Source organism: Triticum urartu, chromosome 7, assembly GCF_003073215.2.
Source record: "Triticum urartu cultivar G1812 chromosome 7, Tu2.1, whole genome shotgun sequence".
Taxonomy (NCBI): Eukaryota; Viridiplantae; Streptophyta; class Magnoliopsida; order Poales; family Poaceae; genus Triticum; species Triticum urartu.
In genome coordinates, this window is record NC_053028.1 from 405,080,128 (window position 1) to 405,152,216 (window position 72,089).

Below are 72,089 nucleotides of genomic sequence, written 5' to 3' on the forward strand. Positions count from 1 at the left end.
ATATGTCGCCTCGCAGCTTCTTATTCTCCTTCACAGAGTCCGCTAGCTGAGCTCGCACATCTTTTAGTTCTTCGCCTAGTTTGGTGTTCGAATCCTAGAGTTTCTTTTTCTCTTGAACGACTTTTGTCAATACACACTCGCCCGCTGCTAGTAGCTTTTTGGCTCTGTGTTCTTCGCTTCGAGCGGCGTCCAGCTGCTCTCGTAATTGGTCTAACAACCCAACACAAAGATAAGAACCCAGGTTCACACTATCAGTGTATCATTATGAATTCTCGATAGAGGGAAATATTACCGGGGGATGCCTTGTATTTCTCCACTTCGTCATTGGCAACAACCAGCCGGCGCTGACACTTTTCTAGTTCCTGAGCTAACAGGGTGTTCTTCTCCATGAGCACCTGGTTGTACATTGATCCTTAAATCAATTGTTTCAACTCCTTTAAGTCTCGGGGGCTACTGGCATACGGTTATCATAGTCAGACAAAACATATTTACCTGCACATCTTTCAAATGCTGCTTTGTGGCCCTGTTAAGCCCATCTCGAGCAGCTCGGATGTATGCATCGGCCGAGCTAAAGGCGTTAAACGACTCTTCCGAAAAACCAGGGTCTTGTAAAATGGCCCGGCGGCGCCGATGATTCATGGCACTCTCCACTTCCGAGTTGGTGACGGATACATCATCCGAGTCCTCAGTTGGAGGACAGTCCAGCGTCGCCTCCGCATCAGCCCCCGTCCTCACGACAGGATTTGAATCCTGGCTGCAGGAAGTATAGCCGCTCGAACCTCCGGATATAGTCCGGCGCACCTTTTTCCTGACACATGGAAAATGGGAAGGTCACGGTTGGACGTGACTGCCCAGGTGCACATTGGCAAACTCATACCTCTTCGATAAAGGCTCGGCCATGTTCCGTTTGCTTTCCTCTTAGGAGGCTCACCTGGTGTGGGGGATGCTCTCTTCGGAGATACCCCTGGAGCGGTACGGCGCGCCGAACCCTTCCCCTTTTGAGCACAGGACAGTGCGGTGGGCGAGAAGGAAGGAGAGATCTCTTTTGGATAAGGTGTCTTTGGATTACTTACGTGTGAAGCTGGAAGGAGGCCGGGGTAATCGGTGACAATGGGTACATATGTACCATCGTAGCTCATCTGATAGAATGTGCCCTCCTCAAGCTCCACGAATATGTCCGGATCTTCTTCATATCCGAGGTCAATATCCCAGTTGCGATTCTTCGGCTGAGGGGCAGGGTCATAGATCCCCTCGAAAGCCTTTCGCCATTCCTGTTAGGAGCAGATAAGATACTACCTATCAACGAATGATGCAGGGACAGGATAAAATAAGTGGGGCAAACCTTACTCAGCTAGGAGGATTGTACATGGAAAGTCTGTCTCGATATTGGAGACGGCTGAACTCCTCCTTTTCCCCTTTATATAGCTCGGCCAGAATCTTGGCTAGAGCAGTGGGGGTCTTCGGACCCTTCCGCTGTAACGTGAGGCGTCGTCTTCTCCGTTGTAATGCCATATGGGCAGTCCTCGGTATTGGAGTGGCTGGGCCCCCCCCCCCCCCCGCGTTATAGAAATCGCCATCACCTCGACTATTGACAATCTAGACTGGGCACAAGTTTTAATCTTGCCCAGTAGCAAGCTGATCTTAGCGCTATCCTCTTCCTCGAGGCTCCAAGGATGCCAGCTATGGCGCTTCTTCAGCGGAGCGTTTGAAAACTCGGGGAGGCCTATGCGGATGGGGTCGGGAAGAGCGACATTGTCAATATAGAACCATTCGGAAGGACACTCTTCGGAAGCATTATTCGGCGCGCGGGACATGTATCCGGTCTCGACGATGCGCCACACTTCGGCTCCTCCCACTTCAAAAATTGATCCACCTTGATTGCGAGGGACGAGGCAGAACAGTCTACTCCATAAATCAAAATGGGCCTCGCAACCCAGGAATAGTTCGCATAGGGCGACATAACCCGCAATATGGAGGATGGAGCTGGGGGTAAAATTGTGCAGCTGGAGGCCGTGGTACTCCAGCAGCCCTCAGAGGAATGGGTGAATTGGAAACCCCACTCCCCTCAGCAGATAGGGGACGAAGCACACCCGTTCTCCCGCAGACTGATTGGGAAGATCCTTTGCCTGGGTCTTGCCGTTGAAGGTGGCCAACCCTGCTCGAACAGGGACCAGATCTGCTGGAGGGAGAAATCCCTGCGTTTGCAGCTTCGCCAGTTGACTATGGGACACCGAGCACCTCTCCCACTCGTCTCTCTGGGTTGGAACGGGAAGAGGAGCTGGGATTGTTGGCCATGTTGGAATGGTCTTGACTGGCGTTCTCTGAGGATTTTCTCCGCTTGGTGCCGAAAGGATTTGAGATCTATTCTCTTTAAATAGATGCTCTTCCTTGCAGGATTGGGGCGTTATTTGCCAAAAAATACCCTGACTGTCCGCATTCGCTCAACACGTGGAAAACGAGGACATTAAGCACGCAGAAGCCGAGGGGAGACATCGAATCTACGGCCGAATACACTACCTGGAAATCATTAAAGGAGGAACCCGCCTTGCAATACCGAAGACAATCTATGTGCCGAACACCTTGCTATTGAAGACTGGTTCGGGGGCTACTGAGGGAGTCCTAGACTAAGGGGTCCTCGGGCGTCCGGCCTGTTATCTATGGGCCGAATTGATGGGCTGTGAAGATATGAAGACCGAAGATTGTACCCGTGTCCGGATGAGACTCTCCTTGACGTGGAAGGCAAGCTTGGTGAACAACTATGAAGATTCCCTCTTATGTAACCGACTGTATGTAAGCCTAGATCCCCGCGTTGTCTATATAAACCGGAGGGTGTAGTCCGGAAAGGATATACTCAATACCTTAGTCATACAGGCTAGACTTCTAGGGTTTAGCCATTACGATCTCATGGTAGATCAACTCTTGTAATGCTCATATTCATCAATATCAATCAAGCAGGACGTAGGGTATTACCTCCATCAAGACGGCCCGTACCTGGGTAAAACTTCGTGTCCCCTGTCTCCTGTTACCATCAACCTTAGACGCATAGTTCAGGACCCCCTACCCGAGATCCGCCGGTTTTGACACCGATAATGGGTTGCTAGAGTGATAGAATCTTAAACCCTAGTTTATGCGTTGCTTCGTAAGGGGATGATTTCTATCCATATGTATCCTGCTATGGTTAGGTTTACCTTAATACTTCTATTGTACTTGCGGATGCTTGCAATAGGGGTTAATCATAAGTGGGATGCTTGTCCAAGGAAGGACAGTACCCAAGCACCGGTCCACCCACATATCAAATTATCAAAGTACCGAACGTGAATCATATGAGCGTGATGAAAACTAGCTTGACGATAATTCCCATGTGTCCTCGGGAGCACTTTCCTTTATATAAGAGTTTGTTCAGGCTTGTCCTTTGCTACAAAAAGGATTGGGCCATCTTGCTGCACCTTATTTACTTTTACTATTTGTTACCCGTTACAAATTACCTTATCAGAAAACTATCTGTTATTTATTATTTTAGTGCTTGCAGAGAATACCTTACCAAAAAATTCTTATCATTTCCTTCTGCTCCTTGTTGGGTTCGACACTCTTACTTATAGAAAAGGCTACGATAGATCCCCTACACTTGTGGGTCATCAAGACCCTTTACTGGCGCCGTTGCCGAGGAGTGAAGCGCCTTTGGTAGGTGGAATTTGGTATGGAAAAATTTATATAGTGTGCTGAAATTTACTGTCACTTGTTACTATGGAACATAATCCTTTGAGGGGCTTGTTTGGGGTATCTTCACCCCGACCAGTAGAGCAAAGAGTTGCTCCTCAACCTACTAAACCAACTGAAAGTGTTTACTTTGAAATTCGTTCGGGTATGATAGAGAAACTGCTAGCTAATCCTTTCATAGGTGATGGAACATTACATCCCGATTTGCACCTAATCTATGTGGATGAAGTTTCTGGATTATTTAAGCTTGAAGGTATGCCCGAGGATGTTATCAAGAAGAAGGTCTTCGCTTTATCTTTGAAGGGAAAGGCATTGACATGGTTTAGGCTATGTAATGATATGGGATCATGGAGCACAACCGATTGAAATTGGAATTTCATCAGAAGTTTTATCCTATGCATCTTGATCATCGTGATCGTAATTATATATATAATTTTTGGACTCGCGAAGGAGAAAGCATTGCTCAAGCTTGGGGGAGGCTTAAGTCAATGTTATATTCATGCCCCAATCATGAGCTCTCAAGAGAAATTATTGTTCAAAATTTTTATGCTCGGCTTTCTCTCGATAATCGCTCCATGCTCGATACTTCTTGTACTGGTTCTTTTATGATGAAGACTATTGAATTCAAATGAGATTTATTGGAAAGAATTAAATGCAACTCTGAAGATTGGGACCTCGACAAAGGTAATGAGTCAGGTATAACACCTAAGTTTGATTTTGTTAAATCTTTTATGGATACCGATGTTTTCCGTGAATTTAGCACTAAATATGGACTTTACTCTGAGATAGTAGCTTCTTTCTGTGAATCCTTTGCTACTTATGTTGATCTCCCTAAGGAGAAGTGGTTTAAATATAATCCTCCCATTGAAGAAAAAGTAGTTTAACCTATTAAAGTTGAAGAAAAGACTATCACTTATAATGATCTTGTTGTTCCCACTACTTATATTGAGAAACCACCTTTCCGTGTTAGAATAAAGGATCATGCTAAAGCTTCAACTGTAGTTCGTAAGAGTAATACTAGAACATCTACTCCCTCTAAGAAAATTAAAGTTGAACCTACTGTTGCTATGGTTAAAGATCTCTTGGCCGATAATATTGATGGGCATGTTATTTATTTCTGTGATGAAGCTGCTAGAATTGCTACACCCGATACTAAAAATAAACATAGACATTTTGTAGCCATGCCTATTATTTCTGTTAAAATAGGAGATCATTGCTATCATGGCTTATGTGATATGGGTGCTAGTGCAAGTGCAATACCTCATTCCTTATATAAAGAAATTTTGCATGATATTGCACCTGCTGAGATAGAGGAAATTGATGTTACTATTAAACTTGCCAATAGAGACACTATTTCACCAACTGGGATTGTTAGAGATATTGAAGTCTTGCGTGGGAAAGTTAAATATCCTGCTGGTTTTCTTATTCTTGGTTCCCCACAAGATAACTTTTGTCCCATTATATTTGGTAGACCCTTCTTGAATACTGTTAATTCTAAGATAGACTACAATAAGAATATTGTTTCTGTTGGTTTAGGGGATATGTCTCATGAATTTAATTTTGCTAAATTTCGTAGACAACCCCATGATAAAGAATTTCTTAGTAAAGATGAAATTATTGGTCTTGCTTCTATTGCTGTGCCTCCTAATGATCCTTTATAACAATATTTCCTAGACCATGAAAATGATATGTTTATGAATGAAAGAAGGGAAATAGATGAAGTATTCTTTAAACGGGGACCTATTTTGAAACACAACTTGCCTGTTGAAATCCTAGGGGATCCTCCTCCCCCCGAGGGTGATCTCGTGTTTGGGCTTAAACCTTTACCTGATACTCTTAAATATGCTTATCTTGGTGAGAAAGAGATATATCCTGTTATTATTAGTGCTAACCTTTCAGAGCATGAAGAAAAGAAATTATTGAAAACTCTGAAGAAGTACCATGCTGCTATTGGATATACTCTTGATGATTTTAAGGGCATTAGTCCCACTCTATGCTAGCACAAAATAAAATTGGAGAAAGATGCGAAACCGGTTGTTGATCACCAACGATGGTTACATCCTAAGATGAAAGAAGTGGTAACTAAAGAAATACTAAAGCTTCTGGAGGCAGGTATAATTTATCCCGTTGCTGATAGTCAGTGGGTAAGCCCTGACCATTATGTCCCTAAGAAGGGGGGTATTACTGTTGTTCCTAATGATAAAGATGAATTGATCCCACAAAGAATTGTTACATGTTATAGAATGTTAATTGATTTCCGCAAATTAAATAAAGCTACTAAAAAGGATCATTACCATTTACCTTTTATTTATCAAATTCTAGAAAGATTATCCAAACATACACATTTTTGCTTTCTAGATGGTTATTCTGGTTTCTCTCAAACACCTGTGTCAAAAGAGGATCAAGAAAAGACAACTTTTACTTGCCCTTTCGATACCTTTGCTTATAGACGTATGCCTTTTGGTTTATGCAATGCACATGCTACCTTTCAAAGATGTATGACTGCTATATTCTCTGACTTTTGTGAAAAGATTGTTGAAGTTTTCATGTATGATTTCTCCGTTTATGGAACTTCTTTTGATGATTGCTTAAGCAACCTTGATAGAGTTTTGCAGAGATGTGAGGAAACTAATCCTGTCCTGAATTGGGAGAAGTGTCACTTTATGGTTAATGAAGGTATTGTCTTGGGGCATAAAATTTCTGAAAGAGGTACTGAAGTTGATAAAGCTAAAGTTGATGCAATTGAAAAGATGTCGTGTCCTAAGGACATTAAAGGTATACGAAGTTTTCTTGGTCATGCCAGTTTTTATAGGAGGTTCATTAAGGTCTTCTCTAAAATTTCTAGGCCTCTGACCAATCTCTTACAAAAAGATGTTCCTTTTGTCTTTGATGATGATTGTGTAGAAGCATTTGAAATACTTAAGTAAGCTTTGGTCTCTGCACCTATTATTCAGCCTCCTGATTGGAATTTACCATTTGAAATTATGTGTGATGCTAGTGATTATGCTGTAGGGGCTGTTCTAGGACAAAGAGTTGATAAGAAATTAAATGTTATACAGTATGCTAGTAAAACTCTAGACAGTGCCCAAAGAAATTATGCTACTACTGAAAAGGAGTTTTTGGAAGTTGTATTTGCTTGTGATAAGTTTAGACCTTATATTGTTGATTCTAAAGTAATTGTTCACACTGATCATGCTGCTATTAAATATCTTATGGAAAAGAAAGATGCTAAACCTAGACTTATTAGATGGGTTCTCTTGCTACAAGAATTTGATTTGCATATCATTGATATAAAGGGAGCTGAGGACTCTGTTGCAGACAACTTGTCTAGGTTAGACAATGTTCTTGATAACCCACTACCTATGGATGATAGCTTTCCTGATGAACAACTAGCTGTCATAAAAACTTCCCATACTGCTACATGGTATGCTGATTATGCTAATTATATTGTTGCTAAATTTATATCGCCTAGTTTCACATACCAAAAAAAGAAAAAGTTCTTCTATGATTTAAGACATTACTTCTGGGATGACCCACATCTTTATAAAGAAGGAGTAGATGGTGTTATTAGACGTTGTGTACCTGAGCATGAACATGAACAGATCCTACGCAAGTGTCACTCCGAGGCTTATGGAGGACACCATGCTGGAGATAGAACTGCATATAAGGTATTGCAATCCGGTTTTTATTGGCTTACTCTCTTCAAGGATGCCCGTAAGTTTGTTTTGTCTTGTGATGAATGTCAAAGAATTGGTAATATTAGTAGATGTCAAGAAATTCCTATGAATTATTCACTTGTTATTGAACCATTTGATGTTTGGGGCTTTGATTATGTGGGACATTTTCCTTCCTCTAATGGGTATACTCATATCTTAGTTGCTAGTGATTATGTTACTAAGTGGGTACAAGCTATTCCAACTAGTAGTGCTGATCATACCACCTCTATTAAGATACTTAAAGAAGTTATTTTTACGAGGTTTGGAGTCCCTATATACTTAATGACTGATGGTGGTTCACATTTTATTCATGGTGCTTTCCGTAAAATGCTTGCTAAGTATGATGTTAATCATAGAATTGCATCTCCTTATCACCCACAGTCTAGTGGCCAAGTAGAACTGAGCAATAGAGAGCTTATTTTAATTTTGCAAAATACTTTTAATAGATCTAGGAAGAATTGGTCCAAGAAACTTGATGACGCATTATGGGCCTATAGAACTGCATACAAAAATCCTATGGGTATGTCTCCGTATAAAATGGTTATGGTAAAGCTTGTCACTTACCTCTCGAACTAGAACATAAGGCATATTGGGCCATTAAAGAGCTCAATTATGATTTCAAATTTGCCGGTGAGAAGAGGCTTTTTGACATTAGCTCACTTGATGAATGGAGAACCCATGCCTATGAGAACGCCAAACTGTTTAAAGAAAAAGTTAAAAGATGGCATGATAAAAGGATACAAAAGCGTGAGCTTAATGTAGGTGATTATGTATTATTATAAAACTCTCGTTTAAGATTTTTTGCAAGCAAACTTCTCTCTAAATGGGAAGGTCCTTACGTCATCGAGGAGGTATATCGTTCCGGTGCCATAAAAATCAACAACTTCGAAGGCACAAATCCGAGGGTGGTGAACGGTCAAAGAATCAAACATTATATCTTAGGTAATCCTATAAATGTTGAAAATAATGTTATTGAAACCGTAACCCCGGAGGAATACATAAGGGACACCTTCCAGAATGTTTCGGACTCCGAAAATGAATAGGTATGAGGTACGGTAAGTAAACCGATTCCAAAACAGTTCTAATAGCAGTTTTTCTCCGTTTTGGAACATTAAAAAAATAGGAAAATAAGAAGCAGTTTGGGAAGGACACGAGGCTTCCACGAGGGTGGAGGGCGCGCCCTACCCCCTGGGCGCGCCCCTACCTCATGGGCACCTCGTGTGCTCTCCGGACTCTGTTTTCTTGCACGATACTTCTTTTGGTCGGTAAAAATTCATTATATAATCTCCCGAAGGTTTTGACCACCGTATCACGCAAATATCTTGTCTTTGTTTCGAGCTGTTTCTGCTGCAGATTAGAGCAATATGTCATCCCAAGATTCGGAGGGAGAAAGCTATGTGGTTGATTACCTTGTAGATCATAAGGTCTATGGGGACTTGGAGCATTGTGGTTGGACCACGGAGGAAGAAGAAGACTATGAGCCTAGGGGAAAGGAGGAGACGAGCTCAAATGAAGATGAAGTCCCATTACCTCAACCTGGGGACATGCATGTGGAGTTCAAAAAGTCAAGCCTCCCCAATAGAGCAAAGAAACCTAAGATCAAGTTTATCCCTTTTCGTATCTTGCAGGAGAACAAATAAGAACTATGCAAAAGGTATTAAGCCTTGAACGGGAGATTGAGGACCTAAGGGAGCAAAATTCTATCCTCAAGCACAAATTGAGGAAGAAGCACACGCCATCAACAACTCCATCATCACCACCTCCTAATAAAGAGACATGAACACATGGGTATGGGCACTCCCCTTGGCAACTGCCGAGCTTGGGGGGAGTGCCCCGCTATCGTATCACCATCGCACCTTTATCTTTACCGTTTTTCTTAGTTCGATCCTTTTGGTAATATCTTGATCTAGTAGAATAAAGTTTTAGTATGATCTAGTTGTGAGTTTTGCTTTATGATCCTTCTATGTAATCGAGCCCATGAGCTATATAGAATAAAGATTAGTGTTGAGTCAAGGGCTTGATTATTTTGCTATGATCTTGAGGGAATAGAATAAAAGATAAATAATAAAAAGAAATAAAGAGATCATATGGAGATTAATGACTTCACATATAAAGAGTATGATGAATAAAAGTTGTTGAGGGTTGACAAACATAGTTTTGGTCATCGTTGCAATTAGTAGGAAGTAATAAAGAAAGAGAGGTTTTCACATATAAATACACTATCTTGGACATCTTTTATGATTGTGAGCACTCATTAAAATATGACATGCTAAAGAGTTGATGTTGGACAAGGAAGACAACATAATGGGTTATGTTTTCTTACATCTGAGATAAATTATATTGGCATGGATCATCCAACATATTGAGCTTGCCTTTCCCTCTCATGCTAGCCAAATTCTATGCACCATGTAGAGATACTAGTTGTGCTTCCAAATATCCTTAAACCCAGTTTTGCCATGAGAGTCCACCATATCTACCTATGGATTGAGTAAGATCCTTCAAGTAAGTTGTCATCGTTGCAAGCAATAAAAAATGCTCTCTAAATATGTATGATGTATTAGTGCGGAGAAAATAAGCTTTATACGATCTTGTGATGTGGAAGAAATAAAAGCGACAGACTGCATAATAAAGGTCCATATCACAAGTGGCAATATAAAGTGACGTTCTTTTGCATTAATATTTTGTGCATACAACCATAAAAGCACATTACAACCTCTGCTTCCCTCTGTGAAGGGCCTATCTTCTATTCTTGTCTTATACTTCATGCAAGAGTCATGGTGATCTTCACCTTTCCTTTTTGCATTTTATCCTTTGGCAAGCACAATGTGTTGGAAAGATCCTGATATATATGGCTAATTGGATATGAGTTTTCATGAACTACTATTGTTGACATTACCCTTGAGGTAAAAGGTTGGGAGGCAAAACTATAAGCCCTTATCTTTCTTTGTGTCCGGCTAAAACTTCATACCCATAAATATTGCGTGAGTGTTAGCAATTGTGAAATACTAAATGATAGTTGAGTATGTGGACTTGCTAAAAAGCTCTTATATTGACTCTTTCTGATGTTATGAGAAATTGCAATTGCTTCAATGACTGAGATTATAGTTTGTTATCTCTCAATGAAGTTTCTGGTTCATACTTGAAATTGTGATTGAATTGTTACTTTAGCATAAGAGATCATAGGACAATATATATATATATATATATATGTTGCTGTTCTAAGAATTATCATGATGCCCTCATGTCCGTATTGTATTTTATTGACACCTCTATCTCTAAACATGTGGACATATTTTTTGTTATTGGCTTTTGCTTGAGGACAAGCAAGGTCCAAGCTTGGGGGAGTTGATACGTCCATTTTGCATCATGCTTTTATATCGATATTTATTGCATTATGGGCTGTTATTACACATTATGTCACAATACTTATGCCTATTCTCTCTTATTTTACAAGGTTTACATGAAGAGGGGGAATGCTGGCAGCTGGAATTCTGGGCTGGAAAAGGAGCAAATATTAGAGACCTATTCTGCACAACTCAAAAAGTCCTGAAACTTCACGGGAGCACGTTTCAGAATATATATAAAATATTGGGAGAAATAAGTACCAGAGGGGGCCACCCACTGTCCACGAGGGTGGGGGGGCGCCCTACCCCCTGGGCGTGCCCCCTGCCTCGTGGGCCCCCTGGAAGCCCTCTGATGCCCATCTTTGGCTGTATGGAGTCTTCCGTGGAGGAAAAAATTCATAAGCAAGCTCACGGGACGAAACTCCGCCGCCACGAGGCGGAACCTTGGCGGAACCAATCTAGGGCTCCGGCGGAGCTGTTCTGCAGGGAAACTTCCCTCCGGGAGGGGGAAATCATCACCATCGACCCTCTCATCGGGAGGGGGTCAGTCTCCATCAACATCTTCACCAGCACCATCTCATCTCAATCCCTAGTTCATCTCTTGTATCCAATATTTGTCCCAAAGCCTCAGATTGGTACCTATGGGTTGCTAGTAGTGTTGATTACTCCTTGTAGTTGATGCTAGTTGGTTTATTCGGTGGAAGATCATATGTTCAGATCCATTATGCATATTAATACCCCTCTGATTATGAACATTAATATGATTTGTGAGTAGTTATGTTTTTCCTGAGGACATGGGAGAAGTCTTGCTATAAGTGATCTTGTGAATTTGGTATTCGTTTGATATTTTGATGAGATGTATGTTGTCTTTCCTCTAGTGGTGTCATGTGAACGTCGACTACATGACACTTCACCATTTTTTGGGCCTAGAGGAAGGCATTGGGAAGTAATAAGTAGATGATGGGTTGCTAGAGTGACAAAATCTTAAACCCTAGTTTATGCGTTGCTTTGTAAGGGGCTGATTTGGATCCATATGTTTCATGCTATGGTTAGGTTTACCTTAATACTTCTGTTGTAGTTGTGGATGCTTGCAATAGGGGTTACTCATAAGTGGGATGCTTGTCCAAGGAAGGATGGTACCCAAGCACCGGTCCACCCACATATCAAATTATCAAAGTACCGAACGCGAATCATATGAGCGTGATGAAAACTAGCTTGACGGTAATCCCCATGTGTCCTCGGGAGCGCTTTCCTTTATATAATAGTTTGTCCAGGCTTGTCCGTTGCTACAAAATGGATTGGGCCATCTTGTTGCACCTTATTTACTTTTACTATTTGTTACCCGTTACAAATTACCTTATGACAAAACTATCTGTTACCAATAATTTCGGTGCTTGCAGAGAATACCTTACTGAAAACTGGTTATCATTTCCTTCCGCTCCTCGTTGGGTTCGACAGTCTTACTTATCGAAAAGGCTATGATAGATCCCCTACACTTGTGGGTCATCAATTCTCCACCTTCAACTTTTTATCCCGCATCTTGAAATATGCTTCAGCGTTGGCAAGACTTTCTCTAAGCCTATGTGTGCTCTGTTCCTCATACATGCTCCAGAGCTTCGTTAGGCACATCTTCAAAGATTGTGGCCACTCTTGATCAACCCACTCCAAGTAAGAACACTTTCGTTCATCCTGTAATATTTAAAACTAGATCAGTAACAATTGTAGGGGAAATGGGTTTATAGCAACATAGAAAATCACCAATGCTTATTTTGAAAAACTGAAGAAACATGTTAATTATGACATATCTTCTCAAAAAGATCAATGTGCAAATGAAATAACTGGTACTGAGAAAACAACCAAATTCTGGAAAATCAGAAGCTATAATTAACTACAACGATGCTACAAGTTCTTACTCATGTACAATAAATAACAAATTGAACATTTTATGTGGAAGGTAAATATAACTGCAACAACATAGTGACAATGTTTGGATGACAGCAAATTGATACTAACAAGTGTGTACATGCACAAATTTAGTAACATAGAACTAATAGCACTAAGGTCGTCCACTATGTATGCCAAAACTGGGGTAAATACTACATCTCGCACTGTGCCCTGCACTAGCGAGCCGATGCAGCGGAAACAAATCAGGGACCCGGACTCTGGAGCACGTAGTTGCTCCGATGCCCGGTTCCTTCCTGCCATAAAGATTTACTATTTTACTGCTTGGTTGCTAGGATGTGTGGACCAAAGTTGGCCGCACAAACTGCTAAAGCGGTGCCAAATAATTTTCTAATGGCACCGCTGATGAGATGGCAACAATTTAAGATACTAGGTACAAACTGTGACACTGTCTTAGGATGCTTTTGGTTGAAGGTGTGGTATGAATGGGTTGGGACCGTGACAGCGTATGAATCACATCTAACAAATGATTTGTAACAACGAAAGAGGGTCTAACCTTCTCTGCACATGCCAGAAGCTTCCTCCCAATGTCCACAGAATCAAACGCAACTAGCTTCACGCATGAAGATTGATGGTGACAACGAGCAGATAGATCTTCAGCCACCCTGCTCCATTCATGGCCACTGATGGTCTTAGGGAGCTACAAGAGGAAGAAACGACTCACATCGACCTTTGGGTAAAAATCCTTCATCCCAAGTCATAGCCCGAGAGTGAGAAGAGAGGCATACCCGGGTGGTGAAGGAGTAGTCGCCGGCGGAGGAACCGCTGGAGATGTCTTTGAAGAAGACCATGGCAACACCGGTGGTACAATGCGAGACGGCGAGAGCGAGGAAGCGGCTATAGCTTAGCAAGGAAGGAAGGAAGGAAGGAAGGAGGAAATAGGGGAAATGTGACTTGTGGTGGGGGAGAAAAGGGGGGGGGAAGGGGGGCGGGGTAGATATTTTGGCAGTAGGCCAAAATTTTGGAAATGTGGAGGGAAACTTTGCGTGCAATTTTCCCGGACCATTCACTTTGAACAATTGTGTGCATTGCAAATGATTCTTGTGCTTTACGCACATGGGATGAGTTTGATAATTCAAATTTTGGTCTCAAGGCATGGGCACATTCACATTGAACGCACGCGGTGCCGCTGGACCATTCACTTTGAACGATTGTGTGCATCGCAAATGATTCTTCTGCTTTACGCGCATGGGATGAGTTTGATAATTCAAATTTTGGTGGAAATTTCCCTGGGTACGTCATTGCATAATTTAACATCGCTTGCTAATTTGGGCACACAAAAGAGCGTGCAACAGACAAACCACACTTACTGAATCGAGCAATTTTAGTAATTACATAGAGCCAGTTGACCTAAATGTTGCTCTAACAAAAGATCAACATTAAAAACAAAGCCTAAGTATGCATAATTAAAAATCCGCCGCCGCAGCGGCCTGTGCATCGCCGGTGTGAGATGAGACGTCGATGACTTGTCCTGGTGACATGCCGATGTTGGTGAACTCCGCGTTCCCCCTGCTGGAGTCGACCATGTCCTCGTCCTCGTCCTTGGCGCCGCCGTCAAGGTTGTAGTACTCGTAGTAGTGGCTGCGTGAGAGGTCGCGTTGGTGCTCCACCGCCAATTACTCAACGGACAAACTCTTCTCTACCTCGACCTCGGCCACGCGCAACTCCTCCTCCCGGCGCTCCTCAATCTCCGCCACCTCCTGCCTCTCCAGCTCCCGCTCGGTGACCTCATGAGGAAGCAGGTGCTCCATGGCCACCGCCGCCTTTTCAGACATGGGTTGCATGCTGGAGTCCAAGGTGGCCTAGAATATCTTGGCGTGTGCATCCTCGATCTTGCCGTGGATGGCCTCGACCCAGGCCAGGGCGACATCAGCGGCACGGACGGCAGCTCGAGCGCTCTCGGCATTTGCAACCGTCGTCGCAGCAGTAGCTGCAGCCGTCTCGGCTGCTGCTACTGCCCTGTCGGCTGCCGCAGACGCCCTCTCGGCGAAAGCGGCCGCGCTCAATGCGGATGCGGTGGCACTCTCGGCGTAGGCGGCAGCGCTCAGGGGGGCATCGTATGGGCCTTCACGAAGCGTTTCCATGGCGTCATCTTTGCAAGAAGGGGGTGCAGGAATGGGGATCAAGATTTGTGGATTCGGGGGTTGCCGGCACTAGAGTAGACGAGCCGACGAAGCTTAAGGAGGGAGACTTAAATAGACCCAGATATTTTCGTCGCAAACGGTTCCTAGAAAACAAATGTGTGTGATGTTGTAGATATTTTTTATTAGCCGTGGAAAACGAATTTGGAATAAAGTGCCAACGGATGGTGTTTTAAATGAATGAGAAATTTTGTAGTACTAATACAACTGTCATGTCAAATTTTGGAAAATTTCAGGGGTCATTTGACCTTCTAAGACATTTAAGTGATTTTCTAGCCATTTAATGACTGTAATTGAAATTTGAACTACATCTACATGCAACAGCTAACCATAACGGTTTGAAAACTCATATTTCGTGTACTTGTGCGTGATTTAATTCCATGTGCAGTAAATTGGAAGGAATTTTCAAACATATTGGTCTAATGGCTATGACACAATTAAGCATGGAGTTACATGGCATTTTAATTCAAAAAAATAAAAAAAATCAGAAACACATGAAACCTTGGTTGATGTAATGTCATGCCACCAAGATGATGTGGTAAAAAATTGGCATGTTTGACCAAAGTTTGGACACACACCCCTCACAAACCGAAGCAACTCACTAGAAGGCTCGTGGTTCCGAGAGGGAACAATGCTTGTTTGATGATGAACGGGAGATAGCTTCCTCTTACGGCCTTCAAATTCTTTTCTACGTCTAACGTGCACTACTACAACTGTAATGTGAATTTTTTGAAAATTCTAGGGGTCATTTAACCTTTTAAAGACATTTAAGTGATTTTCTAGCCATTTAATGACCGTAATTCAAATTTGAACTACATCTACATGCAACGCCTAACCAAGACGGTTTGAAAAATCATATTTGTGTACTTGTGTGCGAGTTAATTCCATGTGCAGTAAACTAGAAGGAATTTTCAAACATATTTGTATCACGACATGGACACATCTGCATGAATACGTATGCATGGAGTGGCATGGCATTTTAATTCCAAAAAAATCAGAAACACATGAAACCTTGGTTGATGTAATGCCATGCGACCAAGATGATGTGGTAAAGAAATTGGCATGTTTGACGAAAGTTTGGACACACACCCCTCACAAACCGGAGCAACTCGCTAGAAGGTTCGTGGTTCCGAGAGGGAACAATGCATGTTTGATGACAAACGGGAGATAGCTTCCTCTTACGGCCTTCAAATTTTTTCCTATGTTTAACGTGCACTAATACAACTCTCATGTGAAAATTTGGAAATTTCCAGGGGTCATTTGACCTTTTAAAGACATTTAGGTGTTTTTCTAACCATTTAATGACCGTAATTCAAATTTGAACTACATCTACATACAATGCCTAACCAAAACAGTTTGAAAAATCATATTTTTGTGTACTTGTGTGCGAGTTAAATAATCATCAGACGATGTAAATATCTGGTGTTCAAAAAAGAAAATGTAAAGATCTGGCAAGACAACCGCCCCCCACACGATTGGCAGTCTATCTCGCGGCCCGAGGTTTGGTAGGTGAATGGCGGGGATCATTAATCAGACACGGTTCTGCATTGGAAACCGTCAGCTATTATGTTCACACATGGATTTTGGCTATTATGTTCACACATGGATTTTTCTGCGAGAATCGTGTGTAATTCAAACTATAGCACTCATAAATTCTGGTGGCTGGCGTTTGTACTGTCCTCGTCAATCTATATTTCGGCCACCAATAAATAATACCTTGCTCACGTCGTCCCGCCTGCATTCTCATCTACATCCTCCCCTCGCTCGCCCTCTCTCTCTCTCTCTCAAATCTCTGCCATGGCGCCGCCGGTCTGCCCACACACCGACGAGGAGTCGCCGCCCCTCGAGGACGCTCACTCGATTAGCAGCGACGAGGACCCCTACGCGCTGCCTCACGAGGTTGCGCCGGACCCCCCCCCCAACTTTGGATTGGTTTTGGGGCCAGTACAATCTTTGTCTGTGGAAGTCGCTGCAGCCGGCAGAGAAAGCCAGGCAAGTGGCGTTCAAGAAGGAGATGGTGGAGGAGGAAGCAAGGTACCAGGCGACCTGTGAAGCCCGTGATGCCACCTGGAAAAAGGAGGTGGTGGAGCTTTGGGGGCGGGCGCGTCGTCGTGCCGAGGAGGTGTACGAAGACAGGTACTTCGCGAGGAAGGTCATAGGCACCGGGCGCCTCGTCACTACATGGAGGTGGGCCGATAAGCTCTAGCGTGCCACCAACGAGGAGCTCTCGTGGGCGCCCAATGAAATGGCAAGATCGGCCGCGCGCGTCCACCAGCAAGAGGCAGATCGGTATGTCAAGCACTTCAAGGTGGAGGAGTCGGAGTATTGCCTCCGCACTGGGAAGACGCCACGCACCAGGGAGCTGCTGGCGAGGGGCTGCCAGAATAATGGCCCAGGAGGGATTATTAGTTTTAGTATTGATCGTTTTCAATTTTATGCATTGTACCTAGTAGTTAAGTGTGATGATATTATATATATATATATATTCTGTGATGATCTAATGAACAATTAATATATATCTATATATATATATATATTATGAATTCCATTTTCTATCTGTTTTTGTATACTAATTTGAATCTAGTTGTTATCATCCACGTATACAGAATGGAAAGCGTATACACACACACATTGAAACAGAACATATAAGAATGGAAAACAGAGTACACACATTGAAACAGAGCAATAAACAGAGCAATACTATGATTGTTGTGAATACATAGCTATCCACGTCGAAACGACTTCTCAAAATAAAACGCGTCCATGAGACAATGACCGGAGCAACCCTTGCCTAGGGTTGCTCTTGGCTCTGCCTTAACTCGTGCAGGCGTTCGTCCAAGCGGTCGACACGCTCACGGTACATCTAGAGCTCGATCTCGAGCTCCAAGTTGGCTATTTCATCGAAGATCACCAGCTCGATGATGCGACGACCATGTTCCTCTACTGCGCCCAGGTGGACACCTGGGCCAAGGAGGCGGTCGAGCCTACGGACCAGCGCATTGGCATCTAGTGGGCCGCGGACAAGGCGAACGGCGGCACCCATGCGAATGGCGCGGTGGGAGTCCGGTGCAAGTATGGTGCGGCCGGCGTCTGGTGCAAGTACGGCACTGAGGGCCTCTGCCCACTCCTGGCAAGGAATGGGGGTACTGACGGGACATGTACCCAGCTGCGACGTCGTGTCGACAGCAGGCAAGCGCCGCTTGATCCGCTCTTGCTGTGCGGCGCGCCGCACCTCTTGCTCTGCGGCGCTCCAATGGTCTCGCCGTGCGGCGAGCCACGGCCTATCGGCGCGGATGCGCCTAGCTTGCTCTGCGGCGTGCCATCGATCATGTTGTGCAGCGAGCTACAGCCTGTCGGCGCTGACATGCCTATCTTGATCCGCGGTGCTCAAGCGCCATGCGCCAAAGGTCTTCTCAACCCTGGCGATGACGCGCATCATGGCGTCGTCCATCGCGTTGCCGAGGAGCACCTCGGCCTCGATGGGCCGTGGCGCCTGCTTGTTTTCCTCGTCGACGAGGTTGATGGCAGAGGCGGTGCTTTGGTGGGTTGGCATGCTTGGAAAAGATGGATGTGCTACAGGCTACGCTTGTCGCCTCCGTGCGTCGCGCGCCCCCTATGCGCAATATAGCAGGGTGACGGGAAACAGGTGAGGAAATGGCGGGAAACGGTGGCGTGTTCATAAAACGCCATCAACTAATGGAAACTTAGCATCAAGCTAGCACAAGAAGTAGATGATGATCAGATGAACACGGACCACACTAGGGAACCCGTCGGTGATGAATTCATCAATCCCAAACGGTTGAATACTAGCAAGCGTTTGCCCACAACACACACGGCCTATTCCATCAGAAATAGGTCGGATGGATCAAATGTATGCCACGTATCGCACATTGTCAAAAAGTAATGCGGTAGACCTTATTTAACATGTGTTAAAAAACAAGGACCTCGAGGTTAAATTAGTTGAGCGAATGGGGCATTTCGGTCATTTGACCGAAACGACCCATCTCATCACCTAATTTAAGATCGACACAACTTATCATCCAGTCACCCATCCGATGGATGCTCTAGCCTGAGCACACTTAACTTGATAGTTTTCTTACATGAGCTACTGGTGGAACAACTAGTCCTTGCTGATAGGAATGCCTCTTCACATCTTTATGGCATATCTAGATGACCACCCATCCTACAATGGCCAATAGATGTTGTGTAGATAGAGCATATCACAACTGGCTTGTTAGCAGTAATCGTCTGTGTTGTTATCGGTCTTCGCACACGTCTCCGATTACAGACCTATTTGCCTTGTATCACACACATCTTGTTCATTTGAACCATTTCTGTTCTCATGTCTCAACGCAAACCGTTCATCCGAGTGAACCGCATGCCGTATATCGCACACCCTTTGATCTGGCTGACCATTTCTTTTGTGTTGCCTAATCACAAACAGTTCATCCGAGTGAACCGTATGTTGTGTATCGCACACGCCTTCATCTGGCTGCCCGTTTCTTTTGTTCCTCCTCATCGCAAACAGTTCATTGAACTGAACCGTATGCCGTTCATCGCACACGCAAATAAAACCTGAACCGTGCTTGATGCATCCTTTATCGCAAACGTTTTACACATTTCTGACGGTTTTCATACAACACCGTTTGCGATTATTGCATCGCACACAGTTTCTCGAAGGGTCTTTGATCGTAGTGTCGCGTTAGCAGCATCCTGCAGTAGTGTAAGCCATGATAACAATGATCTCCTATTTTAACGGAAACAACAGGCATGCCAACAACAGGTCTGTGTTTATCTTTAATATCATGTTTAGCAATCCTAGCAGCTTCATCACAGAAATAAATAACATGCCCATCAATATTATCAACTAAGAGATCTATAACCATAGCAATACTAGGTTCAACTTTACTTTGCTCAAGGGGTGTAGGTGTTCTAGTATAACTCTTACGAACCATAGTTGAAGGTTTAGCATGATCCTTTATTCTAACAAGGAAAGGTGGTTTCTCAATATAAGCAGTAGGAACAATAGGATCAACATTATAAGTAATAGTTTCTTCTTCAACTTTAATAGGTTCTACTACTTTCACTTCAATGGGAGGATTATATTTAAACCACTTATCCTTAGGGAGATCAACATGAGTAGCAAATGATTCATAGAAAGAAGCTACTATCTCAGAGTCAAGTCCATATTAGGTGCTAAAATCACGAAAAGCATCAGTATCCATAAAAGATTTAACACAATCAAACTTAAGGTTTATACCTAACTCATTACCTTCGTTGAGTTCCCAATCCTCAGAGTTGCGTTTAATTCTTTCTAATAAATCGCATTTGAATTCAATATCCTTCTTCATAAAAGAACCAGTACAAGAAGTATCGAGCATGGATCGATCATTATGAGAAAGCCGAGCATAAATTGTTTGAATAATAATTTCTCTTGAGGCTCATGATTGGGGCATGAATATAACATTGACTTAAGCCTCCCCCAAGCTTGAGCGATATTTTCACCTTCACGAGGCCAAAAATTATGTATATAATTCCGATCACGATGAACCAGATGCATAGGATAAAACTTCTGATGAAATTCCAATTTTAGTCTGTTGTAGTTTCATGATCCAATATCATCACATAGCCTATACCATGTCAATGAATTTCCCTTCAAAGATAAAGGGAATACCTTCTTCTTGACAACATCCTCGATCATACCTGGAATCTTAAATAATCCACAAACTCCATCCACATAGATTAGGTGCATATCAGGATGTAATGTTCCATCTCCTGCATAAGGATTAGCTAGCAGTTTCTCTATCATACCCAAAGGAATTTCATAATAAATATTTTCAGTAGGCGCAGTAGGTTGAGGAGCAACTCTTTGCTCATCTGTTCGGGGTGAAGATACCCCGAGCAATCCCCTCAAAGGATTATTTTCCATAGTAACAAGTGTCACTAAATTTCAGCACACTATATAAATGTTTCCTTACCAAATTCCATTTACCAAAGGCGCTTCACTCCCCGGCAATGGTGCCAGAAAAGAGTCTTGATGACCCACAAGAATAGGGGATATATAGTAGCCCTTTCGATAAGTAAGAGTGTCGAACCCAACAAGGAGCAGAAGGAAATGACAAGTGGTTTTAGCAAGGAATTCTCTGCAAGCACTGAAATTTTCGGTAACAGACAGTTGTGTGATAAGATAATTCGTAAATGGTAACAAGTAACAAAAGTAAACAAGGTGCATCAAGGTGGCCAATCCTTTTTGTAGCAAAGGACAAGCCTAGACGAACTCTTATATAAAGCAAAGCGCTCCCGGGGACACATGGGAATTACTGTCAAGCTAGTTTTCATCCTGCTCATATGATTCATGTTCGTTACTTTGATAATTTGATATGTGGGTGGACCGGTGCTTGGGTTCTGCCCTTCCTTGGACAAGCCTCCTACTTATGATTAACCCCTATCGCAAGCATCCGCAACTACGAAAGAAGAATTAAGGTAAACCTAACCATAGCATGAAACATATGGATCCAAATCAGCCCCTTACGAAGCAACACATAAACTAGGGTTTAAGCTTCTGTCACTCTAGCAACCCATCATCTACTTATTACTTCCCAATGCCTTCCCCTAGGACCAAATCATGGGGAAGTGTCATGTAGTCGACGTTCACATAACACCACTAGAGGAAAGACAACATACATCTAATCAAAATATCGAACTAATACCAAATTCACATGATTACTTATAACAAGACTTCTCCCATGTCCTCGGGAACAAACGTAACTACTCACAAAGCATATTCATGTTCATAATCAGAGGAGTATTAATTAAGGATCTGAACATATGATCTTCCACCAAATAAACCAACTAGCATCAACTACAAGGAGTAATCAACACTACTAGCAACCGACAGGTACCAATCTGAGGTTTTGAGACAAAGATCGGATACAAGAGATGAACTAGGGTTTGAGAGGAGATGGTGCTGGTGAAGATGTTGATGGAGATTGACTCCCTCTCAATGACAGGATCGTTGGTGATGACGATGGCTTCGATTTCCCCCTCCCGGAGGGAAGTTTCCCCGGTAGAACAGCTCCGCCGGAGCCCTAGATTGGTTCTGCCCAAGTTCCACCTCGAGACAGCGGTGCTTTGTCCCGAAAGCTTCCTTCTTATTTTTTCCAGGTCAAAAAACACCATATAGCAGAAGATGGGCATCGGGGACCTGCCAGGTGGCCCACAACACCGAAGGGCGCGCCCTCCACCTTTGTGGATGGCAGGTGGCCCCCCTCTGGTGCTTTCTTCGCCCAATATTTTTTACATATTCCAAAAATATTCTCCGTGAAGTTTCAAGACTTTTGGAGTTGAGGCCTCTAATATTTGCTCCATTTCCAGTCCAGAATTCTAGCTACCGACATTCTCCCTTTTCATGTAAACCTTATAAAATAAGAGAGAAAAGACATAAGTATTGTGCTATAATGTGTAATAACAGCCCATAACACAATAAATATCAAATTAAAATCATGATGAAAACTGGATGTATCATATTGCCATGCATCCTACTGATCCACTAGAACAATATTTGCTAGACCATGAAAATGATATGCATATGCATGAAAGAAATGAAATAGATAAAATCTTCTTTGAACAACAACCTCTGCTTAAACACAATATGCCTATTGAAACTCTAGGAGGTCCTCCTCCACCTAAAGGTGATCCTGTGTTTGAATTAAAAAAGTTGCCTGACACTTTGAAATATGCTTATCTTGATGAGAAAAAGGTATATCCTATTATTGTTAGTGCTAACCTTTCAGAACAAGAAGAAGGAAGGTTATTGAAAATTCTAAAGAAGCACCGAGCTACTATTGTACATACTCTTGATGATCTTAAGGGCATTAGTCCCACTCTCTATGTGCACAAGATTAATATGGAACCTGATACTAAACCCATTGTTGATCATCAACAATGTTTGAATCTTAAAATGAAAGAAGTGGTAAGAACTGAAATGTAAAAGCTTCAGGAAGCCGGTATAATCTAATCCATAGCTGATAGTAGATGGGTAAGTCTCATTCACTGTGTACCTAAGAAGGGAGGTATTACTATTGTTCCTAATGATAAAAAATGAACTTATCCCACAAAGAATTGTTACTGGCTATAGAATGGTAATTGATTTTAGAAAATTAAATAAAGCAACTAGAAAAGATCGTTACCCTTTTCCTTTTATTGATAAAATTCTAGAAAGATTATCTAAGCACACACACTTTTGTTTTCTTGATGGATATTCTAGTTTCTCTCAAATACATGTCTCACAACCCGATCAAGAGAAAACCACCTTTACTTGTCCTTTTGGAACTTATGCTTATAGACGTATGCCTTTTGGTTTATGCAATGCACCTGCTACCTTTCAAAGATGTATGACTACTATATTCTCAGATTTTTGTGAAAAGATTGTTGATGTTTTCATTAATGGTTTTTTCATTTACGGAACTTCTTTTGATGATTTCTTAAGCAACCTTGATTGAGTTTTGCAGATATGTGAGCAAACTAATCTTGTCTTGAATTGGGAGAAGTGCCACTTTATGGGTAATGAAGGTATTGTCTTGGGACATAAAATTTCTGAATGAGGTATTGAGGGGATAAAGCTAAAGTTGATGCAATTGAAAAAAGCCATGTCCTAGAGATATTAAAGGTATTCATAGTTTTCTCGGTCATGCTGGTTTCTATAGGAGGTTTATTAAAGACTTCTCTAAAATTTCTAGGCCTCTTACAAATCTTTTTACAAAAGGATTTTCCATTTGTTTTGATGATGATTGTGTAGAAGCCTTTGAAACACTTAACTACTGCACCTATTCTTCAACTACCTGATAGGAACTTACCTTTTGAAATAATGTGTGATGCTAGTGAATATGTTGTTGGTGTTGTTTTAGGACAAAGAGTTGATAAATAATTAAATGTTATCCATTATGCTAGTTGAACTCTAGACATTGCCCAAAGAGATTATGCTACTACTGAAAAGGAATTTTTAGCAGTTGTGTTTGCTTGTGATAAATTCAGATCATATATTGTCGATTCCAAAGTAATAGTTCATACCGGCCATGCTGCTATAAAATATCTTATGAAAAAGAAAGATGCTAAACCTAGACTCATTAGGTGAGTTCCCTTGTTACAAGAATTTGACTTACATGTCACTGGTAGGAAAGGAGCTGAGAACCCCATAGAAGACAACTTGTCTAGGTTAGAAAATATTCTTAATGACCCACAACCTATTGATGATAGTTTTCCTAATGAACAATTATCCGCAATAAATGTTTCTCACAACACTCCTTGGCATGCTGACTATGCTAATTATATTGTTGTTAAATATATACCACCTAGTTTCACATACCAACAAAAGAAAAAAATCTTCTATGATTTAAGACATTACTTTTGGGATGACCCACATCTTTATAAAGAAGGAGTAGATGGTACTATTAGACATTGTGTACCAGAGCATGAACAGGGGCAAATCCTACGGAAATGTCATTCCGAAGCTTATGGAGGACATCATGCGGGAGGTAGAACTGCTCACAAGGTATTGCAATCTCGTTTTTATTGGCCTACTCTCTTCAAGATGCCCGTAAGTTTGTTTTATCTTGTGATGAATGTCAAAGAATTGGTAATATCAGTAAGCGTCGGGAAATGCTTATGAATTATTCTCTTGCTGCTGAACCATTTGATGTTTGGGGTTTTGATTACATGGGACCTTTTCCTTCCTCTAATGGGTATACTCATATTTTGGTTGCTGTTGATTATGTTACTAAGTTGGTAGAAACTATTCCAACTAGTAGTGTTGATCATAACACTTCCTTTAAAATGCTTAAAGAGGTTATTTTCCCAAGGTTTGGAGTCCCTAGATATTTAATGGTTGATGGTGGTTCACACTTTATTTATGGTGCTTTCCATAAAATGCTTGCGAAATATGATGTCAACCATAGAATTGCATCACCTTATCATCCCCGGTCTAGTGGCCAAGTTGAACTTAGCAATAGAGAAATAAAACTAATACTACAAAAAACTATTAATAGGTCCTAAAAGAATTGGTCTAAGAAATTGGATAATGCACTTTGGGCTTATAGAACAACTTATAAAAATCCTATTGGTATGTCTCCTAATAAAATGGTTTATGGAAAAGCGATCGGTCCCATCGAGTTTTCCTGACCAATTCTCTGTTTGCCTATTACAAAAATCGGTCCCACCAAGTTTATGTGATCGGTCTCACCGAGATTACGTTATGCTCTAACCCTAATGAAATCGGTCCCATCAAGTTGACATGTTGGTCCCACCAAAAATCCTAACGTTCACATTTTAAACTAAATCAGTCTAACCGAGTTTCATGATTCGGTCCCACCGAGTTTGGTAAATTGTGTGTAACGGTTAGATTTTGTGTGGAGGCTATTTATACCCCTCCACCCACTCTTCATTCATGGAGAGAGCCATCAGAACGTGACTACACTTCTACCATTCATTTTCTGAGAGACAACCACCTACTCATGTGTTGAGACCAAGATATTCCAATCCAACCACAAGAATGTTGATCTCTAGCCTTCCCCAAGTTAATTTCCACTCAAATCATCTTTCCACCAAATCCAAATTAGTGAGAGAGAGTTGAGTGTTGGGGAGACTATCATTTGAAGCACAAGAGCAAGGAGTTCATCATCAACACACCATCTATTACCTTTTGGAGAGTGGTGTCTCCTAGATTGGTTAGGTGTCACTTGCGAGCCTTCGTCAAGATTGTGGAGTTTAACCAAGGAGTTTGTAAGGGCAAGGAGATCGCCTAATTTGTGAGGATCTACCCAAGTGAGGAAAGTCCTTCGTGGGCGATGACCATGGTGGGATAGACAAGGTTGCTTCTTCATGGACCCTTCGTGGGTGGAGCCCTCCGTGGACTCGCGCAACCGTTACCCTTCGTGGGTTGAAGTCTCCATCAATGTGGATGTACGATAGCACCACCTATCGGAACCACGCCAAAAATCTCCGTGTCTACATTGCGTTTGCTCCATCTAAACTCCTCTGTTTACCTTCATGTGCAATGATTTACATTCCACTGCTATACTCTTATACTTGCATGTGTAGGTTGATTGCTTGACTTGTGTTAAGTTGCTAAAAATCTGCCAAGACTTAAAATTGGGAAAAGGCTAGATTTTTATTTGGTCAAGTGGTCTAATCACCCCCCTCTAGACACACTTTCGATCCTACAGGTGGTATCAGATCTTTGGTCTCCATTTGCCTTGATTTCCATAGCTTTGGTGATCATAGCCTTGGTTTCACAACCTAGAAGAGTATGACGTCTAGCGAGCGAAATTACCACCGTAGAGGTCCTTACTTTGATGGTACAAATTTTACTAGTTGGAAGCATAAGATGAGAATACATATTCTTGGACATAACCCTGCCGTTTGGGCTATTCTGTGTATTGGCTTGCAAGGTGAATTCTTTGATGGGAGAGAACCGAACCGTTATGCTACCGCGGAAGAGTTGAAGATGCTACAATACAATGCTTAATGTAACATCCCGATTATCGGAATGTTTAAGAAAAAGTTTTCAAAAAATCAGGGCGAGAAAATTTCATTTGTTTTATTTGTTAACCAAGCTTAAATTAGAATTTTATAATTTAATGGATTTAATTCGCTATTGTGAACCTAAATTAAAATTTGTGTTTACTTCTTTCTTTTAGTTGGGCTCTATTTTCTCTTGTTTGGCATAATTAAATTTGCGCCTTTGAATTTGCTTTGGTCTTCTTAAATTTGTTTGATTGTTCGACCTTCTTTTCCTTCTTTATATTTTTCTAGGAAGAAATAAATTTGTTTCCTTGTCTCAAACTTTGGCCGAATTGCTCATGTCCAATCTGCTTGTCTCTTTTCTCTTCTAATTTTCCTTTTCTCCCAATCGACTGGGCCAAGCTGCATATCTTTTCTCTCCCTTGGGCTGCAGCTAACACCTCCCTCTCTCTTTTTTTACTTCCTCCTAATGGGCTGGCTGATCTGGCCTAACACCCACACAAGCGACCCCCTCTTCTCTCCTTCATGTGTACGTTCTCATTTGTCTCAAAAAAAATGTGTACGTTCTCATGTTACAGAAGAAAGTGAAACGTCCACGCAAGAGCCACCACATCCATTCGCCTTGGCTCCTTTAATTCCTCCTCTTTCCTTTTACCTTCCACTTGGTTTATCTCCCCATGCCAGCCCCATAGCCCTTCGTCTCCTGCCCTCACGCACGTAAACGTACAGGCACAAGTACAGGAAGGAAGAGCCACACCCATGAATGAATCACCCTCCCTTGAACTCTCTTAATCTCTCAACCGTTTCACAATCCATGAGTATATATATGTGTGCCCTGAGCTCCTCTTACAACTCCCGTAGCATCCCTACCCTCTTGCTTCCTCTTCCTATCCAGAAACTCTCTTAAAAAGATGATGCTCCATGGACGATGTGCTCGATCCCGGTGATGCACGTCATCTTCATCCAAACCCTCACACCAGGTTCTTCTCCACCATGCCATGAATCCATTCAGGGAAGAAGAAGTTCGTTCTGTCGACTGCACGCGAAGAATTCTGCATGTACGTCTACACTGTTCGTCAAGTTCATCACGCTGTTTCATCAAGTTCGGTGAGCTCTTGTCCAATTCCTTTCACAGGCTCACTTCCCTATACCTTGTCCATCTGTTAGACATCACTTTAGGGCATATTTCTTTAGTTGGCCACATGCGTCCAAAATAGGAGGCCATTCGGTGGCATCGGCATGTTCTCGTAGTTTCTGTTCCTCGGATGACTTCATGCCGAATGTATCAAATGCTCCCTATGACAATAGGAACCTATTGGTGGAACTAGTTTGCTAGATCGGCAATTTAATTTTTAGAATGTGTTTTATCCAGTTGTTCTTTTAATTAGAATGATATATTTTAATATAGTTTTGTACGGTTTCATTTGTTAATTTCATGCATCATATAGTAGTGTGATATGCGTTTGCAATAGGTCTTGTGAATTATCACATGTGTAGTAGTTCACCCGTGAACTTTTGTGTTAATATTTTATCATTCATCTGTTCGGGATATGTTAGGAGTGCATGCTAATCATCTCATTTTTACGAGAGTGTCATGTGATTTATTAGTCATGTTTGTAGGATTATTTAAATTGTAAACTATAGTTTGTTCTTGATGATATTTTTCTTTGGTGCGTGCGTAGTCCTATGATGTCTCTGTACAAGTCTTTGCAAATTCTTACCATGTGTAGGAGTTGATTGCTGTATCGGATTATTATTGTTTGTACATGCTTGTCGGGTGTTACTATTTTAATTAGATTTGGAGCATTGATGGGTAATCGTATTGTTATCATTTAAATAATGCCTAGTACTCTTTATTGCTCTATGTTGAGAATGCATACAAATTTTTGGTGAATTATCTCCATGCTTAGGACTTTGTAAGATTATTCTAAGCTTTGTTTGATTTCTCAATTATTAAATTCTTCTTATTTTCTTATTGTTTAGCATGAAGATATATTAGATATAGTTTACATATTCATGTTCATCCATCTCACATGTTTATTTTATTGGTTTGAAATCATGTCATTCGTACAATAGATGTTCATATTATTGTTATTTTCCTTCTAGGTGTTGTCGCATGGTTTTGCTTATGCTAGAGGTCAAATGAAATGTCTTGTTCTTTGGAAATGAGTGCATTATAGTTTGTTGCATAGAATATAATTTCCTAGTTCCTCTTCTTTTCTAGATGTTTATTATCCAAGTTTACATGGTTCGATGCTTTTATGTCATGGTTATAATTGTGTTCCTTTGTAGGATTTATTTCTTGTGGCATAGAAATTAGTTTATTACACCTTAATAATTATTCGATGTGTTTTATTTACCTAGGACAATACCATGTCATGCTAGCACTTGCTCAAACATTGAATGCTTGTTTTATTGTATGATTTCGATGTGTTATAACATTGCTAGGATTTACGATATGATGGTGTATATTGTTAGACTTTGCTTGGTAGAGATACATGCTAGTGGTGTATGATTCCAGCTTGCTTGATCAATACCATTCCATGATGTTGTGACAATATAACTAGAGGATAGTGCATGTATCAATTCATGTTATAGAACAGCCATGCCTATGTCTTTACAAGTGTAAGTTGTACTTGATAGAAATGCATGTTGTCTCTCTTAGTCATTCTACGATATATCATTGCTTGGTTTGGTTGATGCCATGATCTACTTGACCCTACGTGCTTAATATGCTTTCATGTGCTTATTTCATAACTATCATGGTAGTGTTGTATGTTAATGTCGTGTTTGATCTTAGGTTAGTTTTTATCAACTGGGTTATCTCATAGTTACAAGTTGTATTCTATTAATAGCATATTTTGGCATGTTGTGTGAAGATTATCCATGCTTAGCATCATATCTAGTTATCTTACTCTTGCATTTGTGGTATGCCTAAGTCTAGACATCAGGTCATGATAGTGATCTTTCATGGGTTATTATATTCCATGTGTATAGTTGTACTTGTGTTTCTCACATATGCTTGATTTGTCTCATGTTAGTGTTGAGAGTGTTTTATATGTGTTGCAATAGTTCATCACAGCTTAGAATCATTTACCATTCATGTTAGATGAGTTGTGTGCTAGTCATATTATAACTGATAGTGGTTATTAGTATGGGTTATTCTTTATTGCTAAGACCATGCCCTAGCTTAGTATCTTCTCGTAGAAACTCCTATCTTTAGTGCTTGTGTTATTAGATAAGGCCTCTTCATGATTCTATACTCACATGCCTTGTATGATGTGTCTGATTATGTAATTGCCAAATAGTTTGTGATAGGATTGGTTTGTCCTTCGTTATTGAAAATAGTTGCTAATAGTTTTTATGATTGGGGTTTAGTATTTGCTTGTTGTAAACCATTATGAATATTTGGATTCATCCAAATATATACTTGTGGTTGATTATTAACCTTAATCATATCATGTCTAGGATAGTTGTTCATCATTTTGTTTCATTTTTTTGTATAGTTTCTTATTAATTGTTTGATATACTTGATCCTATTTTATTTTAGTAATGTTTTACAGCTAGACCTATATCATTTCAAATCATTTTATTGAATTATGTTTGATTGCTTGACTACGAAGGTTTATAATGTTGGTTTAGATATCTTAGGGAATGCTTCCTTTTAAACTAGCATATAGTTGATGTAAATGTTACTATTGACCATTATAAATATTTAGATTCCATCTAAATATTTATTTGTGGTTATCTTTTACATTTATTATGCCATGTTGTGATTGTGTAGTTAAAATGCATATGTTGGTTCCATGGTGTGTCGATGCCATTATGTTTGTCATACAGTAGTTTCCTATGTAGTTTGTCGAGATGTGTAGTGGGCACTACTAGTGTTTAATCGCATAATTCATATTAGAACGTCAGTCTTGATCACCAAGTCTTCATTAGCCGTGTCAACCTAACCCTTTCCCTTCGTTGAATCATATCTCTTACCTTCCTATCTTGCTACTTCATTTGGAATCTCCATCTTGATCAATATCCTGTTATCCATCCACTCTTAAATTGTTTTGGATGTTATTTGGATTTACTTTTTCTTTGGTATTTATGGTTTGTCTTTTGCTATCGTTACGGCGAGTAGGGAGTGACGACAATGTTGCACGTGAACAGAACCAGGTTACTGAAGAAAGACTCAACAACGAAGGCATGCCTCCTTCTTTGATCATACTTATCCTATGTTTTACAAAATTGCATTGTGTTTTATGGTTACTATATGCATGCCATTTTAATTCTTGTAGCTAGCGTGTCGATTGACACATTACCTTGAACCGCTTGTCGCCTATTTGTTTGACACCTAAGTAGAAGTATATAATTCCGGTAGAGTAGAAATGCTTAGCCATGCTTATCACCCTATAGGTGCCTTGTTGAATGACCTCTGACAGTTGAAACTTAACGCTGAGCTAGGCCAGTTGGCCTTGTTGACCTTCTCTATCCTCTTCTACTCTGGGTGAAACTTACCATCTGAATACTGGAGCGGGCGATAGCTCAATCAAGGATTGAAGGAGCGATTGGCTGCCCTTCAGGAGTTGAAGGGGGCAATCAGTCGTCCGTGCCGCATAAGGCCTAATAAGTCTTGGATTTGAAGATTGTGATAACAGTACAGCCACATGCTATATGGGCATTGGCTTGGTCAAGTAAGCTAGTCAGCCTTAGGTGTCGATGTCGCCGTACCGCAGATGGGATAGCTGCCTTGCGAGGAGTATCCTCGGCACAGATGGGGGGACCGGTTTGAGGACGTACTCTCAGTTCTGTGCGCCAGTTCCGGTGGGCATGTCACATCTTTGGGGGATCTAGTCCAAAGACCTCGTCACAATCCCCCTGTCGGTACACCAAATGGAGTACTATACCAACGGCCACTGGTGGCAACAAGTCAGGATTGTGTCGTGTGGGTAAAGTGTACAACCTCTGCAGAGTGTAAAACTATTCGAATAGCCGTGTCCACGGTCATGGACAACACATGAATCTTTCTTGACGTATAGGACCTGTCTTGCTTATTCCCTCTTTGCCCCTATTCTTGAAACCTATGAAGGACGTGAGTTGACCGAGGATCCTCACTTTGATGAAAGTTATTCTGGAGATAAAACACATTCTCATCAAAAACTGCTTTTATCCAACTGCTTTATTTGTCAAACAAAATTAGCTTTATGCAAATGAGCCATACAGCCTTCCTTTGAAGTCACATGTAGTTATGAGGACCTTCCCCGAGGGAGGCATGTTGAGTACGTAATGTACTCATGGCAATAATTTTGTTGACAACAGAGTTGCATGGAGATGAAGGTGATGACTATGACTACTATGGCGATCCGTAGGAGTGAGGTCACGTGGACTACATCGACTGCCTATGGCTGAGATGGAGTCGCTACGCATTATACTTTTTGCTGTTTTTCTGAATGTAATAAGTGTCATGATACATTTATCTAGGTATGCCTTGTGGCAAGATATATTTAAAATTGTAATACCTTTTATGTATTGTGCAATGATATCATTTCACTGTGTTGTCAACAATGATCCTGGGGTTGACAAATATACACAGGAGGGTCTGGAAGTTAATTTCGGGTTCCCACACTCAAGCTTGCGATATCCTCTTCAATGGATTGTGCCCCGAAGAATTCAACAAAATCAGCCGTTTTCAGAATGCAAAGGAAATTTGGTATACTTTGATTGATAGGCACTAAGGTACCAACTCCTTCAAGGAATCCAAATTGGATGTGCTTCAAAGTCAGCTTGACAAGTTCAAAATGAAGGATGGTGAAGGTATGGCTGAAATGTACTCTAGGCTTGCTCTCATCAGAAATGAGATTGCCGGCTTAGGAAGTGAAGAGATGACCGACAGATTCATCATCAAGAAGATCCTAAGAGCCTTGGATGGAAAATATGATACCGTGTGCACATTGATCCAAATGATGCCCAATTACAAAGATATCAAGCCAACCAAAGTCATTGGTAGAATTGTTGCTCATGAGATGTCACTCAAGGATAAAGAAGAGCTTCACAACAAGTCAAGTGGTGCTTACAAAGCCTCATGTGATGCTCCTACATCATCAAGTGAGAAACAAGCCGTCAATGAGGAATTGAGCCTAATGGTGAAGAACTTCAACAAGTTCTACAAGAGTAGAAGCAAAGAAAGAAGTTCCAAGTCAAGGTCCTACAATGACAGAAGATCCTCTAGTCGTGAGCATAATTGCTACAATTGTGGAAGACCCGGACACTACTCCAATGAGTGTAAGACTCCCTACAAAAGAAGAGAAGACTCAGCCAAAAGGAGAAGTAGAAGAGAAGAATCACCTCTAAGAGAGAGAAGGAGTAGAGATGATCGCTATGAATGAAGAGCCTCTCATAGAAGCAAGGATTCGGAAAGGAAGGACAAGTCATCAAGGAGCTAAACAAAACAAAGACATTAAGCTCACGTTGGTGAATGGGTGTCCGGCTCCGACTCCGACCATCACTCTGAGAGAAGTTATCACTCCGACTCCGAATATACTCAAGATGAAGGTGTTGTTGGTTTAGCACTTGTGTCAACCAACTCCTACAACATATTTGACTCACCAAATGAAGGAATTGGAAGATTCTTCATGGCTAAAGGCCCAAAGGTATCACACCTCGAGTATGTTGATTTCAATTGTGATGAATATGATTTGCTAGGTGATGATGATTTACTTGTTGACAACTCTACTGATGAAAACTATGATGAAATTGCTATTGATCATGCTAATCAAAATAAATTAAATGACGATGATAAGAAGGAGATTAAGCGTCTAACTAAAGAACCAAACACTCTTAAGTTAGCTCATGAAACTACCTTGCAAGATCTTCGAGAGCTTTTAAATACTCATGAGAAGCTAGGCTTTGAAAAGCTCAACCTTGAGCAAGAGCATGGGTTCTTAAAAGCAATCAATGATGATCTTCGCATGAAAAGTTCTTCTTACATTGCCAAGCGTTTACTCTTGTCTACTTACATGCCACAAGTAAAATCTAGCAACAAGAACAAGAAAGATTCTTCTTCTAGTAGTAACAATAATCATGTTAAATCCAATGTTGTTGCTTCTAGTAGTACTCTTGATTCCACTAATGATTCTCTTAGCCAAGTTACACTTGAGAAACAAAATAGCTTATTGAAGGGAATTATAGAGAAATGTGTTTACAAGAGCCTTGCCGGAAGTAAGCAATTCGAGGAAATTGTACGCAAGCAAGGAAGGCACCGGAAGAATCAAGGTGTTGGTTTTGAACGAAAATTTAATGCCAATAGAGTTGAGTGGGAAGAAGATCAATACCCCAAGACGAAGTTTGTTCCCCAACAAGAGAAGTATGATCCTACTTCTTTCAAGGGGACTGTGACGCCCCCGATTCAACTGTACACTAATCATACACGCAAACATGTACGATCAAGATCAGGGACTCACGGGAAGATATCACAACACAACTCTAGAAATAAAATAAGTCATACAAGCATCATATTACAAGCCAGGGGCCTCGAGGGCTCGAATACAAGAGCTCGATCATAGACGAGTCAGCGGAAGCAACAATATCTGAGTACAGACATAAGTTAAACAAGTTTGCCTTAAGAAGGCTAGCACAAACTGGGATACAGATCGAAAGAGGCGCAGGCCTCCTGCCTGGGATCCTCCTAAACTACTCCTGGTCGTCGTCAGCGGGCATCACGTAGTAGTAGGCACCTCCGGTGTAGTAGGAGTCGTCGTCGACGGTGGCGTCTGGATCCTGGGCTCCAACATCTGGTTGCGACAACCAGGTAGAAGGGATAGAGGGAAAGAAGGAGAAAGCAACCGTGAGTACTCATCCAAAGTACTCGCAAGCAAGGAGCTACACTACATATGCATGGGTATCAAATGGAGTAAGGGTATCATATGTGGACTGAACTGCAGAATGCCAGAATAAGAGGGGGATAACTAATCCTTTCGAAGACTACGCTCCTGGCAGCCTCCGTCTTGCAACATGTAGAAGAGAGTAGACTGAAGTCCTCCAAGTAGCATCGCATAGCATAATCCTAACCGATGATCCTCCCCTCATCGCCCTGTGAGAGAGAAATCACCGGTTGTATCTGGCACTTGGAAAGGTGTGTTTTATTAAGTATCCAGTTCTAGTTGTCATAAGGTCAAGGTACAACTCCAAGTCGTCCTGTTACCGAAGATCACGGCTATTCGAATAGATTAACTTCCCTGCAGGGGTGCACCACATACCCCAACACGCTCGATCCCATTTGGTCGGGCACACTTTCCTGGGTCATGCCCGGCCTCGGAAGATCAACACGTCGCAGCCCCACCTAGACCAACAGAGAGGTCAGCACGCCGGTCTAAACCTAAGCGCCCAGGGGTCTGGGCCCATCGCCCTTAGCACACCTGCACGTTGCGAACGCGGCCGAAAGCAGACCTAGCCTAGTGGCCTTCCAGTCCAATCCGGCGCGCGCCACTCAGTCGCTGACGTCACGAAGGCTTCGGCTGATACCACGACGCCGGGATACCCATAACTACTCCCGCGTAGATGGTTAGTGCGTATAGACCAAATGGCCAGACTCAGATCAAATACCCAGATCTCGTTAAGCGTGTTAAGTATCCGCGAACGCCGACTAGGGCCAGGCCCACCTCTCTCCTAGGTGGTCGGAACCTGCCCTGCCGCTCTGCCTCAAAACTCCACTCGCGGGTGCTCCTCAAGCCGACCCGTCTTTAATCACCACATGTATCATGTATAAAGTAAATAGTATATACCCGTGATCACCTCCCGAGTGATCACGGCCCGATAGTATAGCACAGCAGACGGACAAGAATGTAGGGCCACAGATGGAAATACTAGCATCCTATACTAAGCATTAGGATTGCAGGTAAAGGTAACAACAGTAGTAGCAAGGACAGGCTATGCATCAGTATAGGATTAACGGGAAGCAGTAACATGCTACACTACTCTAATGCAAGCAGTATAGAGAAGAGTAGGCGATATCTGGTGATCAAAGGGGGGGCTTGCCTAGTTGCTCTGGCAAGAGAGAGGGGTCGTCGGTGATGTAGTCGACCACAGGGGCATCAGCATCGTCACGGGGTCTACCGGAGAGAAGAGGGGGGGGAGAAACAGTAAATACATAGCAAGCAAGTGCATAACAGGACAACAAGCAGAGCTAGACGTGTTCTAATGCGGTAGTAGGTGATACCGACGAAGGGGGAAAGCCTCCGGGAAAGTATTCCCGGTGTTTCGCGTTTTCGGACAGATGAACCGGAGGGGGAAAGTTGCGTGTTTGATATGTTAGGGGTGTGTGGTGGACGAACGGGCTGCGTATCCGGAATCGTCTCGTCGTTCTGAGCAACTTTCATGTACAAAGTTTTTTCATCCGAGCTACGGTTTATTTTATATGATTTTTCAAAGTTTTAAACAATTTCTAAAATTTTCTGAATTTATTTATTATTTAAGAATTAAAGGTGAAATTGCTAAGTGTACCCACAGCTTGTACACAACAATGTACTAAAGGGGCTGACAGGTGGGGTCCAGTTGACTTCCCAGTCAACAGTCAACTGGGACCGTTGACTCGTCAAAGGGGTCTAGTGGGACCCTCCTGTCAATGACTAGACTAGTCCAGTCAGCAGTTTGACTTGGTCAAACTGGACAGCAGGCCCACCTGTCATTGGCTATACTGTTAATTAACAGTAGTTAATTAGGTTAAGTAGTTAATTAGGTTAATTAAATTAGGATTAATTAAGTTAATTAATTAATTAATTAATTTAATTTTTTTTATTTTTTTAATTCCTTTTTTTTGGTGCGGGTCCACATGGCAGTGGCCCGAACCGGCCGCAGCTGGGCACCCGTGGCTGCATAGGGCGCCGGCGGCCACTGCGGTCGTGCACGCCGTGGGCAGCAGGGGGCGGCCGGGGTAGGGGCGGAGCAGAGCAGCACGGCGGCAGGTGGGGCACGGCAGGGGGCGCGCGAGCACGCGGGAGCAAGCAGCAGCAGCAGAGCGGGGCCGCCAATGTGGGGCGCCGTCGAGCGCGGCGGCCAGCCGCAGCAGCGGGGACCGAGGCGGGGCGAGGGGCATGGCCCCGAGCGGCTTGCGCGGGTGCGGGACGGTGAGCAGCGGGCGCGGGGGGGCTCTCCGTGCGGCGCAGCGAGGCGAGGCCACTACGGCGACGGGGCTCGCCCGGCCCGACTGGTCCCTGGCGCCGGCTGGGACGGAGGAGGGCGCATGCCAGGGCAAGGGAAAGGGGCAGAGTCGGGATGGCGGACGGCGCGGAAGCTCACCGCGGGAGCGTGGGGTCTAGGCAACGACGCGCGGGGAGCGGCTTGGGGAGGAGGTCGAGGAGGTCGGCGGTTCGACGGGGAGGCAGGCCGGCGAGGGAGTCCGGGCGGCGATGGACGAGGGCGAGGCGATGCGGCGTCGCGGCGATGGGGTCGGGAGCAGCTGTTGCCCCCCGATCCAGATCCGTTTGTGGGGGGGGGGAGCGATGAGCGAGAGGGGTTGCGGGGGCGCGAGGATGAGGGTGGAGGTTCAGCGGCGGCGGGCGTCGCCAGGGAGGCGGCGGCGTCCGAGCCCTCCCCTTTCTCGATCCAGATCGGGATCGATGGGGGGTGGAGGAGAGACGTGCGGGAGTGGGGAGTGGGCTAGGTCACGGGGGGAGAGGGGGGTTAGGTAGTGGGGTGGCTCGGTCCGAGTGGGCCGGCCAGTTGGGCCGAGGCCCAGGTGGGCCAAGGGGGACTTTTATTCTTTTTTTGTTTTGTTTTGTTTTCTCTTTTGTATTTTCTTTTTATTTATTTTACCTTTTGTGTCTTAGTTTTGTTTCCTATTATTTTAGTTTTATTAAAATATACACGTAGCATTTAATTTAGTATTTCAACTTAGTCCATAGTCACAAAAAGTCTAATCCGCAAACAAATTAGTTTGACATTTTATTAATTACAAAAGGTATTTAAATAATTGTTTTCACTATTGTTTTAATTGTTTTAGGGCCTTTAAACATTTTATCGAAGTTTGGTTTCTCCACCATAATTACCTATGTATTATTTGGTTCACTCCGAACATTTAAGTTTTAATATTTGAAAACTTTTATTGTTTGCTCGATTTTGAATTTGAAATTCGAACTAGGTTCTGAACTAACGCGAGTTTATCCACAGTAACCGAGGTGACATGGCATCATTAGTGGGGATTACTGTAGCTTAATTACTCGGGCGTCACAATTCTCCTCCACTACAAGAAATCTCGTCCCGAGATTTAAGAGGGGAGTAAGGGGAAAGTTCTGATTACGATATTCTAACGGATCTTCTCGAAGAAGTTAATTCCTTTCGTTGATGTCTTCAATCCTTTATTCCGATGCATCATGATAAACTTGTCATCATTTCTTCGGGAACTCCATCGTACTTACGAAAAGATAAGGGGCAGCTCACTACGACATAATGCTTTTGAGGGAAACAATATGGGGTTAACCCATGAATTAGTATAAGATTATCTCTCGAGTTGAACATATGAAATACCTCAAGAGTAAGGTACGAAGGTACCATAATAGGCTCCAAGCGGATAGATAGTTGCTCGAAGCCTGAACTAGAGTGAGAAAGGGGTTCAGAGTAGCGAGAGTAAGTATTGCGTCTGATACCAGAATAGACCACTAGGACAGTGGCCCGTGGATTACATACGAGTCCACGCGCGAGGAATAACTTTGGGAATAGGGGGTGTACAGGACAGTCAGGTTTCGATCCTGTGGAACTGTGGGTTATGGGCCCACCATGTGGTTTTTTTTAATAGGAGCAGTGACATCTTTCACGGTCATGATAGAAGGCATGTCAGAGAGTACCAAGTCAGTTATGCCGGCATCAACGTTGGTACCAAGGGCGAGGGACGAAGAGAACCACTTTCCTGCTCGTTGAACGAGGCGGACCAATAGGCAAGGTTCTCGTCCATCGGTGGCTACCGGAATGTCATCAACAATAGTAACAGGGTCTTACTGACAGAATTGCACACCGAGGAGTTTACATAAGCAGTAGAATATTGCTGCTTAGATCATATAGATCACAAGAAAGGTTCAAACAACCAATGGAAAGTAAAATATGATTATCATATTAAACAGAACAATGGAAAGGAAAATGTGTTTAAACACATATTTCAGGGATATATCCTTCCCAAGGACAAGCAGAGCATGATATCCGTGGCAGGATATAATGTAGAAAACTCTTTAGGTAAGGGGGGAGGAATCTCATGATATTACCCATACAACGGTGTTAGGATAAATGATAAATAAAATTTAGCATCGTGCTTCAAATGTTCCTGTTGAAAATCGGAGTACCATTGACATGCTTCGAGATAGCATTGACATGGTCTTCAGGTGAAGATCAGACTTTGGAAACACGAAGGATCCATCAGGAATAACTAGTAGAATAAGTCTTACAATTTCCTCATGGATGAACGGATAACCTTGCTGAAAAGGAATCTATAATGATAGGTCCTCCAGCCGAGGGGGGGGGGGTGCTAGGCATGACATCATGTTACCGGTTCATCAAAGGATCAACATCATAACTCTTGGAAAGTTGTCCCAACCATCATATCTGACGGAGATTCAGGTATGATTGGTGTTAGGATACCTCAGGCTCAGGATGCCTGAGAAGAAAGGTGCAACACAAATTGACGGGATGACACTGTAAGATTCTCGGGAAATGAACTATGAAGTGATTTCCGTTAACAAGAGTTCATCATTAACCCAATGAGAGGATGAGGAGATGGCTGACGGGCTCAGCGACAATTTATCGAGAATTCCAAACGGATGGATTTCCATAATAATGTGAGCAAGAAGATGACACTTATCAATTCAAATGATATAATGTTGTATGCTCGAGGAAAATATACTCCATTAATCATTAGTTGAAAGGTGTGACCGTGACCTTAGGTAGCAAGATCACTGTTAGAGTGACGATTCAATATCCAACAGTCTAAGATCGAACTGTCGATCATTAACTTCAAAGCAATAGGGTTGCTAGAAGTACAGAACCCAAGCAGCATCGTCAGCATATTGGTATCCCGGTTAAAAAAAACAACACGGGGACCAAGGAAGAATGGTGATGGTGAAAAGTATCATCTTACTGAGAATTTCTAAGAGGTGGAGCAATTCCCACGACATTCTTGACATAAAAGGTGGTAATTCTCCAAGGTAAAGAAGAACAATGCTGGGTAGCAAGGAACTCAAGGTATAACACCAAACACGAACAAGCTTGTGTGGGTGGGAAGGCAATAAAGGTCGATGATAACGCAGATCATCAAGGGCAAGGATGGTATTACTCATCAGGAACTCATTTGATATCCTGGAAGAGCTCATAAGATTTATGATGATCACAACACACTTTGTCGAGAGATTTCAAGATGTAATCGATCGGCGATGACATCAAGTCAAATGAATGGTGAAGCGACAGGTTATTGGAACCACAGTTACGACACAAACTCAAACTCAAGCTTGTTGCTTAAGGTGAAAGGGTATGACGAGGAAAATTCGACGTAAGCTTAGCTCCTCGTAAAAAAAATTACGCTCTGGGAAGAAGGACCAGGTAGCCCAGTTAAGATCGGCATGACAAGGATATAGCCAATCAGGCTAGGAATGACGTGATTGAGTTCAAACTCGTAAGTAATGAGGGTTACAAGAGTTGCTTAATCGCGATGCGGACTCGAGTCAGTTATCGGTGTCTTTGAGTGTTTAATAACTCAAAGCCCGTGAAAAAATTGGAACCAGTGGGAATGTAGCACTTGATGAAGAACTCATAAGATGTTATGCAGTTCCATGATAATCTTGAGATACCAGGGGGTAATACTCGATGACAGACCAAAGTAGAGGTTGGACTGGGGGTATTGCTCTACAGAAGAACAAGTGCTTAATCTTGCACGAGAAATGGTATTTAAAAGAGAACATGGTCGGAACCACGATTGCAAAAGGCCAGATCCCAGATATAAGATGAACTTATACCAAAGGAATAGTTATTATTTCAAGAAGCTTCCATGATAGGATCTACATCGTGTCCATGGGCATGAACACAAAGGTTCAAGGTCGACTCCCACTCCCTCAATGCATAACCTTCCATTCACTTCTCATTTTTCGGAGAAGTTGTAATGTTTAAACTTTATCTAGCAAAACACTGGAAGAGTATGACTCGTGAAAATTTTCGAGTTCACACATATTAAGGAGGGCATACGTTCAACCCATCAAGGCATCTTAGGAACGTATACCATAAGCTTCAAGAGTAAATATTACCAGCTCGAAAGCAGAGCATGGTTGACAAAAGGAAAGGATACAATTTACCAAAGGCATTATGCATCAGGGGAAGGTCTCACAAAGTTATTGAATATGAAGGATGCTGACGGATAAAATCCAACAATGGACCTGATGGTCCACAAGGGATCTGACGTGAGCATCGGTACTCAACTAGAGGAAGAAGAGTGCAAGGAGATCAAATTATAGAAACAACTGACTAACTCAATTGTCAAATGCAAAGGAATTATGATCTCCAAATCAAGGGATCAGAAGCAATGCTCTGATTAGAGATGGATAAGTTGAATAGCCTTAGGGTACAATCAACGACAATTGGATTGGTCGAGAACCAATTCTAGTTAAAAGAATGGCAGCTTAGCTGGAGAAGTAATTTATAAGGATCAATGATGATTGCGTGTATTCGCAAACATATTGAGTCAACAGACTCAAAATGATAATGACAAGGAATGTCATTAAGACTACGAGACTTATGGGACTAACCATAATGCAAGCAAGCAAGAATTTCAAGAGCCAAAGGCTCCAGAGGATTTTCGGAAGATCGAATATTATTTTGAAGACTTTTGTGAAACTCATGAACAACTAGGGATGAGCGGATACTCGACAAGTGCGAGGATTTATTTGAAGGGGTATTCATGTGGCAAGGAACTGCTAGGCAGTAGGCACGAAGTATTCTTGGAACAATAGAGAAAACTTCGGGGCATCTTGTAATAACAAGATCAATGGGGGATGATTGCATGAATGGCAAGTGTAAGTAGTTATCCATAAGGATTTATCGGTGGTCGGGAATAGCAAAAGTGATGGGCACAAAGTCTCGAGAGAATATCAAAGAGTATCTCCGAAATCTTCTGGTGCAGTCGGTGATCATCTGGACTGAAGGGCCTCTCGGGGAGAAAGTATTTTCGAGAACCTAAAGTTAGATTTTAGTAAAAATCGTTTAACCCGAATAGAAGAGAGTTCAGAACCCCAGAGTAAGGGTCGAGAAGTAAAAGATCCTAGTACCACCCAATGGCGACGTGGGCCCGTAAGGCACACAGCCATGTTAGTAAAAGTTTTGCAATGTCTAGACTCGACTTCGGCCAAGAAGTGTGGAAGGGGGATTCCTACAGGCAGTCGGCTCTGATACCAACTTGTGACGCCCCCGATTCAACCGTACACTAATCATACACGCAAACGTGTACGATCAAGATCAGGGACTCACGGGAAGATATCACAACACAACTCTACAAATAAAATAAGTCATACAAGCATCATATTACAAGCCAGGGGCCTCGAGGGCTCGAATACAAGAGCTCGATCATAGACGAGTCAGCGGAAGCAACAATATCTGAGTACAGACATAAGTTAAACAAGTTTGCCTTAAGAATGCTAGCACAAACTGGGATACAGATCGAAAGAGACGCAGGCCTCCTGCCTGGGATCCTCCTAAACTACTCCTGGTCGTCGTCAGCGGGCATCATGTAGTAGTAGGCACCTCCGGTGTAGTAGGGGTCGTCGTCGACGGTGGCGTCTGGCTCCTGGGCTCCCAACATCTGGTTGCGACAACCAGGTAGAAGGGATAGAGGGAAAGAAGGAGAAAGCAACCGTGAGTACTCATCCAAAGTACTCGCAAGCAAGGAGCTCCACTACATATGCATGGGTATCAAATGGAGTAAGGGTATCATATGTGGACTGAACTGCAGAATGCCAGAATAAGAGGGGGATAACTAATCCTTTCGAAGACTACGCTCCTGGCAGCCTCCGTCTTGCAACATGTAGAAGAGAGTAGACTGAAGTCCTCCAAGTAGCATCGCATAGCATAATCCTAACCGATGATCCTCCCCTCATCGCCCTGTGAGAGAGCAATCACCGGTTGTATCTGGCACTTGGAAAGGTGTGTTTTATTAAGTATCCAGTTCTAGTTGTCATAAGGTCAAGGTACAACTCCAAGTCGTCCTGTTACCGAAGATCACGGCTATTCGAATAGATTAACTTCCCTGCAGGGGTGCACCACATACCCCAACACGCTCGATCCCATTTGGCCGGACACACTTTCCTGGGTCATGCCCGGCCTCGGAAGATCAACACGTCGCAGCCCCACCTAGACCAACAGAGAGGTCAGCACGCCGGTCTAAACCTAAGCGCCCAGGGGTCTGGGCCCATCGCCCTTAGCACACCTGCACGTTGCGAACGCGGCCGAAAGCAGACCTAGCCTAGTGGCCTTCCAGTCCAATCCGGCGCGCGCCACTCAGTCGCTGACGTCACGAAGGCTTCGGCTGATACCACGACGCCGGGATACCCATAACTACTCCCGCGTAGATGGTTAGTGCGTATAGACCAAATGGCCAGACTCAGATCAAATACCCAGATCTCGTTAAGCGTGTTAAGTATCCGCGAACGCCGACCAGGGCCAGGCCCACCTCTCTCCTAGGTGGTCGGAACCTGCCCTGCCGCTCCGCCTCAAAACTCCACTCGCGGGTGCTCCTCAAGCCGACCCGTCTTTAATCACCACATGTATCATGTATAAAGTAAATAGTATATACCCGTGATCACCTCCCGAGTGATCACGGCCCGATAGTATAGCACAGACGGACAAGGATGTAGGGCCACTGATGAAAATACTAGCATCCTATACTAAGCATTAGGATTGCAGGTAAAATAACAACAGTAGTAGCAAGGACAGGCTATGCATCAGTATAGGATTAACGGGAAGCAGTAACATGCTACACTACTCTAATGCAAGCAGTATAGAGAAGAGTAGGCGATATCTGGTGATCAAAGGGGGGGCTTGCCTGGTTGCTCTGGCAAGAGAGAGGGGTCGTCGGTATAGTCGACCACAGGGGCATCAGCATCGTCACGGGGTCTACCGGAGAGAAGAGGGGGGGAGAAACAGTAAATACATAGCAAGCAAGTGCATAACAGGACAACAAGCAGAGCTAGACGTGTTCTAACGCGGTAGTAGGTGATACCGACGAAGGGGGAAAGCCTCCGGGAAAGTATTCCCGGTGTTTCGCATTTTCGGACAGATGAACCGGAGGGGGAAAGTTGCGTGTTTGATATGTTAGGGGTGTGTGGTGGATGAACGGGCTGCGTATCCGGAATCGACTCGTCGTTCTAAGCAACTTTCATGTACAAAGTTTTTTCATCCGAGCTACGGTTTATTTTATATGATTTTTCAAAGTTTTAAACAATTTCTAAAATTTTCTGAATTTATTTATTATTTAAGAATTAAAGGTGAAATTGCTAAGTGTACCCACAGCTTGTACACAACAATGTACTAAAGGGGCTGACAGGTGGGGTCCAGTTGACTTCCCAGTCAACAGTCAACTGGGACCATTGACTCGTCAAAGGGGTCTAGTGGGACCCTCCTGTCAATGACTAGACTAGTCCAGTCAGCAGTTTGACTTGGTCAAACTGGACAGCAGGCCCACCTGTCATTGGCTATACTGTTAATTAACAGTAGTTAATTAGGTTAAGTAGTTAATTAGGTTAATTAAATTAGGATTAATTAAGTTAATTAATTAATTAATTAACTAATTTAATTTTTTTATTTTTTTTAATTCCTTTTTTTGGTGCGGGTCCACATGGCAGTGGCCCGAACCAGCCGCAGCTGGGCACCCGTGGCTGCATAGGGCGCCGGCGGCCACTGCGGTCGTGCACGCCGTGGGCAGCAGGGGGCGGCCGGGGTAGGGGCGGAGCAGAGCAGCACGGCGGCAGGTGGGGCACGGCAGGGGGCGCGCGAGCACGCGGGAGCAAGCAGCAGCAGCAGAGCGGGGCCGCCAACGTGGGGCGCCGTCGAGCGCGGCGGCCAGCCGCAGCAGCGGGGACCGAGGCGGGGCGAGGGGCATGGCCCCGAGCGGCTTGCGCGGGTGCGGGACGGTGAGCAGCGGGCGCGGGGGGGCTCTCCGTGCGGCGCAGCGGGGCGAGGCCACTACGGCGACGGGGCTCGCCCGGCCCGACTGGTCCCTGGCGCCGGCTAGGACGGAGGAGGGCGCATGCCAGGGCAAGGGAAAGGGGCAGAGTCGGGACGGCGGACGGCGCGGAAGCTCACCGCGGGAGCGTGGGGTCTAGGCAACGACGCGCGGGGAGCGGCTTGGGGAGGAGGTCGAGGAGGTCGGCGGTTCGACGGGGAGGCAGGCCGGCGAGGGAGTCCGGGCGGCGATGGACGAGGGCGAGGCGATGCGGCATCACGGCGATGGGGTCGGGAGCGGCTGTTGCCCCCCGATCCAGATCCGTTTGTGGGGGGGGGGGAGCGATGAGCGAGAGGGGTTGCGGGGGCGCGAGGATGAGGGTGGAGGTCCGGCAGCGGCGGGCGTCGCCTGGGAGGCGGCGGCGTCCGAGCCCTCCCCTTTCTCGATCCAGATCGGGATCGATGGGGGGGTGGAGGAGAGACGTGCGGGAGTGGGGAGTGGGCTAGGTCACGGGGGGAGAGGGGGGTTAGGTAGTGGGGTGGCTCGGTCCGAGTGGGCCGGCCAGTTGGGCCGAGGCCCAGGTGGGCCAAGGGGGACTTTTATTCTTTCTTTTGTTTTGTTTTGTTTTCTCTTTTGTATTTTCTTTTTATTTATTTTACCTTTTGTGTCTTAGTTTTGTTTCCTATTATTTTAGTTTTATTAAAATATACACGTAGCATTTAATTTAGTATTTCAACTTAGTCCATAGTCACAAAAAGTCTAATCCGCAAACAAATTAGTTTGACATTTTATTAATTACAAAAGGTATTTAAATAATTGTTTTCACTATTGTTTTAATTGTTTTAGGGCCTTTAAACATTTTATCGAAGTTTGGTTTCTCCACCATAATTACCTATGTATTATTTGGTTCACTCCGAACATTTAACTTTTAATATTTGAAAACTTTTATTGTTTGCTCGATTTTGAATTTGAAATTCAAACTAGGTTCCGAACTAACGCGAGTTTATCCACAGTAACCGAGGTGACGTGGCATCATTAGTGGGGATTACTGTAGCTTAATTACCCAGGCGTCACAGGGACACAAGCTCACGATGATCTTCCACCACAAGACCACAGGAAAAAAGGCAAGGACAAGCTTCAAGAGGAGATTGATGCATTTGAAGAAGCTCCAAAGGCCTTGGTCAAGTGGGTTCCCAGGACTACATCAAGTTCTACTTCATCAAGTACGACTACAACTCTAAGGATTCCCATCAAGTTGATGTGGATCCCGAAGAAGAACTAGAGAGTTCTTGAGGGTGACTCCACCAACATACTTCACTCATATCATTTTGGCGAGAACAAGTGCAAACACCTTCTACATCTTGCACTAGTTCAAGGAGTCACAAACCCTCTTGTTGGTATGACAAGGGACAAGGTAACCTAATGCTTTCATGGACATCATCTTGTGTGAACTACACTCCATGTCTATGGATATCCTTGTTTGTTCCATGTGGGACTTGTTGGGGAACGTTGCAGAAAACAAAAAATTTCCTACGGTTTCACCAAGATCCATCTATGAGTTCATCTAGCAACGAGTGATCGCATTGCATCTACATACCTTTGTAGATCACGCGCGGAAGCGTTCAAAGAACAGGGATGAGGAAGGCGTACTCGACGTGATCCAAATCACCGGAGATCCTAGCGCCGAACGGACGGCACCTCCGCGTTCAACACACGTACGGTCAGCGTGACGTCTCCTTCTTCTTGATCCAGCAAGGAGGAAGGAGAGGTTGAGGAAGATGGCTCCAGCAGCAGCACGACGGCGTGGTGGTGGTGGGGCTGCAGTACTCCGGCAGGGCTTCGCCAAGCACTATGGAGGAGGAGGATGTGTTGGAGAGCGAGAGGGAGAGGGAAGCACCAAAGGCGTGGTGTGAGAAGTCCTCCATCTCCCACTATATATAGGAGGGCCAAGGGGGGCGGCCCTAGGAGATCCAATCTCCTAGGGGGGCGGCGGCCAAGGGAGGAATCCCTCCTCCCCAAGGCACCTAGGAGGTGCCTTCCCCCTTCGGGACTCTTCCCTTCTTGAACCCTAGGCGCATGGGCCTCTTGGGGCTGGTGCCCTTGGCCCATGTAGGACAAGGCGCACACCCCTACAGCCCATGTGGCCCCCCGTGGCAGGTGGCCCCACCCGGTGGACCCCCGGGACCCTTCTAGTGGTCCCGGTACAATACCGGTGACCCCGAAACTTGTCCCGATGCCCAAAATAGCACTTCCTATATATAATTCTTTACCTCCGGACCATTCCGGAACTCCTCGTGACGTCCGGGATCTCATCTGGGACTCCGAACAACATTCGGGTTACTGCATATACATATCCCTACAACCCTAGCGTCACCGAACCTTAAGTGTGTAGACCCTACGGGTTCGGGAGACATGTAGACATGACCGAGATCGCTCTCCGGTCAATAACCAACAGCGGGATCTGGATACCCATGTTGTCTCCCACATGCTCCTCGATGATCTCATCGGATGAACCACGATGTCGAGGATTCAATCAATCCCGTATACAATTCCCTTTGTCAATCGGTATGTTACTTGCCCGAGATTCGATCGTCGGTATCCCAATACCTCGTTCAATCTCGCTACCGGCAAGTCACTTTACTCGTACCGTAATGCATGATCCCATGACCAGACACTTGGTCACTTTGAGCTCATTATGATGATGCATTACCGAGTGGGCCCAGTGATACCTCTCCGTCATACGGAGTGACAAATCCCAGTCTTGATCCGTGTCAACCCAACAGACACTTTCGGAGATACCCGTAGTATACCTTTATAGTCACCCAGTTACGTTGTGACGTTTGGTACACCCAAAGCACTCCTACGGTATCCGGGAGTTACACGATCTCATGGTCTAAGGAAAAGATACTTGACATTGGAAAACTCTAGCAAACGAACTATACGATCTTGTGCTATGTTTAGGATTGGGTCTTGTCCATCACATCATTCTCCTAATGATGTGATCTCGTTATCAATGACACCCAATGTCCATAGTCAGGAAACCATGACTATATGTTGATCAACGAGCTAGTCAACTAGAGGCTTACTAGGGACATGTTGGTGTCTAATATTCACACATGTATTACGATTTCCGGATAACACAATTATAGCATGAACAAAGACAATTATCATGAACAAGGAAATATAATAATAATGCTTTTATTATTGCCTCTAGGGCATATTTCCAACAGTCTCCCACTTGCACTAGAGTCAATAATCTAGTTACATTGTGATGAATCGAACACCCATGGAATTCTGGTGTTGATCATGTTTTGCTCTAGGGAGAGGTTTAGTCAACGGATCTGCTACATTCAGATCTGTATGGACTTTACAAATTTCTATGTCTCCATCTTGAACATTTTCACGAATGGAGTTGAAGCGACACTTGATGTGCCTTGTCTTCTTGTGAAACTTGGGCTCCTTGGCAAGAGCAATAGCTCCAGTGTTGTCACAGAAAAGCTTGATCGGCCCCGACGCATTGGGTATGACTCCTAGGTCGGTGATGAACTCCTTCACCCAAATTGCTTCATGCACTGCCTCCGTGGCTGCCATGTACTCCGCTTCACATGTAGATCCCGCCACGACGCTCTGCTTGCAACTGCACCAGCTTACTGCCCCACCATTCAATATATACACGTATCCGGTTTGTGACTTAGAGTCATCCAGATCTATGTCGAAGCTAGCGTCGACGTAACCTTTTACGACAAGCTCTTCATCACCTCCATAAACGAGAAACATTTCCTTAGTCCTTTTCAGGTTCTTCGGGATATTCTTGACCGATGTCCAGTGTTCCTTGCCGGGATTACTTTGGTACCTTCCTACCAAACTTACGGCAAGGTTTACATCAGGTCTGGTACACAGCATGGCATACATAATAGAACCTATGGATGAGGCATAGGGGATGACACTCATCTCTTCTATATCTTCTGCCGTGGTCGGACATTGAGCCGAGCTCAATTTCACACCTTGCAACACAGGCAAGAACCCCTTCTTAGACTGATCCATATTGAACTTCTTCAATATCTTATCAAGGTAGGTGCTTTGTGAAAGACCTATGAGGCGTCTTGATCTATCTCTATAGATCTTGATGCCTAATATATATGTAGCTTCTCCAAGGTCCTTCATTGAAAAACTCTTATTCAAGTAGGCCTTAATGCTGTCCAAGAGTTCTATATCATTTCCCATCAAAAGTATGTCATCTACATATAATATGAGAAATGCTGTAGAGCTCCTACTCACTTTCTTGTAAACACAGGCTTCTCCATAAGTCTGCGTAAACCCAAACACTTTGATCATCTCATCAAAGCGAATGTTCCAACTCCGAGATGCTTGCACCAGCCCATAAATCGAGCGTTGGAGCTTGCACACCTTGTCAGCATTCTTAGGATCGACAAAACCTTCCGGCTGCATCATATACAATTCTTCCTTAAGGAAATCATTAAGGAACGTCGTTTTGACGTCCATTTGCCATATCTCATAATCGTAGAATGCGGCAATAGCTAACATGATTCGGACGGACTTTAGCTTCGCTACCGGTGAGAACGTCTCATCATAGTCAACCCCTTGAACTTGTCGACAACCCTTAGCGACAAGCCTAGCTTTATAGATGGTCACATTACCATCCGCGTCTGTCTTCTTCTTAAAGATCCATTTATTTTCTATGGCTCGCCGCTCAACAGGCAAGTCAGTCAAAGTCCATACTTCGTTTTCATACATGGATCCTATCTCGGATTTCATGGCTTCCAGCCATTTGTCGGAATCCGGGCCCGCCATCGCTTCTTCATAGTTCAAAGGTTCACTGTTGTCCAATAACATGATTTCCAAGGCAGGGTTGCCGTACCACTCTGGTGCGGAACGTGTCCTTGTGGACCTTCGAATTTCAGTAGGAGCTTGATCAGAAGTATCTTGATCATTATCATTAACTTCCTCTCTAGTCGGTGCAGGCACCTCAGGAACATTTTCTTGAGTTGCGCCATTTTCCGGTTCAAGAGGTAATACTTCATCAAGGTCTACTTTCCTCCCACTTACTTCTTTTGAGAGAAACTCCTTCTCTAGAAAGGATCCATTCTTGGCAACAAAGGTCTTGCCTTCGGATCTGAGGTAGAAGGTATACCCAATAGTTTCTTTAGGGTATCCTATGAAAACGCATTTTTCCGACTTGGGTTCGAGCTTTTCAGGTTGAAATTTCTTGACATAAGCATCGCATCCCCAAACTTTTAGAAACGACAGCTTAGGTTTCTTCCCAAACCATAATTCATACGGTGTCGTCTCAATGGATTTTGACGGAGCCCTATTTAAAGTGAATGCGGCAGTCTCTAAAGCATAGCCCCAAAAAGAAAGCGGTAAATCGGCAAGAGACATCATAGATCGCACCATATCTAATAGAGTGCGATTACGACGTTCGGACACACCATTACGCTGAGGTGTTCCAGGCGGCGTGAGTTGTGAAACTATTCCACATTTTCTTAAGTGCGTGCCAAACTCGTGACTCAAGTATTCTCCTCCGCGATCTGATCGCAGGAACTTGATTTTCCTGTCACGTTGATTCTCAACCTCACTCTGAAATTCCTTGAACTTTTCAAAGGTTTCAGACTTGTGTTTCATTAAGTAGACATACCCATATCTACTCAAGTCATCAGTGAGGGTGAGAACATAACGATAGCCACCGCGAGCATCAACACTCATTGGACCGCACACATCAGTATGTATGATTTCCAATAAGTTGGTTGCTCGCTCCATTGTTCCTGAGAACGGAGTCTTGGTCATTTTACCCATGAGGCATGGTTCGCACGTGTCAAATGATTCGTAATCAAGAGACTCTAAAACTCCATCAGCATGGAGCTTCTTCATGCGTTTGACACCTATGTGACCAAGGCGGCAGTGCCACAAGTATGTGGGACTATCATTATCAATCTTACATCTTTTGGTACTCACACTATGAACATGTGTAGTATTATGCTCGAGATTCATTAAGAATAAACCATTCACCATCGGAGCATGACCATAAAACATATCTCTCATATAAATAGAACAACCATTATTCTCGGATTTAAATGAGTAGCCATCTCGAATTAAACGAGATCCTGATACAATGTTCATGGTCAAAGCTAGCACTAAATAACAATTATTAAGGTTTAAAACTAACCCCGAAGGTAAATGTAGAGGTAGCGTGCCGACGGCGATAACATTGACCTTGGAACCATTCCCGACTCGCATCGTCACCTCGTCCTTCGCCAGTCTCCGCTTATTCCGCAGCTCCTGTTTTGAGTTACAAATGTGAGCAACCGCACCGGTATCAAATACCCAGGAGCTACTACGAATACTGGTGAGGTACACATCAATTACATGTATATCACATATACCTTTCGTTTTGCCGGCCTTCTTGTCCGCTAAGTACTTGGGGCAGTTCCGCTTCCAGTGACCACTTCCCTTGCAATAAAAGCACTCAGTCTCGGGCTTGGGTCCATTCTTTGGCTTCTTCCCGGCAGCTTGCTTACCGGGCGCGACAACTCCCTTGCCGTCCTTCTTGAAGTTCTTCTTACCCTTGCCTTTCTTGAACTTAGTGGTTTTATTCACCATCAACACTTGATGTTCCTTTTTGACTTCTACCTCTGCTGATTTCAGCATTGCAAATAATTCGGGAATGGTCTTTTCCATCCCCTGCATATTGAAGTTCATCACAAAGCTCTTGTAGCTCGGTGGAAGCGACTGGAGGATTCTGTCAATGACCGCGTCATCCGGGAGATTAACTCCCAGCTGAGTCAAGCGGTTATGTAACCCAGACATAGTGAGTATGTGCTCACTGACAGAACTGTTTTCCTCCATCTTACAGCTGAAAAATTTGTCGGAGACTTCATATCTCTCGACCCGGGCATGAGCTTGAAAAACCATTTTCAGCTCTTCGAACATCTCATATGCTCCATGTTTCTCAAAACGCTTTTGGAGCCCCGGCTCTAAGCTATAAAGCATGCCGCACTGAACGAGGGAGTAGTCATCAACACGTGTCTGCCAAGCGTTCATAACGTCTTGGTTCTGTGGGACGGGTGCGTCACCTAGCGGTGCTTGTAGGACATAATCTTTCTTGGCAGCTATGAGGATGATCCTCAGGTTCCGGACCCAGTCCGTATAGTTGCTGCCATCGTCTTTCAGCTTGGTTTTCTCTAGGAACGCGTTGAAGTTGAGGACTACGTTGGCCATTTGATCTACAAGACATATTGTAAAGATTTTAGTTCATGATAATTAAGTTCATCTAATCAAATTATACAATGAACTCCCACTTATATAGACATCCCTCTAGTAATCTAAGTATAACATGATCCGAGTTAACTAGGCCGTGTCCGATCATCACGTGAGACGGACTAGTCAACATCGGTGAACATCTTCATGTTGATCGTATCTTCTATACGACTCATGCTCGACCTTTCGGTCTTCTGTGTTCCGAGGCCATGTCTGTACATGCTAGGCTCGTCAAGTCAACCTAAGTGTTTGCATGTGTAAATCTGTCTTACACCCGTTGTATGTGAACGTTAGAATCTAACACCTGATCATCACGTGGTGCTTCGAAACAACGTACTGTCACAACGGTGCACAGTTAGGGGGAACACTTTCTTGAAATTATTATGAGGGATCATCTTATTTACTACCGTCGTTCTAAGTAAACAAGATGCAAAACATGATAAACATCACATGCAATCAAATAATAATAGTGACATGATATGGCCAATATCACATAGCTCCTTTGATCTCCATCTTGGGGCTCCATGATCATCTTGTCACCGGCATGACACCATGATCTCCATCATCATGATCTCCATCATCGTGTCTCCGTGAAGTTGCTCGCCAACTATTACTTCTACTACTATGGCTAACGCGTTTAGCAATAAAGTAAAGTAATTTACATGGCGTTTCTCAATGACACGCAGGTCATACAAAAAATAAAGATAACTCCTATGGCTCCTGCCAGTTGTCATACTCATCGACATGCAAGTCGTGATTCCTATTACAATAGCATGAACATCTCATACATCACATATATATCATTCATCATTCATCACAACTTTGGCCATATCATATCACAAAGCACTTGCTGCAAAAACAAGTTAGACGTCTTCTAATTGTTGTTGCAAGTTTTACGTGGCTGAAATAGGGTTCTAGCAAGAACGTTTTCTTACCTACGTGAAAGCCACAACGTGATTTGTCAACTTCTATTTACCCTTCATAAGGACCCTTTTCATCGAATCCGCTCCAACTAAAGTGGGAGAGACAGACACCCGCCAGCCACCTTATGCAACTTGTGCATGTTAGTCGGTGGAACCGGTCTCACGTAAGCGTACGTGTAAGGTTGGTCCGGGCCGCTTCATCCCACAATACCGCTGAAGCAAGATAAGACTAGTAGCAGCAAGAAAGTTGACAACATCTACGCCCACAACAAATTGTGTTCTACTCGTGCAAGAGAACTACGCATAAACCTGGCTCATGATGCCACTTTTGGGGAACGTTGCAGAAAACAAAAAATTTCCTACAGTTTCACCAAGATCCATCTATGAGTTCATCTAGCAACAAGTGATCGGATTGCATCTACATACCTTTGTAGATCATGCGCGGAAGCGTTCAAAGAACGGGGATGAGGAAGGCGTACTCGACGTGATCCAAATCACCGGAGATCCTAGCGCCGAACGGACGGCACCTCCGCGTTCAACACACGTACGGTCAGCGTGACGTCTCCTTCTTCTTGATCCAGCAAGGAGGAAGGAGAGGTTGAGGAAGATGGCTCCAGCAGTAGCACGACGGCGTGGTGGTGGTGGAGCTGCAGTACTCCGGCAGGGCTTCGCCAAGCACTATGGAGGAGGAGGATGTGTTGGAGAGGGAGAGGGAGAGGGAGAGGGAGGCACCAAAGGCGTGGGGTGAGAAGTCCTCCATCTCCCCACTATATATAGGAGGGCCAGGGGGGCGCCGGCCCTAGGAGATCCAATCTCCTAGGGGGCGGCGGCCAAGGGAGGAATCCCTCCTCCCCAAGGCACCTAGGAGGTGCCTTCCCCCTTTGGGACTCTTCCCTTCTTGAACCCTAGGCGCATGGGCCTCTTGGGGCTGGTGCCCTTGGCCCATGTAGGCCAAGGCACACACCCCTACAGCCCATGTGCCCCCCCGGGGCAGGTGGCCCCACCCGGTGGACCCCCGGGACCCTTCCGGTGGTCCCAGTACAATACCGGTGATCCCGAAACTTGTCCCGATGCCCGAAATAGCACTTCCTATATATAATTCTTTACCTCCGGACCATTCCGAAACTCCTCGTGACGTCCGGGATCTCATCCGGGACTCCGAACAACATTCGGGTTACTGCATATACATATCCCTACTACCCTAGCGTCACTGAACCTTAAGTGTGTAGACCCTACGGGTTCGGGAGACATGTAGACATGACCGAGATCGCTCTCCGGTCAATAACCAACAGTGGGATGTGGATACCCATGTTGGCTCCCACATGCTCCTCGATGATCTCATCGGATGAACCACGATGTCGAGGATTCAATCAATCCCGTATACAATTCCCTTTGTCAATCGGTATGTTACTTGCCCGAGATTCGATCGTCGGTATCCCAATACCTCGTTCAATCTCGTTACCGGCAAGTCACTTTACTCGTACCGTAATGCATGATCCCGTGACCAGACACTTGGTCACTTTGAGCTAATTATGATGATGCATTACCGAGTGGGCCCAGTGATACCTCTCCGTCATACGGAGTGACAAATCCCAGTCTTGATCCGTGTCAACCCAACAGACACTTTTGGAGATACCCGTAGTATACCTTTATAGTCACCCAGTTACGTTGTGACGTTTGGTACACCCAAAGCACTCCTACGGTATTCGGGAGTTACACGATCTCATGGTCTAAGGAAAAGATACTTGACATTGGAAAACTCTAGCAAACGAACTATACGATCTTGTGCTATGTTTAGGATTGGGTCTTGTCCATCACATCATTCTCCTAATGATGTGATCTCGTTATCAATGACATCCAATGTCCATAGTCAGGAAACCATGACTATCTGTTGATCAACGAGCTAGTCAACTAGAGGCTTACTAGGGACATGTTGGTGTCTATTATTCACACATGTATTACGATTTTCGGATAACACAATTATAGCATGAACAAAGACAATTATCATGAACAAGGAAATATAATAACAATGCTTTTATTATTGCCTCTAGGGCATATTTCCAACAGGACTAACCCGTGTAGGTATCGAAAGTGCAACTCACTGGATTGCTCCGAATAATCTACGTCAACATTGAGCATCCACATATTCAACATCTACATGAAGTCATCATCGACAAAACCCAAGGTTAGTTCATCCCTCTTAGGGGGGATATCACAATTAGGGGTAGCTTTACTCTAATAATAGAGCTAAAGAAACTCTAGTGGTGTGAACACAACAATGCTTTATGTAAAAGTGGTAACCCCACTTGTGCTTAAATGATGAGTATGACCTATGATCAAATGTTCTCATTGGACTCCTAAGTCAATATACTCATATATAGATGACCTAGTCATCGCCAATTAGTTGATGGATACTAGAGTGTTTGTGCATGCTTTACCACATATTTCATTTGTCATTTTATTGTGTGAGCATGTTAGTTGCATATTTTACTCATTCGAGGACATCCATTTGTTGCTTTGATTGTTTGGCTTTTCTTCTTTTGCCAAATGGATGGACAAGAATGCCTTGGAACTTCCTCTAGCTTTCTATGCTTTTCTTGTCTCAAACTCTTCTACATCACAAAGTTTGATCAAGTCAGATTCAAACCCTCTGTGTGAGGAGCACTCGGAGTCACCGATTCGTCATAGACTTAAACTTCCAAAACCTCTCTGTGCATTTGGTCTGACTGATTCATCCTTTTTGGTCTGACCAAGCTCACTGAGTTGATCTAGGTTTTTAATCTCGGTGCAACCGATTAGAGCATTTCGGTCACACCGAGTTGTAGTAACCGCTTGTGATTCTGCATCTCGGTGGCCCGAGTTGTTGCACTCGATCACACCGACAGGGTCAGGATATAAATACCGACGGGTCAAATTTTGGAAATTCCTCCAAAACCTCTCAGCCCACGCGTGTCCTGCTCTGTCGTCTCAGGTCTCCGGATCGTCCTCTCGTCGCCAACGACCTCCCGCCGCTGGTCTCTATCGCCGTCAACGGATTTCAACACCGCCGTTGCCACCGTAGCGAACTCATTGATGAGTTAGGGTATGAGTTCGACCCCTTTGTGCTGTTCTTTTCTCTGTTTCTTAGCACAAAGCAAATGCCATGTTTCTTACCACGTATGAGACCTTCTTGTCCAGCGAAAAATCCCTTTAGTCTAGATTTGATTTGAAAATTTAGGGTTAGGTTTCTGTCGAACTCATCTCGGACCGACCGAGTTGTGGAAATCAGTCTCACCGATTTAGCTCAGGCCATTGCACTTGCCTGTTTCGGTCTGACCAAAACTTGCAAATCGGTGTGACCGAGTTCAACTCTTTGTGAAACCCTAGCAATCTCGGAGTCACTGAACTGTGTCTCGGTCTGACCGATTTCACTAGTTTGGACTCCAAAAGTTGCTTCGGTGTCACCGAGTTTAACAAATCGTTAGCTCTGAAATGCTTTCTGTGGAAAACTAAAACTAAGTTTTTGACTCATTTGTTTTACCAAATTTCTGCACTTTGTGATGCTCATCCACTCTATCTCATCTATAACTATTCACAGGGTCAGCTGTCAGTTTGCTTTGCTAGAATGTTTGATCAGAATGATAGCCAGAACAAGTCAGAAGAGCAGATGAATCTGAATGAGGGCACTAGTCCCTCTGATAGTTATGATGAGAGTAGCAGGAGCACCCCAAGCAACTTTCCCAAAGCAGCTACAAGGACAAGGAGGAAGAGAAATTCTGACTCAGAAGATGAGGATTGTGTTGCTGCTGAGGAGGAAGTGAGTCCAAGAAAAGGTTTTCAAGAAAGAGTTTGGCGAAGTTGCATCAACCAAGCCTGGTATGCACAAGATGGCTCCTGCAAAGAGAGTGCCAACCTTAAAAGCCAGGACCTGAGCTATTGAAACTTCCAAGTCAAATGTTGAAGAGGTTGCTGGTGAGGTCAAGAAGAGTAAAGAAATGGTCAAGAAGACTATGACCAAAGTCATTGGGAGATCCTCTATGATGGAAGACCCGGCTGGGGATGAAGAAGAAGAGAAAGAGGATGCTGCACCAGCACCCAAGTCTCAAAAGCTGATGGGGGATGCCATCAAGTCTGGGGTTGCCCCTTCTAAGCCCAAGACAGCCCCCAAAGCTTCTGCTCCAGCTCCCAAGTCTGCACCCAAGAGGATCACAAGGAATATACCAGCTGCTGGAAAGAACAAGGCCCAGCGCCTAAAACTAAAGTTGAAGAAGAAGCTGAAGCCCAAGTGCTTAGGAAGCTCAAGCCAAAGATCCCTGACCATGATGATAGCCATCCAGTGGTAGAAAACATGAAGATCAGAAAGGATGCATGTCTCGGACTATGGAGACAATCTGACCCATATGCTGTGAGGAGAAGGACTGATGTGGATTACAGGTTCCACACGAAGGAGCAGCAGGACTTCTACGAAACTATTTTGCTTGATAAGAAGCCAATTGTTTGTGATATGAAGTGGGCAGATTGGAAATATATTAACAAAAATGAAGATCATTTTCTAGGAGTGCATGAGATGCTTTTGTGGGTCAGAAGTTGACCAAGTGGAATGATGAACTTATTATGCAATTCTACTCCACAGCACACTTCTATCCTCATGGAAAAATTGTCTGGATGTCTGAGGGTACTAGGTACCAATCAACAGTTGCTGAGTGGGCCAAACTGATCAATGCCCCTGAAGAGCAAGAGGATGACATAAATGTATATACCAAGAAGAAGAAGGATCATAACTCCATGGCTAATATGTATAAGGAAATTCCTGACAAAGCCTTGGAAACTCACAAGATGGGCTCTGTCTACTATTTGTTGTCTAGTTTGACCACAATCAACACTATCTTGAGGCATACATTGTTGCCCAAGTCTGGAGATCATAGAATGATCAGAGGCCATTCTATTAACTTGCTGCAGTTGTTTGATGTTCCCCAAAGGTTCAAAGTGATGAGCCTGATTGTTGAAACAATCAAGAGGACAATTGCAGATCAAAAGAGGTCATGTGGGTATGCTCCACACATCCAAATGCTCATCAACTCCAACATGGGCACATGCACATATCTTTTGGACAAGGAACATATTCTCTTGAGGCCTTATTTTGCGGACAATACAGTTGTCATGAATGCTGAAGATCCCACATTTGCTGAGGCTCAAGAGAAGAGAGAGAAAGCAAAGGCTGAGAAAGCTGCAAAGATGCCAAGTATTGAAGAAGCATCTCAAGTGTTTCTCAAAACTAAGAAAGATCAACTTGGATATCTGATTCAAGCCACCTTGAGGATTGAGAAGGGTTTGGCCACCCTGACTCAGAACCAAGAGAGCCTGGAAAGGATCATTGAGACTAAATTTTATGATCTTGATCTGAAGGTGACAGAGGTGAAGACAACAGTTGAACAACTCTAGGAAGAAGCTGAGGAGAGGAAAGGGCAGGCTACCACAGATGCCTTTTAGAGAGTGCCAAGAGGGCAGAGATCTGCTGCAGTGCCCATGGCTGACACAAGAGCAACTACATCAGCACCTGCAGCCACAGCATCCGTGCCACGTCCAGTTGCCACTCCACCAGCTCCAACAACTTCAACATATGCATTCATCGTTGGAGTCCTATCAACGCCTCCTCCCGAAGATCAAGCCTAGAGAGACGCATAGCACTATGCATTTTCAAGCTTTTTGGTAACTTGTTTCCAAAGGGGGATAACGCGTATAGATCATAGGCTTCGAGGGAGAGAGAGAGCTTTTCTTCTTTTTGCCTTCTTTGCTATTTGGTTGATATTTATTTGTGTGGTTGCTTGATACTTTATGTCTATGTGTGTGATATACTTGTATGATCATGTGTTTGATCATATCATACATTAATGCTTGTGATTGAATGATGTTATCTCTTATCTCTCTTATATGATCATTCACTTTACCTTGGTGATGAGTGCATATTTTACTTTCTATCACTTTGAGCGCTCCACCAAGATGTATGTGACATGGAAGAGTAACCCATGATCCTAATAGATGGTGCATTTGCATTCACAAGCAAATTTTAAATTATGCACAAATTTAGGGGGAGCTCTTGGTTATCACATACTTCTCAAATCAACGATGTATTTCGATCTTATTATCATTTGTCGAAGCTTTGATCTATATGTTGTCATCAATTACCAAAAAGGGGGAGATTGAAAGTGCAACTATCCCTGGGTGGTTTTGGTAATTCCTAACAACATATAGCTCTTCGAACTAATGCTCTTTCAAGATGATCGTTTCAGAAAGTTCAATGATTGGCATGGCATGGACTAGGAATGTGAACCCCTCAAAATGCTAAGACACATATTGGCTCAAGCTCAAGACTCCACCTTTTTCATTTTAGTGATCCAAGATCACATTGAGTCCATTTGAAAAGCCAATACTATTAAAAGGGGATGAGGTATTGCTTAATGGATTGCTTGCTCAAAATGCTTAGTGATATGCTCCAAAAGCCCTCAACCACATTCTCATATCCACATATGTCCCAAACCAAAAGTCAAACTCGGCCCCACCGATTTGATCTATCCGGCGCCACCAAGTTCATTTGGCATAGCCATTGCCAGAAACCCTAATCAGTTTGGTCTCACCGATAGGGATCTCGGTCTCACCGAGATGGGATTGCAAACTCTCTGTTTCCCTTCGTAACGTTTCGGTCTAACCGAGATGAGCGATCGGTCCATCGACTTTGCAATGCAAACTCTATGTTTCTTTTTCATAATGTTTCGGTCTCACCAAAATGAGCTATTGGTCCCACCAAGTTTTCCTAACCAACTCTCTATTTGCCTATTACAGAAATCGGTCCCATCGAGTTTATGTGATCGGTCTCACCGAGATTACGTTATGCCCTAACCCTAATGAAATCATTCCCACTGAGTTGACATGTTGGTCCCACCAAAAATCCTAATGTTCACATTTTGAACTAAATCAGTCTGACCAAGTTTCATGATCCAGTCCCACCGAGTTTGGTAAAATGTGTGTAATGGTTAGATTTTGTGTGGACGCTATTTATACCCCTCCACCCACTCTTCATTCGTGGAGAGAGCGTGCCTACACTTCTACCATTCATTTTCTGACAGAGAACCACCTACTCATGTGTTAAGACCAAGATATTCCAATCCAACCACAAGAATCTTGATATCTAGCCTTCCCTAAGTTGCTTTCCACTCAAATCATTGTTCCACCAAATCCAAATTAGTGAGAGAGAGTTGAGTGTTGGGGAGACTATCATCTGAAGCACAAGAGCAAGGAGTTCATCATCAACACACCATCTATTACCTTTTGGAGAGTTGTGTCTCCTAGATTGGTTAGGTGTCACTTGGGAGCCTCCGTCAAGATTGCGGAGTTGAACCAAGGAGTTTGTAAGGGCAAGGAGATCGCCTACTTCGTGAAGATCTACCCACGTGAGGCAAGTCCTTCTTGGGCGATGGCCATGGTGGGATAGACAAGGTTGCTTCTTCGTGGACCCTTCGTGGGTGGAGCCCTCCGTGGACTCGCGCAACTGTTACCCTTCGTGGGTTGAAGTCTCCATCAACGTGGATGTAGGATAGCACCACCTATCGGAAGCACGCCAAGAATCTCGGTGTCTACATTGCGTTTGCTCCCTCTAAACTCCTCCCTTTACCTTCATGTGCAATGATTTACATTCCGCTGCTATACAGTTATACTTGCATGTGTAGGTTGATTGCTTGACTTGTCCTAAGTTGCTAAAAATCTGCCAAGACTTAAAATTGGGAAAAGGCTACATTTTTATTTGGTCAAGTAGTCTAATCACCCCCTCTAGACATACTTTCGATGCTACATAAACAATTAATAAGGGAAGAGAAGATTCACATGCAAATACACTATCATGGACATCTTTTATGATTGTGAGCCCCCATCAAAATATTATATACCAAAATTGTTGACGTTGGACAAGGAAGACAACGTAATGATTTATGTTTGTTCATATTAACATAGAAGTTATATTGTCATAGATCCTTTAACATGTGGTGCTTGCTCAGTATCTTTTCTAGCCAAAAATTCTGCACTAAGTAGAGATACTACTAGTGCATCCAAAAACCCTTAAACCCAAATCTTGTTTTGAGAGTCCACCATACCTACCTATGGATTGAGTAAGATCCTTCAAGAAAGTTGTCATCGGTGCAATAAGGCAATAAAAATTGCTTCCAAATGTGTTAGATCATTTAGTGTAAGAGAAAATTGAGCGTTGTACGAACTTGTGATGGCAAAATAATAAAAGCGACAGACTGCATAATAAAGGTTGCTATCACAAGGGGCAATATAACATGACGTTCTTTTGCACTAAGAGATTGAGCATACAACCAAAAAGCGCATGGAAACCTCTGCTTCCCTCTGCGAAAGGCCTATCTTTTACTTTTATGTATTTACATTTATGCAAGAGTCAAAGTATTCTTCCCTATTTCTTTTTATTTTCTCTTTCTGCAAGCATCATGTGGTGAGGAAAGATCTAGGAACATATATCCAGTTGGATATGATGAGCATGATTTATTATTGTTGAGATCACCCTTGAGATGAATACGTTGGGACGCGAAACTATAAGCCCCTATCTTTCTATGTGTCCGATTGAAACTTTTTGCTCATGTGTATGCGGTGAGTGTTAGCAATCATAGAAGACTATATGATGGTTGAGTATGTAAACTTACCAAAAGGCTCCGATAAGTGACCCTTCCTGAAAAGATGATGAATTTTAGCTGCAAAGTTGATTGAGAACATAGTTTGTTGGTTTCAATAGAGTCTATGCTTTATACTTCGATGTTGTGATGAATTGTTACTTGTTCATGAGAAGTTATATGATGAAAGTTCTGTGATAAAGCTTTATGATAAAGTTTGTTGTTGTTATAATAATATACATGATGCTTCTATGTCCGTATTTTCTTTTTATCGACACCTCTCTCTCTCTTGGCATGTGGACATGTTTTTCAATTTTGATTTTCGCTTGAGGACAAGCGAGGTCAAAGCTTGGGGGAGTTGCTGAAGGAAATATGCCCTAGAGGCAGACTAAGGCATAGCCTAGTGGTGGGAAGGGGTTGATGCCTTCCCACCCACCCAGGTTCAAGGCATGGTACTTGCAAGTTGGGTTTGTTGCACCAATTATACTGTAGGGGGTTCCCCTACAGTCTTTCTGTCACAAAATAAAGTTATTATTTATTTCCTTGTATCATGATAAATGTTTATTATTCATGCTAGAATTGTATTAACCGGAAACATAATACATGTGTGAATACATAAACAAACAGAGTGTCACTAGTATGCCTCTACTTGACTAGCTCGTTAATCAAAGATGGTTATGTTTCCTAACCATAGACATGAGTTGTTATTTGGTTAACGGGATCACATCATTAGGAGAATGATGTGATTGACTTGACCCATTCCATTAGCTTAGCACTTGATCGTTTAGTTTGTTTCTATTGCTTTCTTCATAACTTATATATGTTCCTATGACTATGAGATTATGCAAATCCCGTTTACCGGAGGAACACTTTGTGTGCTACCAAACGTCACAACGTAACTGGGTGATTATAAAGGTGCTCTACAGGTGTCTCCAAAGGTATTTGTTGGGTTGGCGTATTTCGAGATTAGGATTTGTCACTCCGATTGTCGGAGAGGTATATCTGGGCCCTCTCGGTAATGCACATCACTCAAGCCTTGCAAGCATTGCAACTAATAAGTTAGTTGCCGGATGATGTATTACAGAACGAGTAAAGAGACTTGCCGGTAAAGAGATTGAACTAGGTATTGAGATACCGACGATCGAATCTCGGGCAAGTAACATACGGATGACAAAGGGAACAACGTATATTGTTATGCGGTCTGACCGATAAAGATCTTCGTAGAATATGTAGGAGCCAATATGAGCATCCAGGTTCCGCTATTGGTTATTGAACGGAGACGTGTCTCAGTCATGTCTACATATTTCTCGGACCCATAGGGTCCGCACGCTTAAAGTTCGGTGACGATTGTAATTAGGGTTTTTGTGTTTTGATGTACCGAAGGTTGTTTGGTGTCCCGGATGTGATCACGGACATGACGTGGAGTCTCAAAATGGTCGAGACATAAAGATTGATATATTGGAAGCCTATGTTTGGATATCGGAGATGTTCCGGGTGAAATTGGGATTTTACCGGAGTACTGTGGGGTTACCGGAACCCCCCGGGGGTTATTGGGACTACATGGGCCCTAAGGGAGAAGAGGAGGGCCGGCCAGGGAAGGCTGCGCGCCCCCTCCCCCCTTAGTCCGAATAGGACAAGGAAGGGGGGCCTTTCCTCTTTCTCCCTTCCCCCTTACTTTTCCAACAAGGCAAGAGGGGGGAGTCCTACTCCCGGTGGGAGTAGGACTCCTCCAGGCGCACCCCTTGGGCCGGCCGCACCTCCGCCTCTCCCTCCTTTATTTATGGGGGCAAGGGGGCACCCCATGACACACAAGTTGATCTTCGTGATCATTCCTTAGCCGTGTGCGGTGCCCCCTTCTACCATATTCCACCTCGGTCATATCTTAGCGGTGCTTATGCGAAGCCCTGCGTTGGTAGAACATCATCACCGTCATCACGCCGTCGTGCTGACGAAACTCACCCTCAACACTTTGCTGGATCGGAGCTCGAGGGACATCGCCGATTTGAACGTGTGTAGAACTCAGAGGTGCCCTACGTTCGGTACTTGGATCGGTCGGATCGGGAAGACGTACGACTACTTCCTCTACATTGTGTCAACGCTTCTGTTGCCGGTCTACGAGGGTACGTAGACAACACTCTCCCCTCTCGTTGCTATGCATCACCATGATCTTGCGTGTGCGTAGGATTTTTTTTTTGAAATTACTATGTTCCCCAATAGTTGATACATCCATTTTGCATCATGTTTTCCTACTATTATTTATAATGTTTTTATGCATAATAATGCTTTTTGGAGTATTTCTAATGCCTTTTCTCTCATAATGTGCAAGGTTTAAACAAAGAGGGAGAATGCCGGCAGCTGGAATTCTGGACCTGGAAAAGCTACATCAGAATTACCTATTCTGCACATCTCCAAATGAGCGGAAAATTTGCGGAGAATTATTTTGCAATATATAAAATACTGGAGCAAATAACTATCGAAGGAAGCCCACTAGGTGGGCACAACCCACCTGGACGCGCCCTGGTGGGTTGTGCCCTCCTCGGCCCACCTACAGTGCCCCTCTTCTGGCATATAAGTCATTTTGACCTAGAAAAATAAATAAGGAGAGGACTTTCGGGACAAAGGCCACCGTCTTGAGCGGAACTTGGCCAGGAGCAATTTTGCCCTCCGGTGGAGCGATTCCGCCGGGGGAACTTCCCTCCCGGAGGGGGAAATCATCGTCATCATCATCACCAAAAACTCTCCCATGTTGGGGAGGGCATTCTCCATCAACATCTTCAACAACACCATCTCATCTCAAACCCGAGTTCATCTCTTGTGTTCAATCTTTGTACCGGAACCTTAGGTTGGTGCTTGTGGGTGACTAGTAGTATTGATTAGATCTTGTAGTTGATTACTATATGGTTTATTTGGTGGAAGATCATATGTTTAGATCCATTATGATATTTAATACCCCTCTGATCTTGAGCATGATTATCATTTGTGAGTAGTTACCTTTGTTCCTGAGGTCACGGGAGAAATATTGTTGCAAGTAATCATGTGAACTTGATATGTGTTTGATATTTTGATGATATGTATGTTGTGATTACGTTAGTGGTGTCATGTGAACATCGACTACATGACACTTCACCATATTTGGGCCTAAGGGAATGTCTTGTCGAGTAGTTATTAGATCATGGGTTGCTAAAGTGACAGAAGCTTAAACCCTAGTTTATGCGCTACTTCATAAGGGACCGATTTGGATCCAAAAGTTTAATGCTATGATTAGATTTTATCTTACTACTTTTATCGCAGTTCCGGATGCTTGCGAGGGGGTTAATCATAAGTAAGAGGTTTGTTCAAGTAAGAAAAACACCTAAGCACCGGTCCACCCATATATCAAATTATCAAAGTAGTGAACACGAATCAAACCAACATGACAAAAGTGACTAGATGAAATTCCTGTGTACCCTCAAGAATGCTTTGCTTATAATAAGAGACCATTTTGGCCTGTCCTTTGCCTCCAAAGGATTGGGCTACCTTGCTGCACTTTATTTACCGTTATGTAACATCCCAAATTTTCAATTTGGAATGTTATACATTAGGTCATCATGCATATCATATTTTATTTTGCTTTTGGTTTTGATCCTAGAAAATCCTAAGCAACTCAAGGACCTACGGAGAGAGTTGGGTATTTCGTTATTTACATATTTGAACTTTCTCAAATTATGTAAACAGGATCATTTGATTTTATTTATTTTATCATCAATTATTTCTATTACAAAAATATGAGAGAGGGAATAAAATGACTTTCCCAAAATATAGAAATATTGAGGATTTAATAAAAAAATCAAATAAGTTTTATTTCGGAGTTTTTCGGTATTTTTATTTGAATTTAGGAAAAATGCGTGTTTTTCAAAGTTGTAGTTTGGGCCCAGATAAATGTTCACTTTATCGGGCTTGATTTTAGGAACCCGGCAAAATTTATTTCGTGATTTTTGGAGTCCGTTTAGTATTTCTTTTTATTTTTCTTCCGAGCGGAATTAAAAAAAACGCGAACCGACTACGGGCCGTATTCGGCCTGGACTCCGCCGGCCTAGGCTATATAAGCCGCCGCCCCGGGCGAGAGAGAGCCCAGCCGCCGAACCCTAGAGCCCAGCTGCCGAACCCTAGGGCCCAGCCGCCTCTAGCCGCCGCCGCCCGCCGCCGCCGCCGCCGGAGCCGCGCGTCCTTCGAGGTTCGCCGCTGTCTCGTTTTCTGTGCTGATTAAAAAAAATTATGTTCGTCGTTGTTCTTTTTCGTCGGATTTTCCGCGGTTATTTTCTGATCGCGATTTCTGATCCGATTTTCGTTTTAGTATAACTTTTCGCTCGTTTATCGGAATCAGGCGATTCAAGCGCCTGGAGTTTCGTCTCGAAACCCTCTTTCCGAATAATCAACTTAAACAAGTTTTTGCTACTGTAAAATTTGCCCTAGATCCAGATTACTAGAACGAAGTTGTTTTCTTTCGCTGTTTGTTTTCTTTCGCTTCGTTCGATTTGATTCTTTTTGCAAACCAGGGTTCTTAAGTTGAACTTTCTGGTTAGATCTTCTACTTGAGTTTTACCTGTGCATTAGATGAGTACTTATTGTATGCTTGTTGTTTGTCTGCGATAGAATACCCAGAGTGCGCCGCCTGTTACTTTGAATCTCTAGGTTTCGCGGATCATCAGCAAGGCAAGTAACACTTTGATCATACCTTTTCTACAACCCAGTTTTATTGCATTAGATCAATCCTCACACATTGCATGATTAGGATCTAATTAAATTGTGGGATGGGATGTAGATGAGGTAGTACCTATTACCTATTATTATCAAACCTTTGGGAGTTACTTCTACGTTTGCTTATTATGCCATGCTATGCTAGTAGACGTGGATTGGGTGAGTGAAATCCATGATAGATGTGAGATTGATAATTAAGGGTTTATCTAAGGTGGCAACCTAACACACATCTGGGTGGATTGAGGCACCTGGGGTTACCAGGACTTGCCTGTTTTCTTGGACCGCCACCCAGGCTCAAAGGGATCATGAGATTATTCATACTAGAAACTTCCGTGTGCAGCCACAAGCCATTATGGGCTCTGCCATAGTTGAGTAAGTTGTGCGAACTCTTATAGTGGTAGACTAGCAGATGTAGGGGAAAGTAGGTGTACCGGTCTACCCGTCGTAAGGTGCTAGCGCTTCTGAAAGACTGTGTCTCGGTCATCCGTTTCTCAAACACCATGTAGTGCGAGAAATCAAACGGAGGCGATCGAGTCTTGTGGGGAAAAGTACGCAAACCTCTGCAGAGTGTAACAAACTAATCATGATTAGCCGTGTCCCCCGGTTATGGACATCTTGAGTATCTAGTACCTGGATTATCATGTGAATCTCAACATGTTACCCTAAATTAATTTTGTGGGATTTTAATGATGTTACTTAATTGGGATTGAGGATGCTGTCAACCATTCTCAATGTTTCACAACCACCATGATAGTAATTAAATCTATTCCTTTTGCAGTAGGGAAAAATTGGCTTTACGCAAAAACTGTAACCATAGAGCTTTCCACCAGCCAAATATGCATATAGTATAGTTGTTGCATTCCATTACTCTCTATGTGTTATCTTGCCAGCATATTCCATGTGCTGACCCATTTCGGGCTGCAACGTTAATGTTGCAGACTTTTCAGACGACGATTGAGGATTTTTAGGTCGTGGTCCTATACTCAGTGATGCCGTTGGAGTTGATGGACTCACTTATCTTCCAAGCCTTCCGCTGTTATCGTTATTAGATGGCCTTAAGCCATATCTATTGTAATAAGTTCTCTTTTGAGACACTCGATGTAATAAGTGTGTGATTGCTACTCTGCTATAAATCCTCCGAGTACTGTGTGGTGTCAGCATTACTGATCCAAGGATGACACCGGAGCACAGAGATCAGACTGTTTGAGGTCTGGTCGCTACACGTTACCATTATTTGCTCGTTACAAACTATCTTGTTATCAAACTACTCGTTACTTATAATTTCAGTGCTTGCAGAGATTACCTTGCTGAAAACCACTTGTCCTTTCCTTATGCTCCTCGTTAGGTTTGACACTCTTACTTATCAAAAGGACTATGATTGATGCCCTATACTTGTGGGTCCTCACGTAGCCACTAGCCTCCCTCTCTCTCTCTCTACATCTCCTCTCCAACACGTGCTTAGTGAAGCCCTATCGGATTTCCGTTGCCACCATCACCACCACGCTGTCATCTGACCTAGATACCATCTACCTCTGCACCCTCGCTTGCTGGATCAAGAAGGAGGAGACGTCACCGAGCCGTATGTGTGCACATCTTGGAGGTGTCACTCGTGCGGTGATAGATCGGATTGGATCGCGATGCGAGTACGACTACGTCAACCACAATCATTTGATCATTAACGCTTTTGTTGTTTCTCTTATTATAAGCAAAGCGAGTACGACTACGTCAACCACCATCATTAAGCATCTCCATAGATTAGATCTCTAGTGTTTCGTAGGAATTTTTTGTTTTTCAGACAACGTCCCCCATCAGTGTGTCGCTACCTGCTTCCTCCCGTACAACGGTGGCGGCTAGTCCGACAGCACGCGGAGAGGCTAGGTGATAGTTGGCGGCAAGATATGAGAGGTAGGAAAGATGCAGCTGGTGCCAAAAAACGAGAAGGAAAAATATGTGTGGATGTGCCACAAGGAGATGAGAGCATCACCAACGGTTCCCTATTCTCGTAAATATTTTCGATTTAGTGGGAGTTGGGCCAAAAATGGTGCCCAACACTCCCCGTAAAAGCGAAATATTTTTAGGGGACCCCGTATAATCAGCCCAACTACCCCTCCATCTCGGGGAGATGACCCTTGTCATATAATTGTTATGTCAGCACATCGCGGAGGAGTTCACCACACTGCCACCAATACCCCCCGCGCCCCCGCATCACCGATGAATATTGTGCTGCCACCATCCTCGTCGCTGCTGATGTGGCACTACTATCGTAATCAACCACCACCACACCGCCACCATCCTCGCAACCGCGGCGGCTCGCCACCGGCGGCCGCCAACTTTGACTCCCCCAATTTGACCGTACACTAATCATACACGCAAATGTGTACGATCAAGATCAAGGAATCACGGGAAGATATCACAACACAACTCTAAACACAAAATAAAATAATACAAGCTTTATATTACAAGCCAGGGGCCTCGAGGGCTCGAATACATCAGCTCAAATACACAAGAGTCAGCGGAAGCAACAATATCTGAGTACAGACATAAGTTAGACAAGCCTGCCTTAAGAAGGCTAGCACAAAAGCAACAACGATCGAAAAGGCAAGGCCTCCTGCCTGGGAGCCTCCTAACTACTCCGGGTCGTCAGCGACCGTCACGTAGTAGTAGGAACCCTTGGGGTAGTAGTAGTCATCAGTGGTGTCGTCTGGCTCCTGGGATCCGTCATCTGGTTGCAACAATCGAGTATGGGGGAAAAGAGGTAGCAAAGCAGCCGTGAGTACTCATCCAAAGTACTCGTAAGACTTACATCAGATCTAAACTAAGTATGCATTGGTATCAAATGAAAGAGTTGTATCTGTGGACAGTACTGCAGAATGCCAGAAGAGAAGGGGAAAACCTAGCCTATCGAAGACTAGCATCTTCAAGCAGCTCCAAGCATCTTGCAGCATTCAGAAGAGATAAAAGTGGCATACTATAATATTAGTAAGTATGTTGTAACATTGCCCAGAGATTACTTCCTCGACTCCCTGCGAGGAAACAATCCCAGGGCCATCATTTCCATTAAGTGCCTCAGCATCAAGTTCTAGTTGTATCAACTGGGATACAACTCTGAGCGTCTGTTACCGTAGGACAGGCTATCGATAGATGTTTTCTTCCCTGCAGGGGTGCACCAACTTACCCACCATGCTCGATTAACTCCAGCCGGACACACCATCAGGTCATGACCGACCTCGTCCAATCAACACACCGTAGTCCTACCTAGGCTCAACAGAGAGGCCAGCACGCCGGTCTTCATCCTAAAGGTGAATGGGTCATGGGCCAATCACCCTTTGCAATCCTGCACATTGCGAGGGCGGCCGGTGAGCAAACCTGGCAACCACCTTAAAAAGGCAGGTGCTTACGCAGTCCAACCCGACACGCGTCGCTCCATTGCTGACGTCAGTGAGCTATCGACTGATAGATACGATGCAGAGTGCCCATACTTATTCCCGCATGGTGGTCAGTGCGAAAAGGTCATAGGCCTACTCGGATCAAATATCCAAACCGTTAGTGCGTTGGTAGTGTGGTCACGAGCAGAGACTCACGAAAGATGTGACCCCGTCTCCCCGTCTCAAGTACTTGCGACAAGGGCTAACAATGCCTGACCATGCCTCGTGTTCAACTCTCGGGTACCCGCCAGGTCAACCCGTCTCCACATCACTCGCGGATACCCATCAGGGTCGACCCGCCTTTCCAAGTAACAGTTGTAAAGTCATAGTAACCATAGTAATTGTGTGTCTACCACCAAGGGAAACCCCGAGGAACCACCCTCGGTGGGTTCCACTTGATGTAATCATCAAGGTGAACATAAGAGGAACCACCCTCGAGGTTCACACTTGAGGGGGTTGCACGACAGAGTCGTATCGGAAGTGGTTAAGGAGGAAATCACCCTCGATGACCACGACCGAATAGCTACACTACAGAGATTTCATCAGGAGTGATGTATGAGGTGTCACCCTCGGCACTTGATAGTAACTCTGTAGAGTCGTTCAACTAGGGGGGTGATGTGCGGTGTTGGGGCCTGGACATCGATCACGTTGATCGAGTCATTGAACATAAAGCGGGGCAACTAGGACAAGGTGGGGGTCACTGATGGATCTCTAACCAACCTATACTAAGCAGTTTAAAATAAGCAGGAAAGGTTTGAAAGCAGGTAACAAAAACAGGCTATGCATCAGAGTAGGATCATACAGAAAGTAGTAGCAGTTCTAATGCAAGCATGAGAGGGAAAGAAATGGGCGATATCGGAATGCTCAAGTGGGTTTGCTTGCCTGGAAGCTCTGTTGAAAAGGAAGAAGTGTTGTCATCGACGTAGTCGATCACAAGGGCATCAGCATCGGTCTCGGGGTCTATCGGAGAGAAGAGGGGGGAGAAACAGTAAATACAGAGCAAATAGGGGCATAACAGAACAACAGGCAGAGCTAGATGTGATCTAACGCGGTACTACACGATACCGGTGAAGGGGGAGAACATCTGGGAATGTTTCCCTAGAGTTAGGCATTTTCGGACAAACGAACCGGAGGGAGAAGGTTGCATGTTCGGTATGCTAGGGATGAGTGGCACACGAACGGGCTGCGTATTCGGATTCGTCTCGTCGTTCTGAGCAACTTTCATGTAGAAAACTTTTTCATTGGAGTTACGGATTAATTTCTATGAATTTTCGAAGTTTTAACTCATTTATGAAATTAACAGAATTGATTTAAAAAGTAAAAGAAATTACTGTGTCAGCATGACATCAGCATAATGTCATCAGTCAACAATCTGTTTGACTGGTCAAACTAGCACTTGGGTCCTGGTTGTCATTGACTAACACTAATTAATAGTTTAATTATTTAATAAGTTAATTAGGTTAATTAACAGGATTAATTAAGTTAATTAATTTTAATATTAATTATTTTATTAGTTCTTTTTGTTTTGGAAAAGGGGTGTGTGGGGCCTTATTGTCAGAGGCCCAAGGGGCGTAACGGGGCAAGTGGCCTAACTGGCGCGGATGCGGGCGCCAGCCTGCCTGGGCGCACGCCCAGGGGCACAGTAGCGGTCGCAGCAGGGGCGGTCGGCGCCACCCCGACGGGCAGGGGTCGCGGGCGGGGCCTGGGAGGACGGCCGCCGGCGCGGGGCGACGGCCGCAGCCAGTGGTGAGCGCGCACGCGGCACGATGGCCGGCCATGGCGCGGTCAACGCGATGAGTGGGTCGATGAGGGGGCATGCGGGCGTGCATGGGGCGAGAGGCGGTGCTCGGCAGCGGGCCAACGGGCCGCCGCCGGCGAGCACAGCGGCTGCAGGAGGTGCAGCGCGGGTGGCACTGGGCACGGGCGAGCGAGGTGGCAAGGCCGCGGCGAGGCAGTGCGGGGCGGCACCGGAGCATGGACGCGAGCGGGCGAGGCCGGGAGCGCGTCGAGCAGTCGTACGGGGCGGCGTCGGCGTGGACAGCGTAGGGGAAGGGGTACGGGAAGATTGGGTCATACCCCCGTTGCAGGGGTTCGTTGGCGAGGCGCGGGGAAGTTTCGTCGGGGAAGGGACGAGGAAGCGGTCCGGTGTCGTCGGGGCTCCACGCAGCAGCGGGGTCGGGCGGTGGCGTTGTCAGGGCGCCAAAGTGAGGTGCCCAGATAGGGAGGGGGAGGAGGTGAGGAGTACGGCGGCGGGGCCGCACCGGGGTGGGCGCCGGTGGCGCGGTCGACGGTGTTCGCTGCCGCCGATCTAGATCGGGGGAGGGGGAGATGGAGTGAGAGACGTCGGGGATCGAGGTGAGTGGGGGGTAGCAGTTAGAGTTTCTGTCGGGGGGATAAGGTGGGAGCAGGGTGGGTCGACTAGGCGACGGTGCGGGCCGGCCTGGTGACCTAGTGGCCAGCTGGGTAGGTTGGCCCAATGGGGGGGTGTAGCGACCCGACCTCAGAT